The 67,594-nt window shown below is 59.3% G+C and overlaps 5 protein-coding genes across 9 annotated transcripts in view; 1 reads left to right on the top strand and 4 right to left on the bottom strand.

The window, feature by feature from the left end:
• Window positions 1-9,480: 9,480 nt before the first annotated feature.
• LOC128816755 (uncharacterized) lies at window positions 9,481-25,273 on the bottom strand. 5 transcript variants are annotated; one of them, XM_053994652.1, is made up of 4 exons: window positions 24,541-24,589; window positions 24,064-24,193; window positions 23,364-23,487; window positions 9,481-9,932 (listed from the first exon to the last, which is right to left on the bottom strand). In XM_053994652.1, the coding sequence occupies exons 3-4, from the start codon at window positions 23,404-23,406 to the stop codon at window positions 9,562-9,564; spliced, it is 414 nt and encodes a 137-aa protein (XP_053850627.1). In that variant the 5' UTR covers window positions 23,407-23,487; window positions 24,064-24,193; window positions 24,541-24,589; the 3' UTR covers window positions 9,481-9,561. The 5 variants fall into 5 exon arrangements, with proteins under 5 accessions (XP_053850627.1, XP_053850626.1, XP_053850629.1 ...); XM_053994651.1 differs by having other exon boundaries at window positions 24,064-24,198; window positions 24,541-24,585; XM_053994654.1 differs by lacking the exons at window positions 24,064-24,193; window positions 24,541-24,589 and adding an exon at window positions 24,984-25,273.
• Window positions 25,274-33,352: 8,079 nt separating this feature from the next.
• On the bottom strand, window positions 33,353-38,047 carry TVP23C (trans-golgi network vesicle protein 23 homolog C). Its single transcript, XM_053994649.1, has 7 exons — window positions 37,980-38,047; window positions 37,088-37,170; window positions 36,757-36,901; window positions 36,231-36,320; window positions 35,526-35,657; window positions 35,314-35,442; window positions 33,353-34,627 (listed from the first exon to the last, which is right to left on the bottom strand). The coding sequence occupies exons 1-7, from the start codon at window positions 37,980-37,982 to the stop codon at window positions 34,595-34,597; spliced, it is 615 nt and encodes a 204-aa protein (XP_053850624.1). The 5' UTR covers window positions 37,983-38,047; the 3' UTR covers window positions 33,353-34,594.
• Window positions 38,048-40,144: 2,097 nt separating this feature from the next.
• Window positions 40,145-49,406, bottom strand: LOC128816984 (F-box/WD repeat-containing protein 10-like). Its single transcript, XM_053995037.1, is given in 12 exon segments — window positions 40,145-41,299; window positions 42,201-42,409; window positions 43,274-43,432; window positions 44,235-44,377; window positions 45,226-45,374; window positions 45,836-45,957; window positions 46,163-46,363; window positions 46,745-46,857; window positions 47,337-47,465; window positions 48,371-48,498; window positions 48,590-48,793; window positions 49,335-49,406. Coding segments are annotated over 11 exon segments (2,286 nt in total). The 5' UTR covers window positions 48,684-48,793; window positions 49,335-49,406; the 3' UTR covers window positions 40,145-40,460.
• Window positions 49,407-50,505: 1,099 nt separating this feature from the next.
• On the bottom strand, window positions 50,506-55,557 carry LOC128816748 (cytochrome P450 2C5-like). The gene is made up of 10 exons (XM_053994642.1): window positions 55,544-55,557; window positions 55,058-55,247; window positions 54,352-54,514; window positions 53,875-54,024; window positions 53,103-53,263; window positions 52,776-52,952; window positions 52,546-52,687; window positions 51,965-52,152; window positions 51,125-51,266; window positions 50,506-50,979 (listed from the first exon to the last, which is right to left on the bottom strand). Exons 2-10 carry the CDS (start codon window positions 55,235-55,237, stop codon window positions 50,786-50,788), a joined length of 1,497 nt encoding a protein of 498 aa, XP_053850617.1. The 5' UTR covers window positions 55,238-55,247; window positions 55,544-55,557; the 3' UTR covers window positions 50,506-50,785.
• Window positions 55,558-61,777: 6,220 nt separating this feature from the next.
• The window catches only part of ARHGAP44 (Rho GTPase activating protein 44), a 24,368-nt gene continuing 18,551 nt past the window's right edge, over window positions 61,778-67,594 (top strand). The window contains 1 exon segment of the mRNA XM_053994842.1: window positions 61,778-61,906. Coding sequence (XP_053850817.1) covers window positions 61,854-61,906 — 53 coding nt within the window. The 5' untranslated portion in view covers window positions 61,778-61,853.

Genomic DNA, 67,594 nt, shown 5'->3' on the forward strand with positions numbered 1-67,594 from the left:
CTGGCACAGAGCCAGTGACACACACAGTGTCCCCACAGTGGCACACGTGGTGGCACACACAGAGCCAGTGACACACACAGTGTCCCCACAGTGGCACACGTGGTGGCACACACAGAGCCAGTGACACACACAGTGTCCCCGCAGTGGCACACAGTGTCCCCGCAGTGCCACACGCTGGCACAGAGCCAGTGACACACACAGTGTCCCCGCAGTGGCACACAGTGTCCCCGCAGTGCCACACGCTGGCACAGAGCCAGCGGCGCACACATCCCGCTCCCCGCGCTCCGCTCCCCTCGGGAAGGAACGGGAGCATCCCTGCGGCAGAGCCGGAGCTGCGCCGCGAGTGCAGCTCCAGTGCGGGCTGTTTATAGCTCGCGGGCACGCGGAGCCCTGTAACGCGAGAAGGTCGCGGTGAGGCTGCCAGGGCCACAGCAAACGCTGCCTCCGAGAGCAGCCGAGCACGCAAACGCAGCCCCGCCGCCACCAACCACGGTGACACCGGGGACACGGTCCCCAGCAGCCCCGGGGACACAGAGCCAGGGGAAGGACGCCTGTTCCCTCATCTCTGCTCCAGCGAGGGGTCTCCCTCGTTCATGTGCCCGGTCAGCAGGAGCCCCGTGGCCAGTCCTGGTGTCCAGCAGTGGCAGGGAAGGCACGGGAGTGGCTGCTCCCAAGTGCCAGGCAGGACTCGGGGGCTGCTCCTCCATTTTCACACCACAGAGCTCTTGGAAGGAGCTGTTGGCTCTGTGGCTCTTTACCTTGGATTGCAGAGAGCATTTTTGTGCTTGAGTCAATATCAAACTGATTGTTTGGGCAAGGAAAGAATTCAGACCCCAGATTCTGTTCCCCTCAACGCGAGGAAACTTTGGGGGGGAAAAAAGCTTGGAAAAAAACATTTATCCATGTTGGTTGGGATCTGCAAGAAAACTGTGGAGGCTCAAGAGCAAAACCCAAAGAGAGAAAGGAACTGGATGGATTCTCTGAGCTGTCTGGGAGCAGCTGGAATGGGACTGGTGAGGGGCTGCAGTGGGGGCTCCGGGATGTGTGTGCAGCCCACCCCGGCCCTCCCTCCCTTTCCAAAGTGCTCATTCCCAAATCCTGCCCAAACTGCGGCAAGCGCTCCAGGAAGCCTCGAAGGGAAACAGGAAAAGCAGCGAGGGCTGAGTGGAGCCGGACTCGGCAGCACCTCCCACCACCCACCGGCCCTCCGGGATGTGTCCGGAGCCCCAGGGAATCCTGAACCACCCAGGGGCTTCAGTGGCTCCGAGAGGCTGTGCCAGAGCAGAGCCTCATTCATCACACGCTGCTGACGAGTTCTCCACGGAGCAAACCCAGGGGTGCTCCCAGGGACAGCTCCCGAGACACAGCCTGGGGTGGATCCATGGCCAAAATTGAGTCCTGTGCTTCAGATCAGGTTTAATAAAGAAAAACCACAAAAAGCCCCACTGAGAGACAATATCCAAGTGGAACATTCAACCCCTGCCCCAGCCCCTCCCAAAGATGAGGCATTTGTCCCTGTCTCGGAGCAAAGGCATCTGCTCTCCCTCTCTCCAGAGCCACCCAGGACATGGGGACAGCCAAGCAGAAGGAGGAGAAGCCACCCCAGCAGTGACAGAACAACCCCAGGCCCTCCTTCAAAAGAGGGTTAGGCACCAAGGGGCCTTTTCTTCAGCTTTAGACACCCTTTTTGCTTTCAGGTCAATCCAAAGGGGCAGTGCAGGGTGTTTGGTGCAGAAATCTCTTCAGCAAAGCCGGACTCAGCCGGGGCAAGGACAGAGGAGAACTCGGTGAGTCTGTGCCATTCGTCCCTTTTCCTCCTGTGCTCAGAACCCGCCCCCAGATCAAACCCTGCACTGGGCAGGGCGCAGCAGGAAAGCCAACCCCAACTTCAGAGAGGAAACCTCGGGAACGTGGCCCCGGCACCCTCCGGGGATGAACGGGGAGAGCTGGGCACTCACAGAGCCCAGCCAGGCCGGGCAGAGGGATGGAGGCACCACAGCCCGTGTGCCATGGACAGGGAGGGATGGAGGATGGATGGATGATGGATGGATGGATGGATGGATGATGGATGGATGATGGATGGATGATGGATGGATGATGGATGGATGGATGGAGGATGGATGGATGGATGATGGATGGATGGATGGATGGATGGATGGATGGATGGATGGATGATGGATGATGGATGGATGGATGGATGGATGGAGGATGGATGGATGGATGATGGATGGATGGATGGATGGATGATGGATGGATGGATGATGGATGGATGGATGATGGATGGATGGATGGATGATGGATGGATGGATGGAGGTGGCTCGCCTGGAATTCAGGCAATGTGGCCCTCAGAACTGGGGAACTGTGCTGCTCCAGGGAGGGGGGAGGAAGAGTTTTCCAGGGCTAAAGTGCTTATTCATCACCAGAACTCTTCTGGACATTGTCCAAAACGTGGCTGTTGGAAGTGAAACCTCTCCTCAGCGCGTCCCTCCTGTGACATGACCTCCCTGCAGGAGGTGGGACAGGGCAGAGGCTCCCCCTGGGAATGTCCCCCCCTCCCAGGCAGGGCTCACTCTTGGCTCTGCTCCTTCATCAGAAAACCTGTACCAGTCTGTGCAGCTGCAGGAAAGGAAGCTGAGTTGTTGGCAAAAATCTCTTCCTACAGTGCTGTCCTGGGGTGCAGAGGCCAGAGCACAGCACAGCACGTGGGACAGCTCAGAGCTGTCACCGAGCTGCTCCCAGGGTGGCCCCAGCACCTGCAGCACCCCAGGAGCACCAGCACAAACGTGGGCAAGGCTGGGGTGGGCTGGAGGGATCTGCATGAAAACAAGCCGTGGGAAGCCTTCTATCCCAGAGGGAGTCTGTGCGGGGAGCTCATCAGATGGAATGTTTTCCAGCAAAATGAGAGGCTGGGACACAGCCAGGGCAGCCAGGAAAGTAATTTCCACTTTCTGTTTCACAATAATTGATCTGCCTCATTTGCAGTGCTGGAAGCACAGGGCCTGGCCAAAATTTGCAGGGAAGTTCACTTCTGTGTGAAGTCTCACTCTGCCTCCTTTGAAATCTCACCTCTCAGTCGGTCTGGAGGAACAGCAGGAACCTCTGCTCAGTTCCGGGGCAGAGCAGGAGCTGGATCTGCCTGTGGTGGGTCCTCAAAGCTTGGAAAATGGAGCAGGTTAAGGTTAAATTCAGCACAAAGCCAAGGGAGACCTGGAGCTGCTCTGCGTGGCCAAGCTGAGCGTGACCACACCGGGAATGTCACCAGAACAGTCCTGGCCGTGTGGGGAAGAGTGTCCCATTGAACTTCGGCTTCAACTCAACTGATTTATTTCTCCCCCATAAAACAGACATTTAAGTAAAAAGCGGCGCCTTGCTGGGTGTTCTGCCCTGGTTCCACTGGAAATGAGGAATGGAAAAGCACACCCAGGCTGGGACTGGGCCTCGGGGTGCCCCGAGGCTCCCCCAGGCTGAGCAGCTTCCCGGGGGGCAGCAGCCCTGTGTGTGTCTGCTCAGAGCCTGGCACAGACTGGCACTGGGCCAGGAGCCAGGGCTGTGCCAGCCCGGCTGTGCCCACGCCCCACCAGGGCACCGACAGGGCAGGGCAGGAACAGCCAGGTTCCTAACCCAGCTGCTTTTACAAACCAATACATCTTTCTCAGGTGGAAAGCATTGTTAGGAGTCAGTAAGGGCCTCACCTGCCCTATTGCATGGCTGCAGGGACAGCGGGGCTCGCACAGCTCGAAGCACCAAACTCTGGAATCCCCCGATGCCCGTGACCAGAAGCTCTCAGGGATCCCCTCAGGCCAGCTGGTCAAGCAGGATGTGTTTTCCCAAGCAAAGCCTACCCAAAACCATCCCACAGTGGATTCTCCAAGCCTTTTCCAGCAAGAACCTCCCTCTGCCTTTCCCTTGCCGGGGTTGTGCAGAGGGCAGAGCGCCACAACAGCTCTCACCTGGCTCCAAGGTCACAACCAGGTCACCTCGGCTCCTCCAGCTCCTGCCCCACCCAGTTTTACAGCCTCAGCCCGTCCTTTCCCCACCCTCCGGCTCTGGGATCCTGCGGGGACGAGAGCGCCGCTGAAGTGCTGACTCGTGGCTGCGGAGCCCCGCGCCCGGCCGGGCACAGCAGCGCCGTTCCTGCCCGCCCCGGGCACGGAGCACGGGCAGAGCATCCCTGCTCATCCAGCGGGGCTGAATCAGCAGCTCTGGAGCCGCCGGGCCGGGATCAGCTCCCACGGCAGAGGAGCTGTGCTCTTGGTGCTGGACTCGGCCATTATTGCAGCCCACGGGGCCGGGCCAGCTGCCAGAGCCGCCCTGGCAGCCACGGAGAGGTTCTGCTCCCCCAGCAGGTTCTCATCTCCCCCCGAGAGCCCCCACAGCCTCGGCTCTCAGCTCAGCCACTTCCAGCTCCCAGCGATCGATGCTGATTTAATTGCTGGAGCATCTTCCAGGAAATGTGCTGCTGCACCCACGTGTGGGCAGAGAGAAAGCAGAGGAGGGACCTGGAGAGCATCAGAGCAGGGCTGGCCTCGGCTGTGAAAGCCCCAAATCCAGGCACAAACTCCTGGAGGAGAAAGCAGCGGATTCTCCTGGAGTGGCCAGCGGATTTAGGAGGGGATTGTGCCCCTGTGCCCCTGTGCTCAGGTGAGAGAACACCTGCAGAGCTGCCCCAGCTCAGGCAGGAGCTGGAGCTGCTGCAGAGCCCAGAGGAGGCTCCAGGATGAGCAGAGGATGGAGCAGCTCTGCTGGCAGGAAAGGCTGGCACAGCTGGCATTGCTCACCTGGGCAGGAGAAGCTTTGGGCTGAGCTCAGGGTGGCCTTGCAGGGCCTGAAGGAGCTGCAGGAAACGTGGAGAGAGAATTGACAAGGGATGGAGGGACAGGACACAGGGAATGGCTTCACACAGGGCAGGGCTGGGATGGATGGGATATTGGGAATTAGGGATTGTTCCCTGTGAGGCTGGGCAGGCCCTGGCACAGGTGCCCAGAGCAGCTGTGGCTGCCCCTGGATCCCTCAAGTGTCCAAGGCCAGGCTGGACACTGGGGCTGGGAGGTGTCCCTGCCATGGCAGGGGCTGGAATTGATGTTCCCGAAGTCCCTTCCAGCCCAACCCCTTCTGTGCTCCTCTGACTCTTTGATCTGCATTCTCCAGAGGAAGAGTTACTGGTTTCCAGTGCTGTTGTTCCTAAACTCGACCTTTGTGGCTGTTGCCAGTGCAGGGGAGGATCCAAATGCCAGTGCTGAGGCAGCAGAGCTGCTGGAGCCGGGCAGGGATGGGGAGCAGGGAGGGCTCAGAGCCTCAGCCAGCGTGGGGAGCCTGAGGAGCTGGCACAAAGCTGGGCTCTGTGGGACAAACCGGAGCAGTGGGGGCATTGTCCTGCTCCAGCAGCCTGGAGAACAGGCCAGAGGTCAGCCCAGGCCTTGAGGAAAAGCACTTTGAGGTGAGATGGAGATTTCTGGCCATGTTTTGGAGGCTCCCCCTCGGAGCCGCAGGGCACAGCAAGCCAGGCCTTAACCCACTGCTCATCAGGATTATTCTTCCTGCCTTCAAGGTGCAAGAGTTAAATCCCCCTGGATCCCAGAGGAGTGACCCTGCAAGGCCCTGAACCCACCTGCAGAGCCTCGCAGGCATCACCAGCCCCACCTTTCTGCCCACAAGGTTTTTCCCATCACAGCCATCTGGGAGTTTAGCCCCACACGAGTCAGGGTCACCCCTCCGTTCGCTGCTCTCCAAAGTGTCCCAGAACCCCTAAATCCGAGTTTTCCAAGGCAGCCCCTCGGAGGAGCAGCAGCACAGGGGCACCAGCCCAGGGGCAGAGCACTGCCAGAGCCACCCAGCACCTCTGCCAGGGGCAGCAGCACAGCCTCATGGAAAGAACAGAGCCCTCAGTCTCCCACGGGCTTTGGACAGCCAGTCCTGACCTTTGGAACCTCCTCACCTGCCGCCCACAGCCAGGCTCCCCTTCCTGCTGCGGCAGGGAGAGCAGGACCTGGAGAGCTTTAACTGGTGACAGCAGCCCCAGAGCTCCTTGCAAGCAGGATCAGACCCTGAGAGGTGGTTCGGGTGAAACAATGCCCCGAGAAAGTCTCCAAGCACTTCAAAGCTGCGTGGTGAAGCCCTTTATCCAAATTCCACAGATGGGGAATCAGAGGTGCAGTGAAATGCAGTGATTTGGGCCTCCACACCCAGCAAGGCGTGACCTGAGGACACCTCCCTCATCACCGTCCCCATCATGCTCCCGAGTCAAGCAGGAAATGCAGGCTCAGAGCCCAGGGTGCTGCACCTGCCCTGGGGCTGGGCCAGGGCAGTTCCTAGCAGGGGATGCAGCCCCAGAGCAGCCCGAGGTCCCTGGGGGTGTCCCTGCCTGCCCTGGAGCGCTGCAGCCGGCCCAGGGACACAGAGGCTCCCCCTGCCAGGGGCTCAGAGCTGCCTGCACACATCCTCAGGGTCCAGGGGGATGTGCTGTGTTGCAATTGGAAGCAGACTCACAAAGAGAGCCTGTGTTCAGGCACCGAGCTATAAATATTCATTTTTTAAACGGCATAACTGGAAAAATGTCTAAATGTCTATTTTTGCCTCCTCTGCTTCACCCACTCAAAACATTGACATCATACCAAGCTCCTACTGGGGCAGAGTCCCTGCGAGAGCTGGAGCAGCACAACTGCTCGCAGCACAGCGCCGGGGCAGGAGAAAAGCACCTTTGTGTCCTGGAGGATGGAGCAGTGCTGGGGAGGGCAATTCCTGCTCGGAAATGGCAGCTTTTCCCCTGCTCCACGGCTGCCATACCAGTGACTCAGCACAGCCCAGCTCAGGCTGCCACAGCTTTGCCCTGGCTCAGCTGAGGGCCAGGACTCCTCCAAGAGGCTTCCAGCAGCCCAGGCTCAGCGCCAGCAGCCAAACGTGCAGGGGTTTTCTCCGAGGGAATCGTGGAAGAGTCGGGGTTGAAGGGACCCTTCAAGCTCCAGCCCCCTGTGATGAGCAGGGACAATCCCCCTCCGTCCCACCCACCCCACAAAACCCGCCCGAGCTGCCCCTGAGGACAGGACCCCCTCTCTTGGGAGCCAGGCAGTGGGAGCAGCTGGGAGCCCGGCACAGCTCTGGGGAGGGCTGGCAGAGCAGCAGCAGCTCCGTCTCAGCCTCTCCTCCTGTGAGGGTGGGAGCTGGGGCTGAGCTCTGGGCTCGGCACAGCCCGTCCTGGCAGGGCTGCCAGCAGGGCAGGGATGCTCCAGCCTGGAGCTGCTGCTGCCAGAGCTGGGGGCAATTCCAGCCCAGCCCCAGGAGGTGCCCCCAGCCCCTCCTGCCCTCAGAGCCCGGGGATTCTGTGCCCCAGGCAGAGGGCAGGGATTCCTGCCCCTCCCTACAAAGCTGGGCTGCCCAGCTGTGCCCCAAGGACACCTCTGGGGGTTACTTCAGGGGGCTCAGCCTCGGCTGGAACACAGCTCAGCCATGTGAGGAGCCCTCCTGGTGCCCCAGAGCCCCAGAGCCCCTCCGTGGCAGCCCTGGGACCTCAGGGCTCTGAAATAGCAGCGAATGTTCCAGCTGGGGCTGAGCAGAGCCCCAGTGCTGCACTGGTGTACAAAGGGCACGAGTGAAACACAATCACCATGCTGCCATCTGCACCTCTGGGGAGGTCCCTTTTATCCTCAGAGACAACAGAAAAGTCAACATTTCCCATAAAGTGAAGTTACTGAAAAACTCATTTTAGGAATTACCAAAGCCAGCAAGTCTGGGGTTTGTTGGGGGTTTGGGTTTTGGTTTTTTCTCTCTTTTGCTTTCATTGTGAGCTTTCCCCCTTTGTTCCCACAAGTGCTTTCCAGAACACTTGGTTTCGCCTGTTTCCATTTTACTCTAATTTGTCCTGGAGAAGCAACACTTCAGCCTTCACTAAGGACATAATGCATTTTCAACTACTTTTTAATGATGAAATCATTCCCTGCCTCAGATCCTTCAGAGCCCTGGCCTGCTGCTGCAGCTGCACTGCCAGAACATTTCCAAGGCAGCTTCAAGACTCCTGAGCTCCAGGCAGGATCCAACTGCACAGAACTGACCCTGCTGCAGGGAAAACGAGACCAAAATCAGCTGAGAGGAAAAGGAGAGCAAGGAGCAGCCCGTGACACCTCCATGGGCCCTGGAGCTGGCCGGGACAGGGCTCCTCACCTGCAGGGACACTGCCACAGGTGTCCTGGGACACCTTCCCACAGAGTGCCAGCCCACGTGCAAACCCTTCCACACGCAGAAGGAAAACGGGAATGTTTTCTCAGCCACCTCGGCTACCGGTCCTGGCTCCACAGGGATGATTCCAACCTTTTCCTACACCATTTCCTGCCACAGAAGTGCCTGTAAATAGCTCTGGCCATCCACCTGAGGGATGAGGAGCCGCTCCTGGAGGAGGAGGAGCAGTGTGAAAATGGTTTAACGCAGAAGCAGACCCTGGAAAAGGCTCTGTGCAGCCAGCACAGGAGAGGGGCTCTTTGCCTTCTCCCCATCCCTCAGCAAGCACAAACAGCTCCCAGCTGCTCCAGCGGCCTCTGCACGGGCAGGGCGGGCTGGCAGCAGCCCTGGGGGGAAATGGGGACACCGGTGCCTTCCCGCTCCCCTGGGAACGTGGGGTGGAACAGCAAACCCCGGAGCCCGGGCCACGGGCTCCATCCCATCAGCCACGCACAGCCCTGAGATCCAAAGGGTGCCCTCAGCCCCCACGCCGGGGCTCTGCAGGGCACAGTGACCCCGTCACAGGCAGGAGGACACAGCCCCCGGCCCCCAGCTGGCTCTGCCCCCAGCCCTCAGCAGGGAGGCAGCACTTGGCCGAGTCCCTTTCCAGCATCCCCCAAACAAAGCCCCAGGGAAGAGCTGGAAAGGGAGCTCTATTTATTTATTTACTTATTTATTTACTTTTGATTTGTTCCCAGCTCTGTGGCTCGTGACCAGCCCTGAGGGTTGGCAGGGCCACTCCTGAGCACGGGGCTCGTGACGTGCTGCAGGCACGGCGAGAGGAACCAGGCTCAAAATAGGACAGGGAACAAATTTATTTATCCAGCCCAGAACGTGGTAGTTTCTCTTTTTTTTTATTTGCCACATTTTCTCATTCTTCACATTCTTTCCCTGCAGAAGCCAAACACCCTTTCCCAAAGCACTCAGCTGCCAAGTGGCACCAGTCCCACAGCAGCCAAAATCCCAGGGGCTGCACAGCAGGAACCACACACTGGATGCAGCAGAAAATACTCAGGATTATCTGATAAGTTGTTTATAACTCCAGCAGAGTTTTCCAGGACAAGCGGCTTCCTTAAGTAAATTTAATTTTGAGAGCAAAAAAAGGGTCAATTTTTTTTTTTTTTTTTCCCACCATCACAAGTTAAATATTTTATTTCAAAAGCAGAGTTGTGGCTTGCTGCAGACCTGCGAGCAGAGACCAGGATGCGTTTCCACCCCCTTCTGCTTTCATTCCAATCAGCCCTTTAGGAAAAGACTCCAAGAGCTCAATGCTGCTTGCAGGGGAAGTTTAATGGAGTCTGGAAAACACTCAGGAGCATCTTCTTCCTCTCCGTGGCTTCAGCGGCAGCCGGGTCATTCCCCCTGGCTGGAGCGCGCCCTGTTGCTCCGGGGCAGCGCGGCCGAGGGAGGTTTTCTCGCAAAAATAACCATGTGGCACACGCCCGGCGGTGCCGAGGGGCGCTGGGCCTCGGCAGCTCCCGGGGGATTCTCCTGGCCCGGTGCGGGGCTGGGCTGCGAGCGGGGCCGGCCCGGGGTCGGGGTCGGGGTCGGGGTCGGGGTCGGGGTCGGGGTCGGGGCCGAGGCCAGCCCAGCCCTGCCCGGCCACTCCTGCTGCCGCAGCCGCCGCACCAGCGGTCCCGTGTGGGTCACGTAGGCGTCTCCGGGCGGCTGCTGGGGGTTCTGGGCGCTGGGCAGCCCCACGCTGGGTGAGGGCAGCGCATCCTCTGCAAGCCAAAAACACGGCGTGAGAGCACAGCCCTCCCCGGGAAGGGTCGCAAAGGAGTCCTTTGGTGGCACCGGGGACCCCACGGGGACCAGCCGTGGCTCTGCTGTGGCCACGGGGGCATCGCCGAGGGGCAGCAGCGCCTGTGGCTGCTCTGCATCGAGACCCAAAGAATCCATGGAAGAAACGGCCGCTAGCCACGACTGGCAGGCTCTGAGCCTCTATTTCCGCAGCTGAGCGCGGGGTGCGAGGCTCTGCCCGAGGGACAGGGCCCTGCTGGCCTCAGCTCCCAGACAGAGCCCAGCACGGGCAGGACCCCGCTGAAAGGGGCTGGAGAGCTGCTCATCCCCACCAGGCAAAGGCCCCCGCGCCCTGCAGAGCAGAGATCCAGCTCCGTCCCTCGCCCCAGCAGCCAGAGAGAGGCACGGAGTGACCCACCGAGGGGCAGGGAGGACAGGGGTCCGGGGTGTGGGGCCAGCCCGCGCCTCCCACCGCTCCCCTTGCAGCCCTCACCCTCCCTGCACCCCGGCAGGTGCTCCAGGGCTGCAGAGGCTGCCTGGGCAGCACAGCAGGACAAGGGCATGCGGCAGGAATGGCTGCTGTGCCATTTAGTCCTGGGTAAATGCTGCCACTCACGGGATATTCCCGGGCTTTCTAGAGGGCCTCGGGCTCAGCTGCAGTGCCCAATTGCCACAGCATCCTCTCACGGGGCAATAAAGGGCTTGTTCACTTTCCTAAATGTAAAAAAGCAATGTGACGGAGAACATCCCCAGTTTGGATTTTTGATTGGTGTGGGAACTTTTGGTGTCAGGAGAAAGTTTGGATGCCACCAGCTGAATTTTCCTGGGTGGTTGTGGGTGCTTGGGTGCAAATATCCCCAGACAAGGACACAAGATCTGCCAAATTTCCCATGCTGGAGAGCAGAGACAGAGGCTGATGCAAATCCCAGATACTTCTCCTCTGACCTTCTCTCTAACCCTTCCCAAAGCAGAAACGCTAAAGAAGCCACAGGGAGAGGACACACAAACATTCCCTGCCTGCAGAGCCGGGGTCCAGCAGCTTTCCCTGCATTACATCCCTGGGGAGGCCCCCACAGAGGTGATTCCTCCACACCAAGAGCGTGACAGGAGTGCCCTGGGAGCTGAGGATGGGAATGCAAAGCACTGGAGAGAGGATGCCAAGGGAAAGCCCAGAGCTGACAACATCCCGGAGCAGAAGGAGCTGGGATCATCAGCCACACTTTGTTATTTACAGCCTGTGCTTGGCTACTGGCCTGGAAGCGATTCCAGAGGCCAGGGAGAAAGGGCTCCACGAGATCCTGGGAATGCTGCGAGCACGAGCTGCTCTCCCCGCAGCACCTGCCAGCGAGAGCTGTCCCAGCCCTGCCCTGGGACCTGGAAGGGCTGTCCAGGCAGAGCTGGCCCAGCTCCCTCCTGCTGCAGGCACGGGACGGCTGCTGCCCCTGCCCTGCCCTGCCCAGGGCTCTCCTGGAGCTGCCCACGCCGAGGGATCAGGACCTGCTGCAGTGGGAAACGCTCCCACACGCTCCTGTCCCAGCCCCACCTCGGGGTCTGGCAGGGGCACGGGGGGCACTGGTGGCACTGGTGGCACTGGGCTGTTCCCTCCAGGCCCTGACACCTGAGATGAGCCAGGCCCCAGAGCTCACAGACATTCCAGAAATTCCGTTTGCTAGTTTTTCATCCTCACCACGAGCTGCTCCAGAGGCTCTGGAGGGCACCGTGCAGCGGATTCCCTCTGCGCGACTCGGGGGAGATAAAAAAGAGCTGCAGCCACGGTCCCACAGGGCTGTGGGGGCTGCCAGCCTGAGCTGCAGCAGGACAGGGGAGGGGATGTGGCCCAGAGCCTGCCCCAGCAGCACAGAGCAGCACTGGAGGCCCCCAGCCCTGCAGCACCGCGGTGCCCTTCCCTCCGAGGCCAGGCTGGACAGGGCTGGGAGCAGCCTGCTCTATGAGGGACAAGGTGAGCTTTAGGGTCCCTTCCAACCCAAACCAGTCTGAGATTCTCTGCTCCGGCCCAAAAACCCAAGCAAAAAGGCTCCTTTGTGCAGCACAAGCTGCCCCTGCATGCAGCTGTGCTGGGAGAGCCAGGGCTCCCCGAGGCTGCTCGCCCCGGGCTGGCAGCAGCAGCAGCCCCGGCTCAGCCCAGCCAGGCTGTAAATCAGGCCCAGGGTGCTGGGACCCCGCAGGAGCCCCCCTTGCAGAGCAGAGTGTAAAAGCCCCCTCGCTCAAACAACGACCCTTTTGTGATGCTGGAAGTGGGCAAACCCAGAATCTTATAGTTCATGATAGAATTATGGTTTCTTGGAGACTGGGGACACACATGGCCCACTTTAAATCCAAATTAATGCTGCTGAGCTTCAAGACATTGACAGGCAGAGGTGCACATTACTTTAACACCATCCAAAAAAGCACCACCAAAGACAGGAACAGACAGATACACAGAAGTATCATCACACAGGGAACACAGCTTCTCCTTATCAGCCAGAGATTAAAGCACATGCTGAGATCTGCTCAGGCTTTCCCCAATTTCCAGACATAATTATCAATTCACTTCATCAGCAGGCTGTGCTCTATCGCTGCCATTGTGTGAGGCTGCATTTGGCTCATTTGCTTTACCTTTTCACAATGAAAATAAAACAAAACCTGAGACCAAGCCCGGGGCTAAAGCCTCGCTCAGTAAAGCTGCGCCTCGTGGTGCTGAGCCCAGGGCAGGGCTGAGCAGGGAGCAAACAGCCCCTGCCTGCTCTGCTCCCACTGCCCAGCTGCAGGACAGCAGAGAGGCTCTGGCAACGCAAGGGAAATCTCCTGGAGGAAGGAGGGAGGGAGGAAGGAGGGAGGGAGGAAGGAGGGAGGGAGGGAGGGAGGCTTTTCTGAGAGCCACTGGAGCCATGAAGCACCCAGTGCTTTGCCCCACGCCGCAGCTCATGGGTTTCATTCTCAGAGCTGCTGGCAGCAGGACAGGTTTCACACTCTTATATTTAGAGAGCCTCGCCTGACAAACAGCCAAAGCTGTCGCCTGTAAATCAGGGGGCTCTGACAGGGCCCAGAGCAAGCAGTAAAAGCAAATGGGGGAAATGAAATTACAGGCTGCAGAGGGACCTCTGCAAAAGAGTAAGCTTTTATTTTCTGTTCCTAAAGTTCACAGTCATTACAAATATTTCTCCCTCTGTTCTTTCATTTGTTTTTAAGGCAGTCCCTGCTGTGAGGCCCTGAGCCCCCTCAGCTTCCCGCATTCCTGGCTGGGGTGGCCTGGCCTGCAGGAGCTGACAGATCCAGGGCTGGGCCAGGAGATTCCGCTGGTGGCTCCCGGTGCCAGGGGAGGCAGGAGCAGCCTGGGCACTCCCAGGTCCCTGCAGCCCACCAGGCTTAGGGACAGGGTCCTGCTGGGGTGGCACCACAGCACTCAGAACAGGCCTGGCTGAAGGTGGCACTGTGAGATCCGTGGCCAGAGTCAGCCTGAAAGGCCTTTTCCAGCATTAATGGCTCTGCACTCTCCCACCGACACGGGGTTTTCACTCACACCAAAACATCTCCTTTTCCCACAACCAAGCAGAAGCACAGGAAACTCCTGGACCACCCTGGGAAGCAGCAGCAGCTGATGCCCCTCCTGTCCCAAAGCCTGGGGGCCAAGAAGGCTGACAGGCATCACTGGGAACATCCTAATGCTGCATTTCACGTGCTTGGCTGGGGGAGCCTCAGCACAGAGACTTCCTGCCTCCAAGGCTCCCATCCAAGGGTTTTCCAACCTCTCAGCACCAGCAAAATAAGGAGAAGCAAGTGCTCCTCTGATAGAAGCAGGATTCAGCCCTTCCTTGTCCCGTACAACTCCACAGCACTTTGCTCCCATCTCCAGCAGGATTTTAATTTGACCCTAAGCACACAGATGGACCAGCAATTGCAAAATCAACTGCCAAATCAAATCAAGCTGATGAAAGGATAAGAGTAACAAAAATCCCCTTTATTCATTCATCTGATTCTACTGTTTGAAGTTCTCCATGAGCAGCTCCCAAGCCAAGCTCCTCCCTGTGTGTGTGAGCTGGGGGCTGTGTGATGAAGATGGAAAGAGAGGATCACCGGCTCTGAAAGGGGAGGAGCAGGAACAGAGCAACAGAAGAGGCAGCACGGCAGATTTGGGAAGTCAGGATCCCGTGACAGATTCCAGGGAAGGTGAAAAACCTTGTCTAGGTGCTAGGGCTACAGTGAAAAGCCAACAGAAGGAACAAATAGCTCAGCAAGTATTCTGTTCCTGTTTATTCCACAACAGGCTTGAACCAGCATCAGGTGGGGGGGACAAGTGCCCATCACTGCCTTCAGGGGGCTTGGGATCCAGGGCATTGAGCCAGGGGCTAACTGGGGTGGCTGATTAGCCACGCTCCCACCCCAGGCCGGGGGCACCACACTCCCAAATACTCCCCAACAAGTGCTGAGGTGGGAATGAATCCCTGTGGATCACATCCCCCTCACCTCTCCCCAGAGCAAGCGCTGCCCTCAGCAAGCCCAGGAGCCACGTTCAGATGCTGGGACCAGCCCCCCAAACCAGCCCCAAGGCAGGAAAGCGCCGGGGGAAGAGGAGGAAGGGGCATGAGGGATCCCCCAGCAGCAGAAGATGCAGGCAGTGCAGCCCCAGGGACACTGCTGGACACTGCTGGGACACTGCTGGGACACTGCTGGGACATTGCTGGGACACTGCTGGGACACTCCTGGCACACTGCCGGGACACTGCTGGACACTGCTGGGACACTGCTGGGACACTGCTGGACACTGCTGGGACATTGCTGGGACACTGCTGGGACACTGCTGGCCACTGCTGGGTCACTCCTGGGACACTGCTGGGACACTGCTGGGACATTGCTGGGACACTGCTGGACACTGCTGGGACATTGCTGGGACACTGCTGGGACACTGCGGGGACACTGCTGGGACAATGCTGGGACACGGCTGGGACATTGCTGGGACACTGCTGGGACACTGCTGGGACAATGCTGGGACATTGCTGGGACACTGCTGGGACACTGCTGGGACACTGCGGGGACACTGCTGGGTCACTCCTGGGACATTGCTGGGACACTGCTGGGACATTGCTGGGACATTGCTGGGACACTGCGGGGACACTGCTGGGACACTGCTGGGACCCTGCTGGGACCCTGCTGGGACACTGCGGGGATACTGCTGGGACACTGCTGGGACATTGCTGGGACATTGCTGGGACACTGCTGGCACAATGCTGGGACACTGCTGGGACATTGCTGGGACACTGCTGGGACACTGCTGGGACACTGCTGGGTCACTCCTGGGACACTGCTGGGACACTCCTGGGACATTGCTGGGACACTGCTGGGTCACTCCTGGCACACTGCTGGGACACTGCTGGGACACTGCTGGGACACTGCTGGGACATTGCTGGCACACTGCTGGGACACTCCTGGCACACTGCTGGGACACTGCTGGGACATTGCTGGGACACTGCTGGGACACTGCTGGGACAATGCTGGGACATTGCTGGGACACTGCTGGGACACTGCTGGCACACTGCTGGGACACTCCTGGGACACTGCCACGCTCCTGGCGACGGGCAGCAGCCAGGGCACAGGTGGGAGCCCTGAGCAATGACCACAGCAGTGCTGCCACCTCTCACTGTCAGCCCAGTCTGCTCCCTGCAGACACATCACCAGCCCTTCCTGCACTTCTGCTTTGTGCTTTTTGTAAAGAGGAGGAGAACACACACACACACACACGAAGGGAAGGTGGGCTCAGGACAGAGATCACTGGTGAACACCCCAGACGCTCCAGTGGCCGCACAAACACCCCCAGAACAGCAGGGGCAGCTCCTCAGCTGCTGCTCCTTGGACAGGCACCCAAGGCAGGGAACGTCTGACCCCACAGCAGGACAGGGATGGCCCAGCTAGAGCAGAAGCAGCTCCTGGGCCAGGCTGGTGTGAGCAGGGGGATTCACCAGGCTGCTGCTGCTTCAGCCAGCTCAGATCTGTAAGCAAGAGCTCGTCCCTGCTGTCAGACAAGCAGCAGTCTTGAATTAAACCCTGCTCAAGCTGCTCGCTTCTCCCCAAGCCCAGCTTTATTCCTGTACTCCCCCTGCACGGGCACCCTGGCTGGGAGATGGGCAGCAGGGACGTGTCCATCCCACGGGAGCCACCAAACAGGGAGCACGGAGCTGGGGGAGCCACCAGAGCCCAGAAACTCAGGAGAAAGTGCTTGTTTATGTGAAAGCACAAGGAGGCAAATAGTTGACATTAAGCTTTTGGGGAGGCTGTGGGACTGGGCTGTTCCTTTCAGCCCTCACACAAAGGGCCCCTTTTTGTCTCGCTGTAAAACAGAAACCATATTGAAGGGTCTGTGGAATTTCTGGGCATTTTTTCCCCTGGGAGACACAGTGCCCTGCACTCCAATGCAGATGAAGCAGGATGCAAAGGGCAAGATGTTCAGAAGCGGCTCCAGGGCCACCTCCTGCCCTGCTGCTGCCACAGCCCCCCCAAAATCCTGTCCCCCAAAACCCTCAGCGCTTCCAGCATGCTCAGGGGCAGAGCCTGGAGGTGCCCCAGGGCTCCCAGCAGCTCCCACAGCTGGAGATGCTGCAGGGAGCCCGTGCTGAGCACAGCCCCTTTGGAAAGGGATGGAACTGAGCTCCAGCGTGCTGGGACTGCTCATCCCGAGAGTGCCCGGCTGCCCCCAGGAGTGACCCCGAGCCCACCCTCAGCACCTCCCTGCCCCAGCAAGGACCGGGATGTGCTGCTGCTCCAGCAGTGCTGGGGACACCTCCCTCTTTCACTTGGCCAAGTTTCACACCGCAGCTCTGCCCCCAAAGGTGTTTTCGGGCTGGTCCGAGCCCTGTGGGGCAGGAAACTGCCAGGGCCTCCCCATGCACAGGGAAGGATTCCTTCCTGACGAAGTTTAAGGATCCGAGTCCCGTGAGCGCTGCAGCCGCTGCTGTGCGCAGCTTCCCCTCCTCAGCACTCAGCACCAAGGGCACAAACAGCGGCTCCCCTTCCCTCTGGAGCCCGGCGCCGCTCCCCGGGGCAGGGAGGGCGTTTCAGGACAGCTCCGGTGCAAAGGCTGCGGCCACAGGAGACAGAACCCCCCCCTTGTCCCGCCCTGGGACCCCGGTGGTGGCAGGAGCGCGTCCGAGTCCTGCCAGGCACCGCAGGGACCGGCCCGGCTCGGGCGGGGGAGCACCGGCACCGCCGGGGCAGCGAGGGCGGCCGGCACGGGAGCGCTCTCCGCTAACCGTGAGACCCCGAGCGAGGACAGCAAAGCCCGGAGCACATCCACAGCTCCATCTGACGGGAGCCTCTTGGAGAGCAGCCGCTCCGGTTCCCCGGGAACAGCCTCGCCCGCCCGCAGCCGGTGTCCTGCTGGAAACCACAGCCAGGGACCGGCCCGAGCTGGGCGGGACCCCCAGGACCACCCAGCCCAGCCCCTGGCCCTGCCCAGACCCCCAACAACCCCACCCTGCGCATCCCTGGAGCGCTGTCCAAACGCTCCTGGAGCTCTGGCAGCCTCGGGGCCGGGACCATTCCCTGGGCAGCCTGGGCAGTGCCCAGCAGGCTTTTAATAACAAAATGGAGACTCTTCTGCTTGATGGTTTTCCCTGCTTTCACTAAAATCCTGCTCTCTAATATGGGAAAAGGATTTCTGTGTGAAGGCACTCAGATGAGGAGACATCCAACCCCAACAGCTAAAATGAGTTGAGCTGGCTGAAAAGGAGTTGGGAAGACAAAGCTCCAAGCCTGAAAGTATTTTGCTGGAATAGGTCTGCTTTTGAGAGCTGTTGACTTTTTGACAAGATGAAAAACTGGAAAACATCCACTTTGCATCAAAAACGTGTTCAGGCAAGAGAACAGAAAATCTCACTTTTCAGTGAAAACAATCCCTCCAAATGGAAAACTTGCACTGTTTGTTTTCATTCTGCCATGAAATTCCCCTTAGCACAGGGAAACATTCTCAGCCAGCCCCATCAGCACGTGGGCTGAGAGGAGAAGTGACAGGACAAGTGACACCGTGCCCCAGGCAGGACACTGCAGGCACAGGGCTCGGCTGTTCCCGCTCATCCCACAGTCTCACATGTTCCCAGAGTGGCCCCTGCTGGGCCGAGCCCCCCTCCAGCTGCAGCCCACGGGAGATGTCACTGCCCAAACATCTCCCGAGCTGCGAGCCAGCAGCATCGCTCTGGCACAGCATTCCCTGCTCCAGGCAGCTCCAGGCTTTTGGCTTTGCTGCACTCAGCGTTGCAAACCCCAGCCCTGCCTGAGCAGCCTGGCCCTTTGAAATCAAGGAATTAAGTTGAAAAAGCCCTCCAAGATCAGTGAGACCAGCCATTCCCTCAGCACAGCCAAGGCCACCCCTACACCCTGTCCCCAAGTGTCACACGCACAGCTTTTCAATCCCCAGGGATGGGGACGCCACCCCGGCCTGGGCAGGCTGTTCATGGAGCAGGAGAGGATGGACAAGGTCACGTCACCCCCGGGTCCCCTCGGCGTGCATGCCATGGCACCCAGCACACAGCCCTGACCCGCCCCACATTCCGGGAGGGGCCCCTGGACACAGACTGTCCTGGACACCACGAGCAGGGCTGGGACAGCAGCTGTTTTTAGCAGGAAGATGCTGCAGGGCTGTGACACCTCCCAGCCACGCCAGAAATGTGAGACAGGAACATTCAGTGTCCAACCAGACCCGTCTCTGTTTGTGCCATTCCCCTTCCTTGGCGAGGGAGCCTCCCCTGCCCGTCCCCAGGAAACCCAGGATGGGCTCCCCAGTCCCTCATTCCTGCACAACAACCACCGGGGCAGAAAAGGGAACCTTGCCCAGACCCACCACCAAATATAACCCGGGCAGGGCCGGAGCACACGAGCCTGGCCTGCACATGGATTATCCTGGGCTTGTCACGTTTATTGTTTCGTTCAATGACCTTCTGGAGTGCCTCAGCTGCAGCAGTCCCTCCTTTCTGTTGTGTCTTCCCCCAGCACAGATCCCCCCCCAGCCCCGGGGTCTCCAGAGCTTCTGCCAGAGCAGCAGCTGCACATGAGGATAAAAATAAAATTTACACATCCAGGGAAGAAATTCCCTCCAGGAGTTGTGGTTGCTGGGTTCTGGTGGGGGCTGTGTGGTTTTGGGAGCCTCCTGGAGTGACCCGAGTGATTTGAGGTCACTTGAAGCAACGTCTGGGTGACTTCACTTTCCTACTCATTGTCCCTGGTGGGTGTCACACGCCCCAGACCCATTTATCCCCGAGAGGAAAGGACAGGCCTGGATTCCGTGGGGAATGTCCCAGAGCCAGCAGGAGCACTCTCCCGAGGCAGCTGGGCTTTGTGCCTGAGCAGCCCTTCCCTGGATCCCGGGCTGGGAAGGCACTTCTGACAAGGGAGGCTGTGAACAGCTCTGTCATCACGGGAGCACTCGGAGCTCTCGTGTCACCACTCGTGTCACCCCCTCTGTATCTGCCATCAGTGGCAGCCTTCTGTCAGCCTCCAGCCTCACTCAGCACAGGAACGTCTCCCCATTTCACACCACAGCTCACCAGGAGGGAAAGCAGCATTCCCAGGGTCCTGCAGCACATCCAGAACGACCTAAGGAGCTTTGTGGCGATTTCTGGAGGAGCTGTTCACCCTCTTGTCCAGAGGAGATGCTGTGCACTGGCTGCTCCATCAGCAGGGCTCGGCCCTGGACACACCAGAGGCCACCAGGAGCTGCTCGGGGCACAGAGGGGCCAGCAGGACACGGTGGCACATGGAAACCCTCAGATCAGCCACCCACCCAGCTCTGCTTCTCTACAAGTGAACCCAGAGCTTTGTTTGCTCTTTCCTGCATCCCTCACACATTCCTGCCGGAACTCTGGATGGGATTTCCAGGAGACACCAACACCAAAGGCCAATCACTCACAGCACTGTGCACTGCCCTTCCTGAGCTGTGCTCAAGGAAAGCTCGCAGTGAATTCCTGCCTGGAGAAGGGCTCAGCCTTCTCTCCATGGCATGGGACAGGGAAGTGGAAATCAGAACGATCTTCCCGGCGGGGCAAGGAAGGCAAAGGCCAAGAACAATCAAACTGAGTGCCCCCCTCCCCACCCTGCCCCTTCCCTGAGCTGGTGGGAAAGGGATGTCTCGGATTAACACTCCATAAAGTGCTTGAATCCTAAAAACAGAGGCACCCTCAAATGAAAGCACAGACCGCTACGTCCAAGAGCATCCAGAGATTTTTCTTGCCAACAGTGACACACCCTTGGCCAGCGTTTCCTCAGCAAAAGGTTAATCCCCTCCAAAGTGCTCTCTCTGGTTTTCTTTTCCAGAGGAAAGTCCTGTCCAAGCCACCAGGCACATCCAGGCCCTCACCTGTGGGACTCAGCCCTACACAAGAGCCATTGAACACCTCAAATCACCCACTGGGTCTCGGATACTCCATAGCCAGAGGAGCCAGATCAGGGCATTTGGATCCAATTAGTTTCCCTAATCTGCCCTGAAAGGCAGCCAGGGCTGGGGCTGCTCCAGCTGCACACATGGCCTGGAGCAGGAAAGGCATAAGGCCCTCAGAACATCCTCTCCAGCGTGGATTTCCCAATAGTGCTGCTGCTCACTCCAAGAGCAAAATCACTCCACTGAAGTCTTCCTGCTCAGCAAAACTGATCCCTCCTCCCTGCAGCAACCTTTGTCTGCTCTCTCCAGCCCTGAACCATCAAATCCCTTTGGAAATTCACAAGCAAAGTCTATGGGCGAGACAGAATAAAATTCCTGCATGTTCTTTTTTTTTTTTTTGCTGTTGAGAGCACAGAAACCCCAAGCTGCACAAAAGCTTCCAGCTCCTCCAGACACCTCCTGTGCTGCAGGAACTGCTCCTCTGCCACATCTGAGCTGCAGGAGCCATGGCTGGCAGGAACAGGAATGTCTGTAGAACCTGGAATTAGGATCCTTTGTCATGGTGCAGATATATCCCCTACTGCCCAGCCCCCAGAGCTGGTGAGCAAGCACGAGGTGACACAGTAAAGGACAAAGGAGAAGTGAGAGAACTCCCATTCCTTGGCTGGTGGAAGTCAGGGAGGTTTGTGGAGCCCAGCTGGGATCTCACCCATCGGGGTCTTTCTTTGGGAAGTTCAAATGGATGTGGGGGTCTGGCCCAGACCCGTGGGGAAGGGCCCAGATCCCCAGTGCTACCCCCAAAGAACAAGCAGGGCTGGCCAGACGCTGAGGGGGACCCACACCCAGCTGCCCACAGCGGCCACCCCACTGCAGGGTAACCCAGAGCAGCTCCAGGCTGCCTCGGGAGCAGGGAAAAGCAGCGCCAGCACCTCAGCTCCTGGCCGTGCCTCAGCTCCTGTGTGACGGGACCTGTGGCTGCTCCTGCATCTGTGAATGCCACAATGCAGGCATTCCCTGCAGGCATTCCCTGCAGACATTCCCTGCAGGCATTCCCTGCACCGGGCTGTGAGCAGACATTCCCTGCAGGCATTCCCTGCAGGCATTCCCTGCAGACATTCCCTGCAGGCATTCCCTGCAGACATTCCCTGCAGGCATTCCCTGCACCGGGCTGTGAGCAGACATTCCCTGCAGGCATTCCCTGCAGGCATTCCCTGCAGACATTCCCTGCAGGCATTCCCTGCACCGGGCTGTGAGCAGGCATTCCCTGCAGACATTCCCTGCACCGGGCTGTGAGCAGGCATTCCCTGCAGACATTCCCTGCAGACATTCCCTGCAGACATTCCCTGCACCGGGCTGTGAGCAGGCATTCCCTGCAGACATTCCCTGCAGACATTCCCTGCAGGCATTCCCTGCACCGGGCTGTGAGCAGGCATTCCCTGCAGGCATTCCCTGCAGGCATTCCCTGCAGACATTCCCTGCAGGCATTCCCTGCACCGGGCTGTGAGCAGGCATTCCCTGCAGGCATTCCCTGCAGACATTCCCTGCAGGCATTCCCTGCACCGGGCTGTGAGCAGACATTCCCTGCAGGCATTCCCTGCAGGCATTCCCTGCAGACATTCCCTGCACCGGGCTGTGAGCAGGCATTCCCTGCAGGCATTCCCTGCAGGTATTCCCTGCAGACATTCCCTGCAGACATTCCCTGCACCAGACTCGGCTGAGTCCCGCACAGCTCCCGGCTCCAGCCCTGACCACAGAGGCGCGGGAGGAAGCGAGGGCCCGGGGCTTCTCCAGCAGGTCCCAGTCCAACATCTGCTTTCCATGTTCCCCTGGCAGTGCTCCAGGTGCACGCAGCACACTGGGGTCTGTCTGTCTGTCTGTCTGCACACAGCAGGGCCCTCTGTCTGCTCCAGCACCGCTGCCCACAGATCCAGCAAACCTGGGAGGCGGCACGGAGCAGCTCCCTGAGGAACACAGCCCTCGTCCCCCGGGACAGGTGAGGGGACAGAAGAGCTGCCGTGAGCAGGAGGGATCCCCACAGCTCAACCCCCACAGGTACAACCCAGCGGGACACGACCCTTCCAGCCGGGCAGGGCCGGCCGGGCAAGCCGGGGCTCCGCGGGGGCCGGGCAAGCCGGGGCTCCGCGGGGGCCAGGGGCACACTTGGGGCTGTCGGGGCCAGGGCTGCACCCCGCGGGTTGCTGGGTTGTTGCTCCTCCACCTGACCCTGGCGTGGCCAGAGCTGGGCCGGGCACATCCCCGTCCCAGGCAGGGTGCACCAGCAAACAGAAACTGCCAGAAGGTGCAAACATGCAGGGACATTCAAACCACCCAGAATTAAGTTACAGACTCCGTCATCACTTTCTGGCACAGACTGCACCCCTTGCTCCCCGCAGGAGTGGAGGCAGCGCGCAGCCACAGGCCGGCTCCGATGTCTCCGCACAGGATGTTCCACACGCCAAATTCAATGTTCGCTCTGCGCGAACCGCGCCCAAACACCCAGGAAATCATTTCGGTGTCACCTGGTGCAAACACCAACTCCCTGCCCGAGCAGCCGAGACAAACGGGGCGCTAATGGGTGCAATTAGCCACTCACTGGCATCAATTACCGGCAAGCAAGGAGGGGGAAGTTACACCTGGGGCAGCGAACTGCCACAGGAACTTATAAGTGAGGATCGCTTTTCTGCTGCGCTGCTTGAAACGAAATCCGAGTGTTTCCCGATATTTCAGGGAATGCGTCCCACATTTACCAAAGAGTAAATCCTGACTCCCCTGGGAGCTGCAGAAATCCCAGCGGTCCGAGCGCTTCCCGCGGTGCTGGAGGACACGCAGGGCAGCAGAACCAAGGAGAAACAGAACACTGACCCTTCACCCTGGCACAGCACAGCCCATCTCCGCCTGCAGCCAGGAGCTGAGCACCAGCCAAGCGGAGATTTAGGATTATCAGTAAAAACGTCCCAAAATTTAGCAGGAAAGCAGCGTGAGGGAAATGCCCACGCCGCGGGGATGCTCTGCTGTAACCCTGCCGCTGTAACCCTGCCCATCGCCGCCCTCACCTGAGCTCAGGCCCTCGGAGATGTTGATACAAGGCTTTTCCATCCACGGCAAGTGGTCAAATGCATCCTCCTCTGATGGCTCCAGGGTTGTCTTTTAAAAAACTCACAATGTGTCTCACCGAATCTACAGTGGGGGTACAAAGCAGACAAGGTCGTGTTTGGCTCTGTGGCCACAAGGTTTTTTTCACTTTGTTCTCCTTCAGGAACAGGTCAGGAGTGTGCAAAAAATCACTTTATGAAAGGCCAATGTCCCTAGAGGAGACAGAGGAGTCCGCAGCTGTACTGGAATGAATGGAGAGTCCATTGGGCCCCACCCCGGGAGGTCTCTCCCGAGGTTTTGGGGGTGCAGCCTCCTTGTATCCCCAACTCCCGGCCGTGTTTTGCCCTCTTCCTTTCTCCCTGGGCTGAGGCACGGGGAAGGTGCAGCCCTCCCGAACCGCCTACCCCATATCGCCCCTTGGACACGTGGGGACAGTTCCCCCCAAAGCTGGGGAGTCCAGGCTGCCTGGGCTCTGCAGTGGACTTTGCACTGACCCCTTTGTCCATTCCCCTAAGGTCCAGGAGGTCAAACTCGCTGGGTCTGTGACCAACCCCGGTGGAGACACCAGGACCCATCTCGGGGACACCAGGGACCCGTCTCAGGGACACCAGGGACCCATTTCTCCTAAAGACCCCTCCTCGAGCAGTCAAGGATCAGCACCCGTGCTCCGGCACTCGCCTGCCTGGCTCGGGAGCACGGGTGAGCCCGACTGAAAGCCTTGGAAGCTGCCTTGGAGCTGCTGCACACAGAGCTCACGGCTTTGGAAAGCACAGCCAGGGGCCAAAGTCACCTACTCTAAAGAAAAGGCAGGGTTGGAGCTGGTGAGGGGTGTTCCAGCCCCAGCCTCCCTCGCTGTGTGCTCCTTAAAGCAGGTTACGAGGGAAAGCTCCCTGCCTGTCCAGCCAGGAGCCGCGCTGGGAGCCACACTCCCGCCCAGGCGGCCTGCAGCGGGCTGCGGGATGCTGCTGGACACCGGGCCAGCTGGCCGAGCTGGCAGCGGGGCAGAGGACACAGGCCGGGGTGCAGACGCTCCCTGGGGCTCCCTCCCATGCCCTCTGTCGCTGCCGGCTGCCCAGGCTCAGCTCCCCGCTCCGTTCCAGGTGCCAGCCTCCCCCAGCCCCGCTTCCCCCGCGGCACCTGGATGCCGAGCAGCGCACGGGGCAGGGCAGCGGCTGCTGGAACCAAGGGCTCGGGACACACCCAGGAACGCCGGCAGCGCCGGGCGCCCGTGACGGCACAAAGCACCCCCAGCCCCGTTAAAGGGGGAGGGGACACCCAGCGCAGCTGCTTTGGTCCCCCAGAGCCACCTCCTCCATCAGTGCCAGCAGCCGAGCCCGACCCCAGCCACCCCCGCACACCCCAAAAGGGGTTTTTGAGCTCTCGGGGTGGGGGGATTCCTCCTTTGCTGGGCTCCAGCTGGGTCGGCCAGGTGCTCTGGGGGCTCCCAGGGCACTCGGTGCTCGTTTCCTTAGGAAAGCAGCCTAAAACCAGCCTGGCTGTCTCCAGCTGTTCCTGCTGTCCTGCGCATGGCCCTTGTACGGCCTCATCTGCGTCTCCAAGTGTTTCTGTGCCCTGCTTACCTCTCCAGCAGGATGTGCCTTTTCCTGGGCCGCTGACACAAATCCTACAGGACTCCCCAAGGTGGCGTGTGGGCACCGTGTCCTGGCTCCTACAAAAGCTGGTTCCTGGTCTTAACCATGAAACAACAGTTCAGGGGCTGCTGTTAGCCTGACTGAGCCCAGGGCCGGGGCAGGGCTGGTGTCCCTGCAGAGGTGCAGAGCAGCACTGGCACAGTCACGGGGATCAGTGCTGCTTGTGTGTCACCTCACAGACCCTTCTGAAGATTCTGCTTTTATCTCCACGTATTTGAAAAATCCCCAGCCCAGCCCCGGGAGCTGCTGGAGCAGGGAGTTGGATTCAGGACAGATTCTGCCCTCCACAGAAGACCCACAGGGGGAAGGGTTTTGCAAGAGCACGAATGGGGTGACCTCATGGAGGCTTTCTGCACAAAGCCTCGGGGAACTTGCGATCCCTCCCAGAGCTTCCAGTTTGCTTTTTGTAATCCCTCCCAGAGCTTCCAGTTTGCTTTTTGCGATCCCTCCCAGAGCTTCCAGTTTGCCCCTCACGACAAACGGCAGGAGAAGCGGGCTCTGTGGGGGGAGCCCGGTCCCCAGGGAATTCCGGGGATTTCATCCTGTCCCCGATCGTCCTTCCGCAGGGCTGAGTGTGCCCTGCCGGGGCTGCCGTGCTTGCCCTCCTGGTGCGTGTGTGGGGGACAGGAGGGGAGCAGCTCTCCCTGCAGCCCCCGTCTGCGCCGTCCCCTGCAGGCACAGCACGGAGGTTTTCGCACTGAAACGCGGAGCCCTCGTGGCAGGAGCCGATTTTCACCTGCAGCGGGTGGCGAGGGCTCCCCGCGGGGCCCGGGCTGGAATTCCTGCCCGGCTGCGCACGGATGGGATCTGGACGCTCGCGGTGTCTGCACTGAGTAACGCCTCTGGCAGCCGGCAGCGAGTTTGGGAAGTGTGTAATGGAGCCTCTGCGCCACGGGAGCCCCGGGGGACGCCTGGGGCAGGGGGGGACAGCTGGACCACCCAGGCACGGCCCGCCCCGCTCCGAGCCCGCGGGCCAGGGCTGGCAGTGCCCAGGCGGGCTCGCCCGGCGGCGGGGACAGGCGGTGACCCCGCCGTGTCCCCGGAGGAGGGCAGGCGGAGCCGCTCCCGGAGGAGGGACAGCGCATCTTTATCGTGTTTTGGGGCGGATTTTCATAATCGCAATCCTGAGCAGTGCAGTCAGGGAGCAGGAGGGGACGGCAGGGGCAGAGGGTGGGAGCTGGAATGGACCGAGGTGGGACAACATGGGAGGATGCTCCCAAAAAGGCAGCGGAGAAACCAACAAATGCAAGCGAGCCGAGGAACTCCACCCAAACCAACCCCGGGAGCAGCGCTGATCTGCGCCCAGGGCAGCCCCTGGCACGGGTGGGCACAGCTGGGAGGTCACAGGAGCTTCACCATCTCCATCCCCATCCCTGGCAGCTCCCGGGCATGGCCTGGCACCTCCATCCCCTTTTCGGGGGAGCCGGGGGCTCCTGCAGCTGAGCCCCTGTGCTTGCACAGAGCGCCGCAACCAAAGCCGGGTTCGGCCACTCCCAGGGCCGAGTCCTGCCGGGCCAGCAGCTCCAGCGCTGAGCTCACTCCTGTCCCGGCCCCAGCGCGTCCCCGCCCTGTGCTGGAGCTGCAGGGAGCCCGGGCTGGAGGGTGCACCCAGCTCCTCCAGGGGGAGAGGGGAGGAGAGGGGATCAGAGCTGAGCATGAGGTTATTCCACCTGAAAAACTGCAGGTTTCCTGCTCGGGGTGCTGCTGGCCCGTCCCAGAGGGATGGGAGCAGTGGGGGCTGAAGGGAACAGCTCCCAAGGCCCCAAAGAGCCCCCGAGGCCGCGCTGACGAGAGCAGGGGATGCAGGTTCAGAGCAAGCAAAACGGGAGGTTTTGGGTTTGTGGTCGCTCTGAGACAGGCTGGGGCTCTCATCCTGTGCTTGTCCCACTGTAAGGGCTGGAGGAGCTCGGGAAGAGGCTCCCATGGTTACCTGCACTCATGGAAACAGCCCTGGCTCCACGGTTCCAGCCCCAATGACACAGCAGCCCAGTGCTGAGGAGGATTCCAGGAGCTCCCTCTGGTTCCAACATTCCTGGAAATGAATAATCCCTTCCTGTGGGAGCCCCCTGCCCTGGGAAGAGCAGCATGAGGAGAACCTGAGGCAGCACAGCTCCAGGCTGGGCTCTGGCAGGACCGGGAGTCAAGGCCACTCCTGGTGTGACACGAGTCCGGCCGGGCTGGGCCAAACTCTGCGTCACTTCCACCAAATCCCTGTCCCTGCAGAGCGGGACACTCGGCATGGCCTGCACCGTCCTCCTCCCCGGGGCTGGGCTCCTTTCCAGATGCCTTTGGGATGTGCAGGGAGAGTGGAACAATTTCCAGGATTTATTGTTTACAGCCAGAGGTGCTCGTTCCGTGAGGGATACACAGGGAAATGCCTGTGGAGCCGCCTCCGAGTCATTCCTTCCCCGGGATCACATCCAAGAGGTCTCACCAGAGTCCCAAAAAATCCCTTTCCATCCAGCATGACACACATTCCTCCTCCTCTGCCTGGTTGAGAGACCCTCAGGGCTGGGCTGAGCTCGGGAGGGGTTTCCCAGGATTCCTGGGCGGGATTTCTCAGCCATGCCCAGCTCTGCGTGGCCTTTCCTTGCAGGAGAACCGAGCTGGGGGCACAGACCTGCCCTGACCCCCAGCCCTCCCCGGGCTGTCCCAGCTCCCGGGCGTGTGGGATCCACAGGAAAGCCCAGCACGCTGGGGAAGGGCAGAGGGCAGGACGAGATAAGAACATCTCCGGGAAATCTGAGTCACCCTGGCGTTCCGAGGGGTGGGAGGGAGCGGTGGGAGCTGCCCCAGCGAGTGCTCGGACAGCTCCAGCCTCTGCTGGTACAGCACAAGGGCTCAGCCCCGCCAGGGCAGGCGAGGCAGGGAGCGCTTTTCCTGTCCGAGAAACAGCCAGGGCCACTGCCTCCCCTCCTCCCCGGGCTGCTGTCCCTCCTTCATCCCTGCAGGAGTTCATTCCCGCATTCCTGTGCCAGCCCCTGTCCCCGTTCACAGCTGGGACCTGTTCTGGGGAGCCAAGGACCACTCTGGGACCCCACAGCCCATCCCAGCAGTGCCACCTCCAGAGGATGGCTCATGAGAAGGTTTGGGGGGCTCAGACAAGGCCCTGGCACCCTCTGGCAGGGGCAGGGAGCTTTGTCACCCATGGTCACATCGGCCTCGTGTCCCACCCTGCCCGAGGACAGAGCCTGGCCTTCCACGCCACCCCTGGGAAGTATCAGCATGAAAAGCTCCTGCTCCGGGGCTCTGGCCTTGGTCCCACCCAGCGAAGCCACAGTGACCCTGCCCTGGTGGAACTGCACAGCCAGCCAGGGCTTCCCCCAGAGATCCCAGCCCAGGAGCAGGGACAGACCCTCTCCTGGGGTCTGTTCATTTATGGGTTATCTGCACAGCCCTGGCACACGTTTGTGTTGCTGGGAAGGAGAGGGGCAGTGAGAAGACACCAAGCTCCAACACCGGTAATTAAATATGAAAAGTAATTTCTATTCTGTTCTGAGAGAAACAGGCTCTTTGGGGGTGGTGTGTCACAGCTGGAGCTGGACACACCAAACCCACCTGCTGACAGCTCCTGGGACACTGATTCCTTGGATGTGGGGGTGTCCTGAGGGCTGCTCCGTGGACTTAAAATGGGGTGGATTTGACTTCACCTGTATGGGGTTGGTTTGAACAAATTACTAAAAGTGGAATCAGTTAATTGGAAGCTTCTCTGGCTGTCAGTGACTGACACTGTTCAGCTATCAGGAAATACAGGTCAGGAATGGCAATAAATTGCAATAAATTGCAATAAATTCCACATCTCGCCGTGTCCAGGCAGTGCTCCCGCTGCTTGGATCCATGGCCATGCTTCAAATTCCCTCCAGACAGCGAGATCGTCACCATTTCCCCTCGCAGCTGCTGAGTCCTGCAGACTTCCAAGGTTTCAGCCCTTGAGCTGTGCTCGTTTTTTATTCCCTTTCCTTGAAGGCCCCGACACATCCCCGGGATCCGGCGGCTCCCGGCTGGACGCGCTTGGGCGTTGCTCAATCACATTTAAGGAAAACAGCTCAGAGTGTCCCACACACGGACCCAGCGCCTGCCAGGGCTGCGAGCAGCAGCCAGATTCTGGCTTTTTATTCGGAATGACACAGGAAAGACGGAATGTCTCCCCTCCGACCCCGGGAAGGGTCACACAGATGGCTTCCAGGCCCGGCAGAGCTTTAGGACACGGGATAATTCCCGTGCACATGAGCTGTGCTGCTTCCTCTTGTGTAACTACAAGATCTTTGCAGCTGGAAGTCAGAGGTCCTGCAGCTCAAACCACGAGAGCAGAGCCGAGAGCTTTGCCAAGAGGGGCCAGGGCTGGAATTTCCTCCTGGTACATATTTGGAGCAGGAGAGACCTGAGCTGTGGGTTCACATCTGGGGCTGTGGATGCTCCCAGCCAGAGGAGGATGCTCAGGGGGCAGAGCTGGGAGCCATTCCCTGCGGGAATTGCAGGGCTCCTGCTGCTTCCCCACCTTGGGTGGTGTTGAGCCTAAGTTGAGCAGGCACTGAAGTTCAAAAATCCATGTAATCCACCCAAAATCAGTCCACGGATCAGCCCATGGATCAGCCCATTCCCACCCACTCCCATTTGTCATTCCCTGCCTGGACTTTCTCCTTTTTGGCAGAAATCCTTGCAGGATGACAGCTCATCCTACAAATGCCTATATTTGCTTGCAGACTTGGATGCAGATGGAAAATCTTCCTTTGGCCATTTGGACTCTGATTTTTAATGAACTTTTCCACCTGAGGCCCTGGGCCGAATCCTTTCCTAGGGAGCATTTATTAGATCACAGCTCATTCCCCCAAATCGGGGCGGGCCCGAGGGCTGCTTGAGCCGCCAGCCCAGGCAGCCCGTCCCCCACACACCGAGCTGGCCGCAAATCCACGTTTTGCTGCCTTTTTCCAGCTGCAGGGCTGCTCACACCCCTGTAACCAGAGCGGTGAATCATGTTCCCGTTATATCCCTCGCATCCCGCTCTGTCCCCGCCCGGCCCCGGCGCTGGCGTTGGTGGCCGTCCCCCTCTTTGTCACCCCCTGCGAGGCACGGGGTGGCACCGGGGAGGTGCCACCGTGCCCACCGCAGTGCCACGGCCGCAGGTGGCTCTGGCGCAGGATTGATCCCGGGACTCGTCTCCAACGAGCCCGCCCTGGAAGCTTTCTCCGCTGCGTTTCGAAGTGATTATTTATTTAATTGTTCTTTAAAGAACAGCGTAAGGGCTCCCTCTGCTGCCCTGCGGCTCTGGATGTGGCGCTCGGTGCCAGGGTTTAGTCGAGACTCAGCAGAGTCACAGTTTGAGTTAGTTGATGGTAAGTAAGAAGTGAGTATGTAGAATAGGATAGCATCTCTTTAAATAGTATATTAATGTAATAGAGTATCGTTTTAATAAAGCTGTCCTTCAGCCTCCTGATCTGGAGCAGACATCAGCGTTTCTTCCCGTAGGGGGTCGCCTGATTTCCGATAGGAGAGCTCCAACAAGAACAAAACATAATCCAGGAACTGGTGAAAACAAACTGAGCTGAGTTTAAACCCCGGAGGAGAGGGGACAGGTGACACGCACAGAAGGTCCCACTGGGGCAGAAGTGGCACAAGCCATAAAACAGGGCAGGGGTGCCCTCGGGAGGGAGCGGTGAGCAGGAGCTGAGCCCTCCCCTGCTCGGGAACCACAGAGCAGCAGGAGCGTGGCAGAACAGCTCCATGACTCAGGGCGCCGGGGTTACTATGGAGCTGTTTACACTGTGCTTTGGCCTTGAGAAGAAAAGGAGGGAAAAAACGCTACAGAGCTCACCCAAAATGAACGAAATGGAAGGAGCTTGGTGAGACAGAGAGGGATAACTCAGAGGAACGACTCCACAGGCCCTGGAGGTTTCCAGGAGGAGTCCGGAGGGCTCGGGAATGAACTCGGGGAGCAATTAATCCTCAGACTGATGCTTCTCCCGTGCCGGATGGGTGGGATGAGGCAAGTGTGATCCCGGTGGTTTTAAAGGATTCTTGGAGGAATGTGAGGAACAACAGAGCAGAAAGTACAACTCCCATGAGGAGCAAACTGTTGGGACTTCTACAGAGCAGGGTTCACGGAGAGAACAGTCAGATGAAGAACCTCAGCGTGGCTTTGGCATACATTCTGGGAAATATTAAAGCTCTTGGAAATGTGCAGCAAAGGGGGATGGGCTGACCTGGCATGAACAGCCGCTAATCGGGTAATTTACAAATTAATAGTTGAGGGGAGGAAATCCATCAAAAGGATGGGAATAAAACAAAAGCATGGCAGCTTCTGTGCCCAGGGAAGGTGACCAGAGGGGCTCCCCAGGAACACACGGTTTCCATATGGAATTCATTGCCACCCGGGGGGTTTCCATGGCAGTAATTCCTGAGCCACTCCGGACCTGTCAGAGCTGGAGGTGCAGACACAGCCTGGGGCTCCTGTCCCAGCCGCAGGTGCCAGAGGGGCACCGCAGTTTTCCATCAGCAACTCCTCAGCAGCAGCAGCAGCACTCAGCAGGCTCAGAAAAGGAACTTTGATTTAGGGGACCTTTGGCATGGCCATTTCCATAGGAGCAGACTCAGCTGTTGGAAGCGGATTTCGTTTGTCTGGGCAATAATTAATTCAGCACCTGACACGACCTCGGGGGGCTGCAGCCTGGGCTCGCTTCCTGGGCTTTAAATCCTGTCTCCTCCTTCTCCTCTTGAAGAATCCCTCAGGAAAGCAGGATGCTTCCTTCCCAGGCTGCATGAGAGGCAAGGCCACCCATCCTCACCCCCTCTGGGTTTGCTGTGCCCACTGAACACCCCCAGGGTGCAGAGGGCAGCCAGAAGGGAGCTCCTGCAGGCTCCAAGTGCCCAGATCCGGCTGCCCGGCACCCTCACATCCTGGACAGCACCAGGGAGGGGAAGGGAATGGGGGAAACTGCCCAGGAAGGTCTTTGGGGTTACAAAGTCCCCATGCATCCCAGGAATGTGTTAAAGCACAGGGCATGGAAAGCACTGCCTCTAAATCCAGCACCTGCACAGGGGGAGGGAGGGGACAGGTCCCCAGTGCCACCAAACAGCGACAGCAGGGATTGGTGTGAGCACCCCGGGCAGCCAGAGCGCCCCAGGGCCTGTGCTAGCCCAGCTCCTCCCTTGGTGGCCCAACGAGGACCCCAAACAGGGCTCTGCCTGTGAAATGAGGATAATCCCAAGCCCAGCTTCCAGCTGTGCTTGCACCATCCCAGCCATCTTTCGCTACTTCAGAGCAAAATTATTATTATTATTATTATTATTATTATTATTATTATTATTACTACTACTCCTGGAGTATTTCTGCTCTCTAAACCCTCCCAGATCAGCCCCACCCAGGTCTGAGGTGGGGCCAGCATTACCCAGCTGATGCTCAAGAAGCTGGCTCAGTGTGGAGTGCTGGGCCTTGCAGAAAAAAGCACATTCAGAGAATTTCTCTGCTCTGAGGCAACGCCCACTTCCTGCTCCCCAGGAAATCCCAGCACACGGCGAGTGAAAATCAAACCAGACTCACACCCAACTGCAGCAGAGATAAGAAATTTGGTTCTGATCCATGACAGGAATGCAATAAACTGCCAGTTTCTCAGAAGCCAAAACCCTGACTGTTTGCCAAAAACTAAAAATAACCCAAAGAAGGCTCTATTTAAAGGCACCTAAAAAGAAATGCCTCTGTCCTTGGTTAAATAAACTGCAACTTCCAGAAAAGCCCTGTTTTCCAGGAGTCAGGGGGGAGCTCTGGCAGCAGGTGAATAAACATTGAGTCCAAACCTTTTAACACATTTTAGAAGCAGCAGCTCGTGGCTGGAGCTGTGCCAGCCCCTCGCCCAGCAGAGAACAGGGGCTGGCTGGGCTGGAGCAGGAAGGATTCCCACTCCTCCCTGCAGGACCTGCATGCCCCATGTGGCTGCTGAAGGGTCTTTACTTGGGGGTTTGACTGAACTTGGCCTCTTCACGTTGATTCCCTAGAAGTGACTGATCCCGTGGATGAAAATGGGCACTGAAGTTCCTCTGGTGTGGGACTGAGCAGGGTCTGGGCAGGGGGCACCTCTGAGTGCCCCCAAAAGGAGATGAGCCCTGGGGAGACAGCGACTTCAGCTGTGTGTGGTGACAGCTCCACAGCTGGGGCAGTGCTTGGAGCCCTGGCTGACAGAACTGTGCCAGAGCTGGAGGAGCAGCACTGTTCAAATGGACCATAAGCTCCTGCTAGAGGTGCCTGACAAGGACACAGGGCAGAAATTGAGCTGAGCCATGAACCACAGAAGGGATGTCTGGGCTGGTTAAACAAAGCAGCATTTTAATTTCAAGATTTTATAAACATGTATTTACAAAAGGAAGGTATCAATCCAGAGTTAAACAAATGTGCAGCTGCCAGTGCTGCAGAGCAGAGGGAGAGGAACCAGGGTAATGCAGCCCCACAATTCCCAGCACCCAGGAGACAAAAACAAACCACCATGTAAATTCTTCATTTACAATTCCTCACCCAGAACGTTCAGCACCTGCTGCTGTGGAAGCACAACTCCAGGGACAGAAGCCCAGAGAAGGAGCTGGCCCCTCTGCAGGGATGAGCCCAGAGCACACCACTGCCACCCCACACAGGGCTCACCCCAGCTCACACTCCTCGGGGAGCTCAGGGACAGGACAGAGCGTGGCACCCTGCCAGCCCCACCCCTGTGCCAGGGAACTCACATCCCCACACCCTCTGGCCTGAGGAACAGCCCCATGGCCCCACTGTCCCCTCCAGGACACCCCATGGCCTCAGTGTGGCAGGCCAGGCAGACGAGGGCTGCTCTCACAGCCCCTGCCTGGAACAGGGTTCCAGTTCCCTGGAAACTGCTTCTGCTCTTGCCACTCTCCCCAGACAGGCCCAGGCCTGCAGGGATTCCCAGAGATCCAGGGCTTTAGGATGTTCTCCAGGTCTGTGAACGCTTCAGAAAACCAGAGCCTGCTCACAGCTCACCCTCTGCAGCTGCTGTGAGACTTCAGGGATCTTCCCAGCAGCTCCATTTCCTTCAGACGCCCCTCACTGCAGCCTCTCAGAGCCATTCCAGTCACAGTGAGGGATGCAGGGACAAAACATCTCTCCCTGACCTGTAGCAGAAGCAGCAACAACCTCCAAGAGCAAAACGTGCCCACAACTGAAAGCACCCAGGCACCAGGTGCTGAAGGAGCAGGAGAGTCCCCAAGGCTCGGCTCGTACATGGCTTTTCTGAAGAATCTCCAGCAATTTTTTTTTTAACTCATCCAGTAGTTCTAAACCTCTATGAAACCCACTCAGGCTATCTTTTAATTTAAAGTTTAAGCAAATTAATTCTTGTTAATCAAACTAAAGAGAAGACTTAAACACAAACTGCTAGTGGAAAATGGAATATAAGTTGCCAGGAGTGTTAACCTCAAGTCTTGCACAATTTATTTACTTCTTTTGATTCACACCTTGTGTGCAGCTCCCAAATTGGTCAGAGCAACTTCTCTGTTGGTCACTGCTGGGAATGCAGCCCGGCTGGAGGCTCCCACCACACTCAGGATGCTGCTTGGTCCTCTGTAGCCATGGTCTGCAGGAGGCAAGGTCAAAGAGGGCAGGAGAACTCTGTGAGCCACTGCTGGGATTTGGGGGCAAAAGATTCATTTCTGCCAGAGCCTGAGACTGGCCTGGGCATCTGGGCAACCCCTGCCAGGGTACAAGAATTGAGGAGCAAACCAAGAAGGGGATGGGCCCAGCACAGAGTGCCAAGAAAGGTCATCAGTGCTTGAGCTTCTGATCACACTAATGGCAGTAATTCCAGCAAATATCTGGGCACCTGTGGCAGCCAAAACACCTCTGCCAGAGCCACCAATACAGCCACAAAAAGCAGCAGAGAAGTGGAACTGGGGGGGTCGCTCCTGCTGCAACATTTGCTCCCTTTCCTGGAAGGAGGAATCCCAGAGCTGGGGGAGAACAGGAGCTGCTGAAAGAGCTGGGTGGAGGTGGAACACAAAGGGCAGTGGCAGCCCTGTCAGCCAGGGGTGTTACTCCCAGCACACCAGTCACATTCCAGTCATTCCCACGGCTTTTACCCATGGCACCAGCCAATACCACTGCACGTGGGGCTGGGTGGCAGCAATTAGCACTGCTCTGAGCCTTAATTAACGGGGCTCAGGCTCCCAAGCAGCAGCGTGGGAAGGGTCCCACTGCACGGCTCAGAACACCAACAAGCCCCTCCTGTTTTTCCCAGGGACCCCGAAGCCCTGGAGGCCTCACCTGCCGCAGGAACTGCTTCCCCAGGTAGTTGGTTGCCATGCTGGTCAGGTTCTTCCTGCTGCCAACTTTACACCTGATGTAGCCATAGAGGTTGGCTCCCTGCAGCACCACGCCCATCACCACCACTGCCTGTGATGGGGAAGAAGCATCAGCAGCTGTCAGCTCCGGGCTCAGACAGGGCAGAGCCAGAGAGGAGCTCAGGGGGCACTCACCAACCACTTCACTTTGAAAGAGAAGAGAGCGCTGAAGGCAAAGATCACCCAGATCATAGGGCAGGTGATCAGGCCTAGCCAGAAAATCCGGGACTCTGCTTCAGAGGAGGTTTTACCCCCTTGTGCTGACACCTAGAAACAGAAAGGAAATGGCAGTGAGAGCAGGCTGCTCCATCCTACAGATCCCATGTCCTTAAAACCAGGGCAGAATCCCCACACTTCCTGGGATTTCCCTCCACACAACAGCACTGGCTGCTTCCAAGACTCATTTCCACATCACACAAAGACATCTCCGCAACAAAAAGTGTTTCCACTTCAGGGAATCTTTTCCATTTCCTCTCAGAATCACTGGAGGCAGCAGCATCATAACTCTTGGAATGCTTGGGGCTAGAAGGCTAAGTGTGGGAAAAATGACATTTCCTGCATGGTTCAGTTACAAAGCTTAAAAACAGCCAAAGGAGTCATTTCCTACCTCCAATAATCACAGACTTACATTACCTATATTAAGCCAGATCAATACATCATGAGGATTTTTTAATAACTCAACAATCAAAAAGCTCATCCAGCAGCCTGCACAAAACGAGGTCACAGATCTGAGGCTGCCAGTAAATGTTCCCTGTGCAATCTCCCCTCAGCAGCAGCAGCAGCAGTTATCAGGGGTTCATAGAGCAGACACGAGCACAAGGTTAGACCAAAATCTCTGACCTTCCTGGCTTCGAACACCCAGTGACTTCTGCCATCATCATCCACCTGGTTCCACCAGCGAAGGCCGACCATCAGCCGCCCTGTGACGTTCTGAAAGAGAGCAGAACCCGTGAGCCCTGGGTCTTCTGCCAAAGAAACCTTCTGCCACAGCTCAGGCCCGGGCTGCTGCTTTCCATCTGCCTCACATCTGGGAGAACAAGATCCACAGCAAGCCAGCAAGTCATTTTCCAGCACAAGGGGCAGGCTTGTGGTGGCTCTGAGCTTGTGGTGGCTCTGAGCTGGTAGCAAAGCCTCAAAAGGGAGTCTAATAAATGTTCTCCACTCGACTTTCAAAAGGAACCAAGTGCACAGAGGTGTCAGAGTTTATTTCATAACGCTCTGCAACCCACCACAGCACCTGAGGCTGTTTTGAGGTATCATTCTGTGGGAGAGGCACAAATAAATGACTTTTCTGGGACGTGAGTATCACTGGCAGTTATTTTTACGCAGCGAGGCAAAGATAACAAAAAGCACAAGGGGAACTCACCTTTACAGCCCAGAAGTCACAGGAGAGGAGGAGGATGATGGTCACCATGCAGGCAATGAAGCTGCTGGTTAAGAGCTCACAGAGCAGGTACACAACGATGGCACTGACCCGGAAGAATAAGTGGAAAAATGATGCCACTGGGTGCCTGGAATGAAGGACAACACGTCACAGCTCCTGCAGACAAGTGACATTGCCAAGGGGTCTCCCAGCAATGCACAGGGTCAGGGTCAGCACTGTAACATGAACCCAGTGTCCAGGAAATATGGGAAATAAGTGCTGGAAGCTGACACAAGGAAGAGACATTCCAGAAACTCCCTCTGTCACCACCAACCTTATTTTTGACTTTTTGGATCTCCTGGATACATCATCATCTGCATCGAAGAGAGACACATCTTCAATGTCATCACTGCTGTCCTGAGGTGGGGAGCAGAGACAGAGGGTTACAGGAGAAAAATGAAACCCTTTTCAACTTCAGCCTGGGACAGTGTTCCTCACCCAGAAAAATCACAGAGGCACCTCAGGAGCAGAATTAATTTGGGAAGCACGTGAAGATTTAACCACACACAAGCCTGCACTGTGATCTGAGAAGTGATCTTAGGGCTCGGTTTGGTGAGCTGCACCTGGGCCGAGCCCCCGAGCTGATCGCAAACGCCACTGCCCGCAGGTGTGCCAGGAGCACCTGGCCTGACACACAGCCTCCGACACGTCTTCCCTCTCCCCGCCCGAGGAACGCTCCAGGTGGGGCAGTATTTCTGTTCCTGCGCCGTCCAGGACAGCCACTGCCCGGGACTGCGGCCAGGAGGGAGAACTGCTCCGGGAGAAGCCGCTCTCCCGCAGCCCCTGCGTAAGCAGAGGCGCGGAGCGACCCCCAGAGCTGCCGGCGTCAAACAGCGCCGGGCACCGGCTCTGGGGCCCGGGGGCTGTTGCTACGGACGGGCCTGTGGCGGCCGAGAGCGCCTCCGAGCCCCGCAGCTCGCCCGGGGCCTGTGGGAAGGGGGTCCCGCTCCGGGTCCCGGCCCCGGTCCTACAATCCGTGCCCAGGCCCCTGCTCCGGCCCCGCTCCCGAGATCCCGGTCCTGTGACCCATGGCCAAGCCCCTGATCGCAGTCCGAGTCCGGATGCCGCTCCCGGTCCAACGTCCCGTGCCCAAGCCCCCGCTCCCGGTCCCGGTCCAGTGTCCCGTGTCCAAGCCCCCGCTCCCGGTCCCGCTCCCGGTCCCGTACCATGGTCGGAGCCGCCACTTCCGCCCCGCCGCGCGCGTCACGCCCGCGGACCAATCGCGGCGCGTCCCGCGGCCCCTCCCGGCCGCTCCGCCCGCCCGCGCGTGCGCGCTGGCCGGAGCCGGGCGCGAGACGTGGCCGGGGCGCGAGCCGCTCCCGCCAACGGCCCTGAGGGGAGCGGGGGGGCCGGGGGGGGCCGGGGAACCGGCAAAGCCTGAGGGGAACGGGGGATCCTGAGGGGATCCCGGGGAACCGGCACCGCCTGAGGGGAACGGGGGATCCTGAGGGGATCCCGGGGAACCGGCACCGCCTGAGGGGAACGGGGGATCCTGAGGGGATCCCGGGGAACCGGCAAAGCCTGAGGGGAACGGGGGATCCTGAGGGGATCCCGGGGAACCGGCACCGCCTGAGGGGAACGGGGGATCCTGAGGGGATCCCGGGGAACCGGCACCGCCTGAGGGGAACGGGGGATCCTGAGGGGATCCCGGGGAACCGGCACCGCCTGAGGGGAACGGGGGATCCTGAGGGGATCCCGGGGAACCGGCACCGCCTGAGGGGAACGGGGGATCCTGAGGGGATCCCGGGGAACCGGCACCGCCTGAGGGGAACGGGGGATCCTGAGGGGATCCCGGGGAACCGGCAAAGCCTGAGGGGAACGGGGGATCCTGAGGGGATCCCGGGGAACCGGCAAAGCCTGAGGGGATCCCGGGGAACCGGCACCGCCTGAGGGGAACGGGGGATCCTGGGGGGCTGTCACCTGAGCACCCACAGCGGCAGGGCGGTGCTGATTTATGGACTCCAAGCTGAACACAAGCCTGTGATCCTCCTCCCTTCGTCATGGCCAGAAAGGAATCAGCCTTTCCGTGATGTTTTTCCACCAGGCTTTCTTGAGAGGCGTTTTCCCCGCGGGTCGCGGCGCAGTTCCTTGGCCGCAGCAGGGTGCGCTCCCTCATTCCTTGGGAGAAGCTGCCATCCTGCGGCGGGCTGTGGCATCCCTCCATGCCTCCATGCCTCCATCCCTCCATGCCTCCATCCCTCCGTGCCTCCATCCCTCCATCCCTCCATCCCTCCATGCCTCCATGCCTCCATCCCTCCATCCCTCCATCCCTCCATCCCTCCATCCCTCCATGCCTCCATCCCTCCATCCCTCCATCCCTCCATGCCTCCATCCCTCCATGCCTCCATCCCTCCATCCCTCCATGCCTCCATCCCTCCATCCCTCCATCCCTCCATGCCTCCATGCCTCCATCCCTCCATCCCTCCATCCCTCCGTGCCTCCATCCCTCCATCCCTCCATGCCTCCATCCCTCCATGCCTCCATCGTGCCCGGCACAGCCCCTGTGCCTCGGCACAGCCACCAGCTGCCAGCCTCCCTGTGGTTTTTTTTTCACTGGCTTCATCCCAGGGTTTGCCAGTCGAAGATGGCATTGAATTAAACAAACCAACGCTAATCACAACCCCGCTGTGGGGAGAGTTTCAGAGACTTTCATTTCAAACCAGAACAGCTGCTGAAAGCCCCTTTCAGCATGAAAGACATGACCGTGGGCAGAACTGGCCTCTCTCAAACCTCTGATACAATAGATTTTTTGGTACGCCAGCCCAGACACTCAAAGCTAGATAAATAGCTTTTTTTCAAATATGAGCAAATCATCAATTTTTTGTCATCCTGTTAAGTTCTCAGCATTACTGGAAACCACAAAATCACAGAGTGGTTGGGGTTGGAAAAAACCTTAAAGACCATCCAGTTCCATCCCCCTGCCATGGACAGGAAACCTTCCACAATCAAGTACACGTAGATATTTATCCACAGAAATGGGGAAGGTGAACCCCTTACCCTATTTTGCATTTCACAGAAATGAAGTCTGAGCTGCCTTCCGCAGGTGCTGGGGCTGTTCCTCGCCAGGGCAGTTCCTTCCCTCAGCTCTGTGTCCAGCCTGGCCAGGCCCCTCTGGATGGCAGCACCTCACCCTGCCCATGGGCTGGGGCATTACTTAATGGTGAGGTTAAACAAAATCAGACCCAGGACCAACCCCCACTTACTGGCCTCCAAACAGACTTTTTGCCACTGTCCCATCAGCTTTCAGTCCACACATCTTCAGCTTCTACCCCCTAATCAACCCACAAAAGCTCTGATAAGACGTTTTTATTATTATTCTCACAGGGTTGAGCCCGTCCTGAGCTGTGCTGGTGACAGACAGTGCTGTGTTGATAATGACAGCAGGTTTAGGGAGTTAAATCCAGGAGAGAGCTCAGTCCACCCACTGCCTTGACAAATAGCTGAATATCCCAACAGTACTTCTTAGGAAAACGTACCGTGGGGAAGTGTTTTACACTTAAAACCACAGGGAGTATACTTAAATAAACTAAATATACTTAAATATATAGAAATGAATATATCTGTATTTTATACTTAAAGCCACGTGGCAGAGTCAGCTGGACACCAGAATCCCGGGTCGTGGCTGTTGGCTGGACTTGGGGATCACCTCAGATAAATGTCTTATGCCCAAGTTCTCGAGCAGGTGTTTTCCTCTCCCCAGTAAAAGAATGCACAGGTAGGCCTTTAATTTTCCTCAGCCAGGCTTTCCTTCTGGCTCTTTCTTAATCTTCTGTGGGCTTTGCCTGCTGTGCCTGGTGCTGAACTGCCACAGCTGCCTCACACACCTCCTGCTCTGCTGTCATGAGCCTGAACCCACTGTCCCTGCGGGGAGCGTAGGGACAGAATGGCTTTATTCTCCTGGGAGCTTCATTCCTCAGCTCTGCAGCCGTGCCAGGTGTTGGTTGGATCAGCTCTGAAGAAGCTGTGCAGAGATCGATGAGCTGATCCCCATCTTTGGGACCAGGAGTGTCTTTCCCATGGCCACTGGGCGTTTTCCTTTCTCCCAGTGAGCCACCACACTTGGGACGTACAACACAGGGAGCAGGGATGGAGGATTTCACAGTGGGGCTGTGCAAAGAGTTCTTCAGCCTGAGCCGCAGCATTTTGGTTTCAAAGGGTGTTGAGATTTTTGTCATGGTCAGAGAATGGCTGTGCAGCCTGGCGCGCTGGAGCTGGGCTGCCTGCTCCTCCTTGTGCTGCAGGGGCATTTTGGACACTGGCACCTCCCCAGGGTGCTGCTGCCGAGCTGCCCTGGCTTTTGCAGAGAGCAAACTGGGGCTGGGGCTCACTGCGCCTGGCTTGCAGAAGCTCTGCAGGGTACTGATTGTTAGGAGGAACTTGTCAGGGGACATTGGACAGCTTGGGTCTCTCTGGGGCAGCTCACACTCCAAAGTGGCCTCTGTCTCCTCAGGTGCACGGGAAGCAGGGTCCTGTTCAGCTTCGTCACCTGTAGCCAAAAATAAAAGCAACACATTTGGGGTTGAGAGGCTTTCCTACACACTGCAGAGTACAGAGTCAGAGAGTCACTGAATAAGCTGAGTTAGGAGGAAGCCACAAGGATCACCCAGCCCAGCCCCTGGCCCTGCCCAGACCCCCAACAATCCCCCCCGGGCATCCCTGGCTGTCCAAACTCTCCTGGAGCTCTGGCAGCCTCGGGGCCGGGACCATTCCCTGGGGAGCCTGGGCAGTGCCAGCAGCCTCTGGGGAAGAGCCTTTCCCTGATCTCCAGCCTGAGCCTCCCTGACACAGCTCCAGCTGTTCCCTGGGTCCTGTCTTTTACCAAGCAGAGCATCAGGTGGCATCTGCTGGCCTGGAAGCAGGAACCTTTGCCCAGCCCATCAGTTTATCTGCAATACTCAGTTTGTGGAGCTGGAGGATTTGTCATCACGCTGTATTGAATAGCTCTGACTAAAAACAAAATCACTGTGTTACAATTGAAAAGGTGCCTGTTTCTGTGCAGTTGGCTTTCCCAGAGATGGCAGATCCTGAATGTAGGTGTTCTCTCACTTTCTCGGGTGTTTGTAATGAATAATTCAAGCCCTGAATCAGCAGCGTGTTTCCAAGCCCACCAGCTGTGTGAATATGAATACTACTACTGATTTCTGTCTTACTCAGTTGGAAAATGACAGTGCCTGTCTTGAAAAATGTGTTGAAGTTACACCAAACCCTTGTAAAAAGGCAGAAAGGTTTCAGAGAAGCCTAGAAAATGACAGAACCATTGAAATGGAACAGCACATCTGCTCTTGACAACAGCAGAGAGGCTGAATATTGGCTGGGCTGGAGGCAGCGGCTGCTTGGTTTGTAAGTCAGTTTGGAAAAGCCAGAAAAGAAGAGGCTCAGTGTGATACTTTTGGGTCTTCCACAGCTCTTTTGTCCCTGGTGAGATCTCAGGGACTTGTCCCGAGCTCACTGCTGCTCTGCACTGGCGCCCTGGCGCTTCCCCTTCCGGGACCTCTTGTCCTTCTTCAGCTCCTCTCTGTCGGCAGGTAGGGAATAGTCCCACACCACATCCTCGAACTGGAGCAGCAGCAGTCTGCTGGGGGAGTTGGTCACCACCCTGGAGGAGGGAGGGAAGAGCCAGAAAAGCACAGGAATCACAGACATGGCAGGTCCTGCCTGAGGGGCTCCTGTGCAACACCAACCCCAGGGCCTCCAACAGATCCGAGATCCTCATCTCTCCTTGAAGGAGCAGCAGCAACTGACCCCATCAGTCACACACTGCACATTGTAACTTGTGCTCTGTGGGAGTCTCTGGTGCTCTTTTCATTCAGCTCCACAGCAGAATTAATGTAAAAATAATCAGGATGAAAATCAGCAGTGGACAGAGCTAGATCAGAGTAGTGGTAAACGATGGAAGTACCTAACTACAAAAACCATATTGTCAGGGACATCTAAGTGTGGACTGAGGGGCTGTGCTGGTCTGGTTGGGATGGCGTTCATTTCTTCATAGCTGCCACTTTATTGCTGTGTTTTAGAGTGTGGCCAGCCCAGCCCTGAAACCACTGCAGTGTTTTACCCATTGCTTCCACAGAAGCTGGGAGCTGCCTTTAGTTAGAGGTGCAAAAGTGAATTAACCTGGAGGGATTGCTCGTTATTGGCCTTTACAAAAAGGCTGTAGGTCAGGGAACAGGCAGAGACTGTCAGGTATTGGCTTGGTTCTCCAACCTCCTAAGAATTTCTGAATTCAGCTTTACATTTGGGTCTGTATCTTCAGCTGTAGAGAAACAGGAAATTGTACATTGCTGAAGAGACTAAGGAAATATTTTCAGCCATTGTGAACTAAACCAGATTATTGAAGCAGTTAATAAGTAGTGGAGCCCTTTAAAAGTTATTTGCGAGAAGGAAAAAGACAAAGTTCCTTAAATGTCAGTGTAATCTACTGAATTTGGGTCAGAGCGTCCTGGCAGCTGCTGTCACCCACCTGTTTCCTGCAGCATAGAGAGCAGACACGGGGTCCCTGCTGCTGGTGGGCTCCAACACTTTGAGGCAGGTGCCAGTCAGGAAGTTGAATATCCGAATGCATCCATCGGCACAGCCGCTGATGACTCTGAGGTACAGGAACTCCAGGGACAGGACTTCCCTGAAAACACACCAGGTGAGGCTGGCACTTCCGTGGTGCTTGCACAAGGGGAAATGGTCAGCGAGCTCTTTTGGCCTGCAGGAGAAGCAGAGCTCTGGCTGCAGCAGCAGCCTGCACTGAGGAGCTGATCAGGACATTGCAAAGGTCTGACAGAGATCTCTCAGATCACTCCACGTCCAAACCAACAGCCCAGTGGCTGAAGTCCACTGGAAGGTGTCTCTTCCTGTGGCAGGGGGTTGGAATGAGGTGATCTTTAGGGTCCCTTCCAACCCAAACCATTCTGTGATTCTGTGATTCCATGCTCCCCATAGCAACCATATGGTCGTGGCCATCTGCTGCATTTGAAATTTCAGTTTTACGTCCAGGAAAATGAATGAAAACCATAGGATTCTCCAGTTTTCACAGTTCTAGATACAATTTAAGTCTGAGAGGATGGCATAACACACAGTTGGTCAGCATGAAACTGGGCCACCTCTATTCCTGCCCAGGTGATGTGACACCCTGTGGCACACAGCAGGGGATCCTTGGAATATTGGACTGTGCTCTGTCTGTCTTTAGTCATCCCTGGTTGTGATAAAATGTTGTGGGTTTGCATTTCAGGTTGTTCCAGGTCTTAACTGAAAATGCTGCTTGTGACCATGTGGTGCCTGACAGAGCCTTTGAGATAGAGATTAGTGAAAGTGGGGATAATTTCAAATCCTCACACTGCTAATTAAGGCATTTTCTGGTCCTGTAAGGGACACTTTTTCTTTACAGATTCAGTCCATTATTGAATACAACTTGAAACACATCTGATTCCTACTTGGGATGGAAGAAAGCTATCAGGCATCTCCTAAATTTTCCCAACATGCTCCATCCCAGGGCATATCCATCACTGCTCCCTGTGACGAGGTGCCACTGGTCAAAGGACAAGCAGAGAACTGGGCCTTGGTGCCTCTCTAATGTCTGCAAAGTAAAAGAAGAAGGTGCAACACAATCAGTAATCTGAGTGTAAATCTGTCTGAGGTGTCCATGGCTTTCGGGACACCAGCCTGATATGGTTTTATAGAGTGTTATTGTACCAGTGCACCCCATGATAGCTGTGTCTGTTTTATAGTCACTGAAATGTTCTGGGCTTGGTGCTGCTGCTGAGTGCTGCTGGTGCCTGGCATGGAATAACATCCCTTTTCCATCTTTATTACCTGTGATAAAGAGATGTTACTCCACTGAGACCTTGGTGGTCTCTGGAATGTTGTCCCAGGAGGGAAGAGGGGGCTGCCCTGGCTGTGGGGGAAGGGCCTCAGCTGGAGCTGGGATATCTGGGCTATCTCTCCATTTCTCCTTAGATAAAGAGCTCCCCTCCTCTCCCAGGCAGGGGCTGACGCTGATCCTGGACCCCTACCAGGGAATTCACAGACTCAGTGCTCCCACAGCTGCCCAGCTGCTTCAGCTCCAGAAGCTGCTGCTGAGAGCAAGGTTCCTGTTTTGGGCTGACCCCGGAGCCCCCAGCCCCAGGCTGGCGAAGCTCTCCCATCATCTCCCAGGTTCAGAAGGTTTCTATGAGAGCAGAGATGAACAAGTCTGCAGAGAGGGAGCAGTGACGGGGGTGAAGCAAATCACAGCCTGCCTTAAAATCAGCAGCTGGTTGCAAGTTAGTTTTTAAATTATCTGCAGTTGCCTTGATTGGTTTAGACTGCTTTGGGGGTTGTATTTTCCTTTTTAGAAAGTCTTTGGCAAATGCAAAAAAACCCGTGATGAACTAGCAAGAATTTTGACCATTTAGCACAGAATTATCCACCCAAGATGAAACTCACCTTGATCAGAGCCCCTGTCTCAGCACTCCAGACCTTCACCAGCCCTCGGTGACCCCCACTGACCACGTGGGTCCCGTCCATCCTCACTGCCCACACAGGGCTGCTGTGCATCAGAGTCCTGAGACATTTCCCACTCTTCAGGCTCCACACTGCTGGGGCAACGAGGAGGAGATTTAAAAATGCATCTGCCCCAATGATGAGTTTTGGGAGTACAACATCCATTAAAAAATATGATTGGATTACAGTCACACCTTGTACCTGCAGCTCTGTGAGGAGCTGAGTGATGGTTTAAAAAGCATAATTGCACAGCAAACAATTTAAATGTGAACTCCAGAAAAAGCACATCTTTTTCACCTTTATTCTATAAGGAAACATCTGGCAAAGCTGAAAGTTGATACCACTTGCCCAAGAGTTGGGATGGCATTACAGCCACAAAGCCATTAATTCTGAATAAAAGCAGAAATAATGAGAATTTAGTCCCTGACACAATCAGAGACTGTGTGTGCACGTGTCCCCAGCTCTGACTCACAGCCTCCCTTCCACCCGCAGCCCCTGCCCGTTCTGCAGTGATTCCCTCTGGCTGGGAGCTCCCAGTGCTGCCCTCTCCCACCTTTCACCATGCCATCCCCAGCTCCCGACACAAAGTGCTCCTGGTGGGAATGCAGGCAGGTGATGCTCGCATAGTGACCCGTGAAGGTTCTCACACAGGCACCGCTGTGAATATTCCAGCACCTACAGGGAGGAGAACTTTAAGATTCCTTCCATGTGGCTCCATTATTATTCCCTATTTAATGTGCCCAGCTCCGCTCCCACACACCAGGAGCTGTTCCACTAAGGCGTCAGAGAAATTGCAGCGGTCAAGTCAGGCTCAGCATTAAGGTTTGACCCCGTCCTTCCCTTTCCCCTCATTCTGCCGGGGCTGGGTGTCCCAGCTCACCTGATGCTGAGCTCCAGGCTGCTGCAGCTGAGCAGGAGCCCTTTGTCCTCGCGGAGGCACAGAGCCCTGACGGGCCCGGCGTGGCCGTGCAGCAGCAGCGGCTCCTGCTTCCCTCCTGGCACACGGAGCAGCCTCAGCCTCCTGCTGGCAGCGGCCACCCAGTCCCCACCGCCGAAATGGGCTCTCCTGCTCCTGTCACACCTGGCAGAAGCAGTGCCTGGGCTGAGTTTAGCCAGGCCTGGCTCAGCATTTCCCTGCCTTTAACTGGGCACGGCGGGCAGCACTCCAGTGCTGAGTCCTTTGCAGGGCACCACCACAGTCCCTAAATCTGCACATCCCCCTTTGTATCAGCGTGGGCAGAGGGGCCAGGGCTCCTCCCAGCCCCATATCCCTTGGGATACATCATGGATCACCAACCCTTATTCCTTTAAAAACAGCTTATCTTGGTGTCTTTACTTGAAAAATGGAGATTTCTTAACACTGACACTGAGGGACCCTTCTCCAGCCATCCAGGAGGATCACAGGGAATGGAACAGCTTTCCTACAGCTGCTCTTGGCCCCACAGCCGAGCACTCTACTCACTGCTCCATGAGGACACAGGTCTTGTAGGGGCCACAGAAGACATTCCTCTCTTCCAGCTTGATCTTTTGAGTTTTCAGTTCCCGATAGGCTTCGTGCAGACTGAAATCCTCCGTCTGATGGCAAGAGAAATAAGGAAAAGTAACTCAGAGAGGCAGGAATGCAGCATTATTCCATGGTATTGAACCTATCAGCTCTAGGGATGAGCCTAGAGTAAGGAAAACCAGAGAGCAGCAAGACCCTGCTTAGTCCAGGGTTGTTCCCAGGCCGTGTTCTGTGGCATAAATGGAAGCCCTGAGAGCTGCACCCTTTCTTCTGAGGGAAGAAGGCCCCTGGCCCCAGGGCTGTGCCATGACTGGGGACACACAGGGACGAGGCAGAAGTTTGGGAATGCCTCCCAAACTCCCTCCCGTGTGGGAAGGTGCTGAGCAAGCCCTGGTCCCTGTGAACTGCTCATGATGGGGCAATCCAAAAGCAGGAGTGGGAAAGAACGAAGCAATTCCAAATTCACTGTGCTGTCTCCCACGAGCTGTCCTCTCTCCTCCCCAAACACTGACATGCAGCATCCACGGAAGGCAAACAGCCTCCAACAAACCTTCGATTTACGCCTCTTCTTCTGCTCCTTGTCCTTCACTTCAATGACCTCACCCTCATCATTTAACTGGGGAATTTGCACATCGACTCTTTTAGCATAGTTTGGCATGGTTTTTCTAGGACACAACTCCTGGAATAAACCAACAGAGGCAACAGTTACCGCAGAGCCCACGCTGGCAGGGCGTGCTGCTCATCCCTGCAAAGCTGAGCTGCACGCTCTGGCTTCTTGTTAAGACCTGGCTTACATTTAGCACTCTATCTACCTCAGGTTTAACTTATGGTGAAAAATATTTGCTTTTTACTATTTTTCCAAACTCTAGTCTTAACCTTTTAATGAGCAGCAAAATTTTGAGCTCATCTCATCTTTGGCAGGCACTCAGTTGATTCAGAATTCAAACTCACTGAGATGCAAGGTTCTCAAAACACCTCGGTCAACACTCAGGATTCATTTTTAGCCTGTGAAACCTTCCCTGAAGCCTCTTCTGGAGGCCAGCACAGAGCTGAGTTTCTGTGCTCCCTTCACAACCCAAAGCAGCAGAGGCTCCAGACTGTCTCTTGGAGGAGGCTCCTTCACACCCCGCTCTGTCTGTGGCAGGTCCTGCTGGCCAGGCCAGGCCTCTCCCAGGAGTTCTGCATTCCCGTGTTCCAACCACGGCCCCCAGCTCCTCACAAAGACACCTTGCATTTCCCTTGCCCTGTGTGGAGCGAGTGAAGCTCATTCCTGAGCTGCCTTGGGAGCTGCTGTAGCTCTGCCCAACCTCCACTGCCTCTGGAAATTTTCATTGTGACCAAAGTCTGCTTTCCTGAAGAATGTTTGGATCCATTTTTAGAGTCTCAGGCTCTCTAAAGGAGACTAAAGGCATCCTTGTGACAGTGTGAAATGTCAGCTGGCTTTGCTCTGCAGCTGGAGGTGGAAGGGCCATGGCAGAGCTGGGGGCAGCCTCTGGTACAGGAATTTCCATTTAACAGCCTGGGCAGCAGCAAACCCCCCTCTTTTTGAAGTGCATAATAATGGCAGGAGCCCAGGTGTCCCACCTGCAGCTGCAGGAGGTTCTTCTGTACTGCACTCCGACACTCCTTGTCCTCCCGGAGCCGCCGGACCAGGAATTCCCAGTGACCGCTGACAGCAGAACAGGCATCCAGGGATTTCTGATCCAAAAGCCCTGGGAAGTTAAAGGGGCGGGTTGGCTGATCCCCACTGGAAACCATTCCTTACCCTTAGGGGAAACCACTGGAAAATCAGAGCAGCTTTACCCAGGATGGCCATGGACAGCTGGAATGGCAGGACACGAGTAAAATCCTTGGGTTGGCTGATGTTGGAGCGTGACTGGAGAGACGCAGGAACCATGGTGGCATCTGCATCAGCTGAGGACAAAGGTGAGCTGTCCCCTGCCTCGGGACCCTCCTGGCCGGGCACTCAGTGGTTTGGGCCAAAAGCGCGTTCCAGTGCTTGGCCACCTGGAAAACAGGGAACTTCCAGTGCTGGAAGCGCTGGCCTTTGGTACCATGGACAGCACCGCTGCCAGCGCTGCCCTGGAAGAGCGAGCGGTCTTTGACTCCTCGCTCCGGCACTGCGCGGGTCGCAGGAGAGTGCTGGGAGCGCTCCTGGCCTGCAGGACAGCTCGCACCGGCGGGGGCTGCGGGACAGGGTGACACCTCTTCCCCCTCACCCCTGCCCTGAGGAGTGGCCAGGGCTCCTCCCTTACGGAAACAGCCGGGGATCAGAGGGCCGGGGGCCGCGCTGGGTGGGCTTGCTGGGGACGCAGTGCCGCAGTTTGCTCTGTGCTTTGCACCCTCCAGCTCCAGCTCCAGCAGTCACCAGCGGGGCCGGTGACAGCCCCAGGCTCCAAGGGGGCACAGCCGGGCCACTCGTGCCAAGGACATCGCAGGGATTTGCTGAGAGCAGGGGAAAGCCTCTGCCTTCAGCCGCTCGATTTCCAGCAGCACGAGTACGACTGGAGCTGTGACACTGCAGAAGGACAGGAGGGGAGCCGCTCACCTGCCCGGGGCTCCCCGCCACCGCCACCGCCACCGGCCCCGGCCCCGGCCCCGGCCCCGGCCCCGGCCCCGGCCCCGGCCCCGGCCCCGGCCCCGCCGCGACAGTTACCGTAACCAACCGCCGTAATGCTGCCAGGAGCCGCGCAGCCCGCGGGCACAGCCCCTCAGCAGGCGGCGCCGGGGACGTGCGGGGATGGGGGATGGCGAGGGATGGTGGGGTGCCAGGGGATGCCAGGGTGATGGGGGATGTCGGGGTGCCAGGGGATGCCAGGGTGATGGGGGATGTCGGGGTGCCAGGGGATGCCAGGGTGATGGGGGATGTCCGGGTGCCAGGGGATGCCAGGGTGATGGCAGGTGCCAGGGGATATTGGGGTGCCAGGGGGTGTCGGGGGATATTGCGGGATGTTGGGGGATGCCAGCGGCCCCCCCTGGGATGGGGACCCGCGGTCAGGGCAGGGCACCATGCCAGCCCCGAGCACAGCTGGGCTGGGCAGTGACACGAATGGGCATGGAAGGCCCCGGGAAGCAGAGCACGGGTGGCCTTTGGACACCGGTGTTTGGTTTTAGACACAGTTGTCACCCAGTTCACAGGCACTGTGCTGACCCAGGGCTTCAGAGACTGAGCAAGGCTTTGGTCACACACTTTTTTGGCAGGTGGCTCTGCCTGCCTGAGCTTCCCCAGATTAAAAAAAGAGCTGATTTAGTCATCTAAAAGTCACAAATGCCCTTAGAGTAAAGGCCGGTTTGTGCATCATTTGAGACAAGGCACCCCAGGATTAACCAGGTCCGGATCTCACCTCCCTCCAGCAGGGCTCAGCCACCTCCCCCAGGACAGAGTCCCTGCTGTCCCCCTCTCCGTGTTTGCAGGAACACTCCAGCAAGGTAACCCCACCAAAACCAGCTCTGAGAGCCCTGGAGAACCCCAATTTTCCCCGTACCCTGAAGTCCCAGGCTTCACAAGTGCCCAAGCCCCAGTGCTGACACAACACCCTCTGCAGCACCCTCACCCCCGGGCAGGGGGAACGGGAGCCTGGGAGCACATCCCACCCTGGCAGCTCCCCTCAGGACCCCCAGGATGGCTCCAGCAGCTGCACACGGAGCTGAGCTGGCTCCCGAGGGCAATTTCTGGAGTTGAATATTGAAGTGAAGGACTCAGAGAAGCACAGTCCAGCAATGAGATAGCAAGTGTGTGTTTTGGAAGGTGAGAGAATTGGAATCAGGCTGGGGATGGAGAAGCAGTGGCACCTTCCTCGTGTTCCTGGGATGGGGAGGGCTGGGAGCAGGCTGCTCATGGAGTTGGTGGCACACGTGCCCGACAGTTCTCAGAGGAGAAGCTCCCAGCCCGAAGTGTCCCTCCTGTGGTGGCTGTGGCTGTGCCCTCGTGGCCACAGGGCTTGCTCTGGGGCAGGGGTGGAGCACCTGGAGAGCCTTTCCTTGTCCCACTCTCCCAGCTTAGGAGGACACCGGGCGTGGGAGAGCGAAGAACTTGCCCGGGATCGCCCTCCTCTCAATCTCGAGCCACAGGGAGAACAAATCCAGCTCCCTGTGCTCCGTGGCCAGCTGGAAGGTGAAGCTCTGCAGCAGCGTGGTGATGAACAGGAAGAGCTCGATGCGGGCCAGCGCCTCCCCCGGGCACATCCGCTTCCCTGGGCACGAGAGAGGGGTGACCCCGGTGGGGAACGAGGGGACAGAGGGTGGCAGGCAGCCCATGGAGGGGGTGGCACTGTGGTGCCACTGGGTGTCTGTGCTGGCACTCCTGGGCACGGAGCTGGCAGGGCGGGGAGCACTGACCTGCCGAGAATGCCATGAAGGCCTCGCGCTTCCTGAACTCGCCCTTCTCATCCAGGAAGTGTGCGGGGTCCACGCTTTCGGGGTTCTCCCACTGGGTTGGATCCGAATGCACAGAGGAAAGTACTGGAATAACAGGAGTGCCCTGTGGGAGAGGAATGGGGCAGGGATGTGAGGAGGGACATCAGTGCCACGCCACGGGCTCTGCTGCGGTGGATTGGTTGGGGGGAGCATCCAGGGGACACGGGGGAGGCTGGGTGTGCACCCCAATACCCAAGCAGGTTCCCATGGGGAGGCAGCCTGGATTGGTAGCTCTGTGCCACTGGGACAAATGACATGGGGCTCTGGTGTCCCCATGGTCCTGCCAGTCTCTGTGCAGCTCATGGGACACAAATTCCCGAGTTATTCCCACGGATTCCTGTCAAAGCCCCTCTCACTGCCCCAAATCCAAAGGCAGGAGATGTTCCCTCGGGGTGGGTTTGGCACACAGTGCTCGTGGTCAAAGCAGGAGGGGTGGCTGTCCCCGGATCTGCTGAGGGGTGGGGGGGTCTGGCCTGGCCCCACCCCAGGCCGGGCTCCTGCCCCAGCCCCGCAGCCCTGCACGGCTCCATGGGGGAAGAGCTGTTTTCCAGGATAGGCGAGGAAGGAACACGGGCTGTGGGGCAGGACGGGCAGACACTCACGTGCCTCTACTCCCCTCTGAAGGGTCATTGCTACCGAGGATTGGGAAAGACCCGAGAGCTTCAGATGTGTGCAAACAGTTCAGGGACACAGGCAAATGGCCCTGAAGCCCCGCTGGCAGCTCTCCCTTGGTGGCAGAGGCTCCGGGGCCACCCTGAGTACCTTGGGGATGGTGTAGCCCCTGAACAGGACGTCCTGCGTCGTCATGCGCGGGAAGTTCTCGATGCGGGACTTGTGGAAGCGCTGCAGCTCGTGGATCACGGCGTTGGTGTAGGGCATCCGCAGCTTGTCCTCCGTGCTGGGGGCACGGCCGGGGCCCACCACGGCATCGATCTCCTGCTGGACCTTGGCTGGGGACAGCAGGGGGCTGGGTGCCTGCTGTGCAACCTCCCCAGAGTTTCTTACTGGCCTCCACGGGCACTGATCCTAAACCCGGGGGTGGGCTAGAGGGGGAGCAACCTGCCCTAATCCCTTGTAAAGCCCAGAACCAGTCTCTGCCCTCATCCCTCCTGCATCAGGCAAGCTCAGAGCATCTCCCACCGGCCAGTCCACACGGGCAGGGATGGAGCACAGGGAGAGCACCTGGATCCCCCTGGCCTGTGGGAGCCTGTGGCTAACAGCTCCCACCCTCGGGTGACCGCACAGGATGATTTGGGTCTGCCCCCAGACGGGACCTCCAGGGCTGGGACCCTGTGCCCCGAGAGCACCCCAGGCACAGGAGCAGCTGTGTTTTGCTGCCGTACCTTGGATGTGGGGGTGCTTTGCCAGCATCAGCAGGAAGAACACCAGGGTGTTGCTGGTTGTCACCGTCCCGGCGCCGAAGATGTTGAACACTGACATGATCAGGTCTTCGTGGCTGTACATGGTCTCTGGGCTGCCCTTCTCCTGCAAGAGGGTGTGGTGGGGAGGGACTCAGGGTTGTCTGGGCGATACTCCAGGCTGCAGCCAGGCTGGAGGGCAGCCCCCCCTCTACCTTCTCTGCTCTTATCAGAAAGCAGTCAATGTAGTCCCGGGGGCAGCTGGAGTCCAGAGTCAGCTGGTGGAACTGCACCTTCTCCTGGATGTGGGCCTTCAGCTTCTGGCAGTCGGCCAGGACCTTCTTGTGCGGCCCCGGGAGCCGGTCCATGATGCTGGGAAAGGTGTTGTACACCTGCGGGCACAGGGGGCACGGCAGGGCTCAGCGTCCTGGGCAGAGCCTCCCCGCCCCTCCCTCGAAGCCACGCTGTCCCCCCAGAGGCAGGGAGCATCCTGAGCCGCCGAGGGCAGCAGGCAGAGGGTGCTGAGCACGCCAGGCTCCCACCTTGGCCACGGGGGACAGGAAGAAGCTGATGTAGTTCCCGATGGCGTTGAGCAGCTCCAGGAAAGCCGCGTCGCTGTAGCTGTAGCGGCTCCCGAAGACCACGGAGCAGATCACGTTGGACACCGCGTGTCTGAACACGGTCATCGGCTCAAAGGCATTGCCTGCGGCCACAAGAGGTGAGAAAAGCACCAAAAAGTCGCCAGTTATTTATCTGCTTCACGACAGAAAACACCCCTTCCCCCCCACTCCGAGCCCCTGATTTTGGACCCTGGCTGATCTGCAGGGCCTGGCAGCCACAGCAAAGAGCCCTCCTGAGCTGGGGGCTCCTCACCCACCTCCCTGCCCTAAACCCCTCCCACAGCTTGGACTGAGGGAAGCACAGGCGTCTGCAGGAAGCCCCAGAAGATGTCTTGGCAGGAGCTGGGTACTGCTGGAGAGGAGGAAATCACCCTGATAAGCCCGGGTCATCGGGGCAGTGTCCTAGCTGGGCCCACACAGTTCTGTTCCCTATTCCTGTTCTTCCTGCAGGGAATGCTCCTCGGTTGTGGCCATCCCTGCACCAGTTCAGAGCAGGATGTCCCTCCTGGCCCTTCAGCCATGCCTGTAGCACATTCCTGCAGCTCCTGGGTGGGGTGGGGCTGGATCTCAGCCCTTCCCTGCAGGGATCACCCACACCCAGCTCTGCAAACAGCTCCGGGGCCACACATGTCCCATGGGGCTCTCGTGTGTCCTCTGCCTGCCACAAGGCCAGCAAGGACAGGAGCCGTGTCACCTTTGAGCTTTGCCAGCAGCTCCACCAGGTGCTGAGCCTCCTGCTGCACCTTCTGGGACATGGAGTTCTTCCCCATCCCGAAGTCCCTCAAGGTGCTGAGTGTGAACCTCCGCAGCTCCCGCCACTTCTTCTCATTGTTGGAGACAAATCCTGGAGGGACACAGAGGAGATCAGCCCCTGCCCTCCCTGCTGTCCCCAGGAGTGGGAACCCTGCTCTGAGCCAGGCTGAGGAGCAACAGAGCAATAAGCCAGGTGTGCACAGTGTCCACAAAAGGATGAGGAGCTCTACAGCGACTCGGACCAAAGCTGGAGCTGCCTAACTGGAATTAATGCTGTCCTTGCCCTTGTCACAGGACTTGAAGGGTCTTGCAGAGCAGGAAATGGGTGTTGGAGGTCTTGGGTGCTGAGCCCTTCCCTAGACTAGGGATGTGGCCATCTGCTCACCCACATGGATCCAGGAGAGGTCCAGGCACTCACCATAGTCTTTGGAGAGCTGCATCAGGAGGGGGATGTGGGGTCTGCCCCCAAACTCCTCGGAGTGTCCCACCAGGGCATCCTTCACTGCCTTGTACCCACAGAGCACCACCACTGGCTTCAGCCCCAGCCACACGGTGAAGATGGGGCCGTAGGTGCTGCTGAGCTGGGAGGATGGGGAGCTCTGTGAGCAGGGTCCCACACCAGTTCATTCACTTCATTTCAAACTGGGACGTGAGCCCACAGCACTGGTGAATGCCCAGCAGGGAGGGGAAGTGCCTCCCTCAAAGCTGTGACCTCATCCCACTCCCAGCCCTGTCCCCGTCCCTGTCCCCGTCCCTGTCCCTGTCCCTGTCCCTGTCCCTGTCCCTGTCCCTGTGGGTTCTATCCCAGTGCCACTTTGGGGGTTCAAAGCATCGTCTCCAGGAGCAGCTCTGGACAGCAGCAGCACTGCAGCCCTTGAGGGGCATTGTCACCTCGTGGGTGCCCTACAGGAGAAAGGCTTCAGTAACAGGGCTGATTCTGCTCCCAGCAGAAGGGATTCAGGCAATTCTGGTAGAGCAAGAGATGAGGGAGGGAAGAAGAGAAAAGAAAGGTAGGAAGAGTCACCCATAGGATTCCCCTTTTGTTTGGGCACGGGGCTTTCCCGCTGTCTGTCCTGCTGTCCCGTGAATGGGTCTGGCACGGCCACTTGTCCCTTGTCCCTTACCTTCTCGTAGTGCCTGTAGAGGGGCAGGACATCCTTCTGCCACAGGTTGCCCAGGATGGGCCACGGGGCTGGGCCAGGAGGCAGCTGGCTCCTCTTCTTGTCACTCCTCCAGGCCAGGAGCCACAGGATGGAGAGGAGGAGGAGGAAGGTGACGAGCAGCCCGGCCGAGCCAGCGTCCATCCTCCCCGTGCTGCCGAGCAGGAAAGAAACGAAGGAGGAAACTGAGGGAGGAAACTGAGCAGAGAGCAGAGCGGAGCCCAGAGCTGCTGTGTGTGCCCTTCCCTGCTCGGTGCAGGCACAGCCCTTCTCGAGCACGAGGGGCTCCGGGATGCTCAGGGACCCAGAGCTTTGTCCCGGCCGGGCCACGCCTGTCCCCGCTGGGCTGTGACAGAGGTCTCAGAGCCGTCCTGGCACTGGGAGCTCTGTGAGACCCCGCGGGAGCACTGGGGAGGTGGTGACTGTCCCCTGCCCACGCTGCTGAGTCACCTTTGCTCGGTGCTCCCTCGTGGTGGCACACGGCAGAAGATGTCACTGTCACTGTCCTGGCCAAGCTTTTCATGTCCCCTCAGTCACTGCCCTGTTGGTCACTGCCTTGCTCAGCAGGGCAATGACCCAGGAGGGTGTGTTCTGGTAAAGAGAGGCAGCTTGCAATGGGGCACTGTGCCTGGCCACACACCTGTGGGGTGACGATGCTCCACCAGAGTCCTTTCTGATGGAAAATAGATCAGAAAATAGAAAAACCACCTTTTTTTCTGATATCTTTCGGGGTTCCTCTTGGGCTTTGGAGGAACATCAGCCCAAGGTGTTGTGGTTGTTGGAGGTGTGGGTTAACTCCTCCCTGGGCTCCTCCAATGTGCATCTTGCTCTGAGCACCTGCACATCTGGCTGCACACAAGGACATCTGGCACAGGCACAGTCACCCCACCTCTGGGTGGGGGTGAGCAGGCACAGTCACCCCACAGGCAAAGTCACCCCACCTCTGGGTGGGGGTGAGCAGGCACAGTCACCCCACAGGCAAAGTCACCCCACCTCTAGGCTGAGCAAGCTGGGCACAGGCCAGCTCCCAGGAAAGGATGGGATTCCTCCTGCAGGAGAAGGGGGAGGAGGTTCGGGTCCATGCTGGTCCCTGCAGAGGAAGGAGCCCCTCAGCAGAGGGAATTCAGTGGTGCTGGCAGAGAGGAGCCTGACCCGCTCCACTGCCCTGGGGCAGAGAATCTCTCGGAGCAGCCACGGGATGAGGCTCCCCCAGGCTTTGGGGAGCTCCCAGCCTCCCTGCCCTTCTCCTCACACCCTTCCCATCCAAACCATTTTCCAGCTGTTTTCCAGATCCCAGCTTGGGCATGGAGCAAAGCTATGGCCACGGCTTTGCCTGCTCAGCCTTGCTTCAGCTCGGCTCAGCAGTGACACTGACACTGAGGCAAGGGATGTTCTCCTAATGCCGCTTTCCCACCGGGATCCCGAACCCTCCGAGGTGCTCTGCTCCCCCAGGGCTGCATCCCTGTGGAATGGAGGATGTGCAAACACCTCTGCAGCACTTTCCAGGCTGTGCCCTCTCCCTTCTGCCCGCCAGGCCGAGGCAGCCCCGGCAGCCACTCGCCATGAGGCCCAGACTGAGCTAATGACTGAGCCGGGAGTATTTTTGGTTGCTCTCAATAATGCAGCAGCAGCGGCTGAGCGGAGCCTGGCTGTAATTACAGGGCCAGTGTCATTTGTCATCGCTGTCGCCCTGCTGGCTGTGAGGGGCTCTGCGGCAGGTGATGAACGCCCCTGTCACAAGTCCCAGCTCTGGTGACAGCCCTGGGCACTGAGCAGGGCTGCGGGCTTTGGTACCTGCGGGTCCAGCCCTGCCCCCTCTGGGGGCTCGGCACAGCAGCGCCGGGCCCTTCCTTCCTCCATCTCCACGGCCCAGCTAAACCAGGCAGACAGCCTGGCCAGGCTTTCCCAGGCGTGCTCATCCCACGAGCAGCACGAGGCTTTCCCCAGCTCCAGCGCATTTCCCCTGGTTCATGAAACATCTCAGAGGTCTCCGGGAGCCCTGTGAGACACCAGGGGTGGTGTGAGGCAGCCAGGTGGTTCTGTGTCCGCTCTTCCCAGGCAGGAAGATGTAATTCAAGAGGAAGATGAAGCAATCCTCACTTTCCCCCAATAAATATCATCAAACACCTGCTCCTGGTTTTAATTGTAATGGAGCAGCAGCAGCAGGTGGTCTGTACAGGGGTGGCACAGCACAGCAGAGCACAATCCTGGCACTGGGAACAGGCGTGGGAAGGGTAATGGTTAATCAGGACAGCCAGCCTTCATTTGGATCCTTCCGTGGCTGGAAACGCGAGAGCCAGACGCTCTGCCCGCTAATCAGAGTCTGCACAGAAGGCAGAGGAACTGCTCAGTGCCTGCGGGATCCGTCCCGCTCCAGAGCCCTGCGCGTCAAAGGCAGGATTCCCGAGGGCACGGACCGCGGTGCGCGGCCAGCGGGGTCCCAGGGAAGCGTTAACTCTTGGGAATGCGCCGCTGGAGCGGGTCCTGCCCGCGGGCACAGCCCCTCTCCCCCCGTGCGGAAATCCAGCCCAGCGCCGGGAATATCTCCAGCGCCGCGCCCGGGATGACAAATAATGAAGATATAATTAAACTTTCCGATAGCATTTTAATTTCCGATCCCCCCCTCCTTCCCCTGCTGCCCATCCGAGGGGTGACGGGTGTGAGGCGTGAAGGGTGGCTCTGGGAGGTTTGCAGCTGCACCAGGCACTGCCCATAGAGCCTGCAGTAATTAATTGCTTAATTAGCCGGCATTCACTCATTTATCCCTCCGGTAATTCCCTGGAGAGCGAGGTTGGCTGCAGCAGGGGGCTTGTGGTGGGTCTGGATCATGAGTGCAATTCCAGGAAAGGAGCCTGCAGCTCTCCCTGAGCCCTATTCCTAAACCATGTTTGGAGAGGGCAAATCTTGCCCTGTGCTCACGGAAAATGAGCTGAGCCTTGCCACGCTCCCTTTTCCTCGGTGGTGAGATGGATCTCAGCAGGATGTCAGGGAGCTGTTGGGAAAATCACCCGAAGGACGTGGAATACAGAGGATTCCTTAGAACAGCTGCACTGCCCTGAAACCTTCCCGTCCTGGGGTTCACCTTCCTGCAATAATTACAGAGAGGAGAAAAAAATCCCCCCCTTTCTCCTCTGCTGCCTGGCAAACACCCCAGGCCCTTACCCGGGACACGGGGCTCCTTTGCTCCCCGTGTGTGTATTTATCACGTCCATAAACCTTATTAAAATGCGTTCATTCAATGCGAGGGGAAATCAGCACTCCACGCAGCGGAGGGTGATGCTCACGCCCTCCCCAGCAGCTCCGGGAGAGCGGCACCCGCGGCGGGAGCCGGGCTGGTGCCCTGGCACCGGCACCGCGTCCCCGCCGCTGGCACCGGGAGCTCCTCCTGGGGCTCCCCGGCGGGAGGTGCCAACGCCTTCCTCCGCATTTCCGTGCCTGGTACCAGCTCTGGGGGCTGGGCCCGGAGCCCCCGGAGGGCAGGCTGGGGCTCGCTGGGCCCTGTGCGTCCCTACAAACGACCCGCAGGCTCTGGCCGCCTCTGCCCCTCCTCCTCACGGGCCAGGTCCGCTCTCCCGGGGCATTGAACCCTGCGCTCCGTGCGGCAGGCGGGGATCCCTGCGGGCCACAGCCCCGAGCACAGCGCCAGCCCCGTCCCGGCCAGGCGGGGCAGCTCCGGTGCCATATGTTGTCACCCGGTGGCCCGGGCACCGCCGGGCCAGGTGGCAGATGGCAGGTGGAGCAGGGCTGCTCCTCCCGGCGGCACAGCCCCGTGCCAGGCACAGCGGCCAGTCCCAGTCGCGAGAGGGGACAGGGGGAGGCTGCAGGCCCCGGGAGCGAGCCCTGCTGCCGGGGAATTCGCTCCTGCCCGGTGCAGGGTTGCTCACATTGCACAGGGACTGAAACGCCGAGTGCGCAGCCTGCTGCCTCCTGGGCTTGGAATGGCATGGGAAAGGATGGGATCCTGCAGAGGTTGAAGGCTCGTGCTCCCGCACAGCTCAGCCGGGACAGAGCAGGGGTTTGGTGGTGGTCCTTGTCCCCACCAGGCAGGGATAAGGGGTGGGAGCAGCTCCCCGGCTGCGCCCCCTGCTCCCTCCTCCCTTTCCCCGTTTTCCTGCTGCAGGGATTGCACAGGCACCGCTTCCATCCCACCCTTCATTATCTCTGTCTCCTGGAGCAGCAAACAGGGAAATGTGATTAAAGCCCTCTCACAGGGAGCTCATCAGCCTGTGGGAAGGCCGTGAGCTCCCTTGTGCCGGGAGAGCACCCCTGGGGCTGCCGGGCTGTCAGCAGCACGGCCGGGCTGTGGCTCCTGCTGCCTGCACCCACGGTGCCCACCAGAGCCCGCGGAGAGGCCGGGCGGGATGTGACAGCTGCTGCTGGCGTGTCTGGGGAGCAGGCGGGGCAGGAGAGGGGGATGCGGGGCAGGAGAGGGGGATGCGGGGCAGGAGAAGGGTATGCGGGGCAGGAGAAGGGGATGCAGGGCAGGAGAGGGGGATGCGGGGCAGGAGAGAGGGATGCGGGGCAGGAGAGGGGGATGCGGGGCAGGAGGGAGGGATGCGGGGCAGGAGAGAGGGATGCGGGGCAGGAGAAGGGGATGCGGGGCAGGAGAAAGGGATGCGGGGCAGGAGAGGGGGATGCGGGGCAGGAGGGAGGGATGCGGGGCAGGAGAGGGGGATGCGGGGCAGGAGGGAGGGATGCGGGGCAGGAGAGGGGGATGCGGGGCAGGAGAGAGGGATGCGGGGCAGGAGAGGGGGATGCGGGGCAGGAGAGAGGGATGCGGGGCAGGAGAAGGGGATGCGGGGCAGGAGAGGGGGATGCGGGGCAGGAGAGGGGGATGCGGGGCAGGAGGGAGGGATGCGGGGCAGGAGAAGGGGATGCGGGGCAGGAGGGAGGGATGTGGGGCAGGAGAGGGGGATGCGGGGCAGGAGAGGGGGATGCGGGGCAGGAGGGAGGGATGCGGGGCAGGAGAGGGGGATGCGGGGCAGGAGAAGGGGATGCGGGGCAGGAGAGAGGGATGCGGGGCAGGAGGGAGGGATGCGGGGCAGGAGAGAGGGATGCGGGGCAGGAGGGAGGGATGCGGGGCAGGAGGGAGGGATGCGGGGCAGGAGGGAGGGATGCGGGGCAGGAGGAGCCTGCGCTGCCCCCGCGCGGCTCTGTCAGATGGTTTGCGGTGAAATGGGCTGCTCTGACGTTAATTTGGTCTGACCCATCTGGGCCGACGCTATCAGATCTTGGAGGTTCAGCGGCCCCGCGGTGCCGGGGTGGACGGGAGGGGACAGCCCTGTCCCCGTGTGAAGGAGGGAGGGCTAGAGCTCGGACTGACCCTATTGGCAGCTGGTGAAGGCGGAGAGAATCGCCCTGACGGGGTTTTGGAGCTGCCTCTGGGCCAGGGAGAGCTGGGCAGCGTTACTGTGTCCTACAGGGGTTTGCTCGGTGCTGTCCATGAGTGTCACCCCTCCTGTGCCCGTGGGAGGAACATCTTGCTGGCACCGTGGTGGGAACCACGTCTCTGAGCTGTGCTGCTCCCTGTCCCTCTTCAGAGGAGCCAGAATTCCCTGCCTCCACCCCCAGACACCACATAAAATATCTGCCTTTTCCATCCCGCAGTAATGGTGCAATTTAGAATGGAAAATCGGGGAGAGGAAGTGCTGAGCCTGCAGCAGCTGATGCCAGGGGAGATGCCAGGAGCTGCCTGGCTCTAAAACATTCCCAGATCCTGAGAGAGGCGTGTGGTGCAACAGCAGGACCCCAGGGAGGAAAGGGCCCCCTGGGCGCCGTCCCGGGGAAAGACCCCGCACTGGGCATCAGCAGAGGCTTTGGGTTCCTGCAGCAGGAGCCCGGGTCCCTCACCCCCATCCCCCTGCAGAGGGGTCCCCCGGCTGCCGCCGGCTCCTGCCCTCCTGCCCGGCTCACCCGCCTCTGCCCCAGGCTGTTCAAGCCTGCCCCAGGCCCGAGCGTCCCGAGTGTCCCGGGTGTCCCGGGTGTCCCGGGTGTCCCGAGCGTCCCGAGTGTCCCGGGTGTCCCGGGTGTCCCGGGTGTCCCGAGCGTCCCGGGTGTCCCGGGTGTCCCGAGTGTCCCGGGTGTCCCGAGTGTCCCGAGTCCCAGGGGCTGGGGCAGCAGCGATGGGGTGCCGGGGTGGGAGCCGGGGGCTGGAAGGGCTGCGGGAGCGGTGCTGGGGCCGCGGGAAGTCGGGGAGCTGCCGAAGGATGCCAGGAGACCCCGGGCGATGCGGGGGCCACGCCAAGGGGACGCCGGGGTGATGTCGGGCGGATGCCAGGGCTGCTGGAGCGGCGCTGGGGCCGTGTCACGGGACCCGAGGGGATGCCAGGTGACGCTGGGCGTGCCAGGGGGATGCCGGGGGGACGCCAGGTGAGGCCGAGGCCATGTCGAGGGACGCTGAGGGATGCCGGAGGGATGCCGGGGCCACGCCCAGGGATGCCGGGGGGAATTCAGGGGATGCCAAAGGGGATGCCCGGCTCCAGGCTCGCTCCAAGACCCACCCCCGGCCCGGAGAGCCCGCCGGGGCGGGCGGCCCCGGACTACATTTCCCATGGCCGCCGCGGCCGGGGGCGGTGCGGGGCGGCGCGGGGGGCGCGGAGCGCAGGCGGAGGCGCGGAGAGGCGCAGGGGCGGCGGGGCCCGCTCGGCCCGGCTCGGCTCGGCTCGGCCCGGCCCGGCTCGGCGCCGGGCGGGGATGCGGGAGGGGCGGCCCGCGGCCCCCGGCCCCGCTGCCCGCCCGCACCGCCCGCACCGCCGCCACCATGAAGAAGCAATTCAACCGCATGCGCCAGCTCGCCAACCAGACCGTGGGCAGGTAGGGACGGGATGGGATGGGATGGGATGGGATGGGATGGGATGGGATGGGATGGGATGGGATGGGATGGGGACGGACCCTGCCCAGCCCAGCCCTGCCCACAGCCCCCATCCCGCACCCCGCCTGCTCCCGCCCGCCCCGCCGCACCCGCACCTGCCCGTTCCCAGCTCCCTGCACGCTCCCTGCCGGCCCCACCGCCCCGATCCCGTGTGTCCTGCCTGCCCCACTGCCCTGGTTCTGCCCCTACCCGTGTCCTGCCTGCCCCACTGCCCTGGTTCTGCCCCTACCCGTGTCCTGCCCCTGCCTGCACTCTGGCAGCCTCGCTGCCCTCATCGACCCTCTGCCTACTCCCTGCCTACCCCTCCGCCCCTCCTCCCTTCCTGCCCCAGTGCCCTGATGCTGCACCTGTGCCTCTGCCACGCTGCCTGCCCCACTGCTCCTGCTCCGTGCCTGCTTCCTTGCCCGAGCCCTGCTTGCCCCACCGGCCCTAATCCCACTCCCTGCCTGCTCCCTGCCTACCCCAGAGCCTTCCTGCTGTCCGTGTGCCCCTTGCCCTGCTCGCTGTCTGAGCCCTGACACCCTCTGTCCTCACCGTGCCCCACTCCCTACCCCTGTCCCTGTTCCCTGCCCCTCTGTGTGCCCCACTCCCTGTTCTCTGCCTGCCCCATTGCCCCCGTGCCCACCCCTTACGTCCTTCCTGCCCATTCCCTGCCAGTTAACCCCTGCCTGTCCGCCTACACCTGCCCTGCCCCACTCCCTGCCCCCTTTGCCCACTGCTCCCTGCCTGTCCCCCTGTGCTCCCGTCCCCTCGGTCCCAGGGCTGCGGGGACACTCCCCAGCCCCGGTGCTGTGGGGTGCCCCACTGCCCTGCCCCCCAGCACCCCAGGGCGGCGCTGCTGGCCGTGGGGCCGGGGGCACTCCGGGGCTCTGGATCCGGAGCCGTGCCCACGGGAATGCCTGTGGGAATGCCCACGGGAATGCCGTGTGTGCCGGAGCACGGCCAGGCCCGCGTTTGATGGTGCCTGTTGTGTAATTCCTGGAGATTTTGCAGCGGGGGGGGGGGGGGGACGGGAAGGGGATTTATTTATTTTCCCTTCCCATCGCGGCACTGGGGCACTGGCACAGCTGGAGCGGCAGCTCCGCATCCCCTCGGCATCGCCAGGGCTCCTGCTGGCACCGCCCGTGTCCCCCCGTGTCCCCCATGGCACCGGGGGGGCTGCCCCACGGCCTGGAGCGGGCACGGGCCGGGACGGCAGCGGCTCCTGCCGGGGCTGCGGGAGTGTGGGCAGGTGCGGGAGTGCCGGGCAGGTACGGGAGTGTGAGCAGGTACGGGAGTGTGAGCAGGTGCGGGAGTGTGAGCAGGTACGGGAGTGTGAGCAGGTACGGGAGTGTGGGCAGGTACGGGAGTGTGGGCAGGTACGGGAGTGCTGGGCAGGTACGGGAGTGTGGGCAGGTACGGGAGTGTGAGCAGGTACGGGAGTGTGAGCAGGTACGGGAGTGTGAGCAGGTACGGGAGTGTGAGCAGGTACGGGAGTGTGGGCAGGTGCGGGAGTGTGGGCAGGGGGCGTGGGCAGGGGGCGTGGGCAGGGGGCGTGGGCAAGCAGCTCCAGGGTCCGGTGCGGGAATGCGGCCCGGGAGTGGTGTGGGAATGTGCAGTGGGAATGTGGAGTGTGAGCACGGGGTGTGTGTGGTGCCAGCGTGCTGTGGGATCGTGGCACTGGGAATGTGGCACAGGGAATGTGGCACTGGGGTCATGGCACAGGGAAGTTGGCACAGGGAAGGTGGCACTGGGATTGTGGCACTGAGGATGTGGCACAGGGAAGGTGGCACAGGGAAGGTGGCACTGGGATCGTGGCACTGAGGATGTGGCACAGGGAAGGTGGCACGGGAAGGTGGCACTGGGAAGGTGGCACTGGGATCATGGCATTGAGGATATGGCACAGGGAAGGTGGCACGGGAAGGTGGCACTGGGAGCGTGCTGTGGGAACGTGGTGCAGGAGCGCCGGGAGCCTGGCAGTGCCTGCCGTGGGGGGGCTGTTCCGGGCACAGAAGGTGGGGTTTTCCCCTGGCATTCGTGCCAGGCCAGGCCCCCTCTCCAGCCCCTCTGAGGGGGTTGGACACATTCCCACCCTCTGGCAATGGGGGCTGCCCGGGGGTGTCCCCAGGTCCCCTGCGTGGCAGATGAGAGCCGGGCACTGCTCCCTTCCCTGGCCACAAAATGGTGCCTCTGCCAGGGCCGGGGCATCCTCCCTCCCACATCCACCAGAGCATCCCACTGTGCCCTCCCGCAGCCCTGGGAATGGGGCCAGGGCTGGGATAAACCCCCATTAATCCTCTTAGGGGATGTGCTGGGCAGCTGGGAGGCTCTGGAGGTACCCAGGGCCGGCGGGGCATGCGGCCCCTCTTCCCTGGGATGGGGCACCTGGAGCTTCCTCAGGGCTTGGCCGGAGCTTGCAGAGCATCCCTGTGCCCATCCCGGCTCTGCTGGTCCCCACCCCAACGTGCTTATCCCTCTTCCACTGCAGAGTCCTGAGCAGGCCTCTCCAGACAGCCGGGAATCAGGAATGATAGATAGGATTAAGGAATAATAGATGAAAACAGGGAAAAATAAAAGGAAGTGGGAAGTAGTACATGGAAATGTGGAATAATACATAGAAATGAGGGATGACCAATGGAACTGAGGAATCATTAATGGGAATAAGGAATAATAAATGGAAATGAGGAATAAGAGTAGAACCCTGCTGTTTTGTCTTTCTGCCAGAGGCTCACTGGGGGACAAACACCACAACCCTTGGGGCTCTGAGGGGTCACCAGACCCCAGTGGGGTCCCCCTGCAGTGCCAGCGCCCTGAGCCTGGGAATGGGGATCACCAGGATGGATCCTGTCCCAGGCTGAGGCTGTGCTCACCTGGGGGTTGTCTCCTGGGGACATTGCTTCATTCCAGGACAGCAGGGACAGCAGGGACAGCAGGGACAGCAGGGACAGCAGGGACAGCATCTGCCCAGTCGCCCTGCAGGGTGTGCAGAGAGGTGTCCCAGCCCCTGGTGTCTTTTCCTGCTTTAGGTGGTGCAGTTTCCATAAAGAAGGGAAGGAGAGAGGGGGCTGTGGAGAAACTCCTCTCCAAGGGTCAGCAGGAGCCGGAGGGGACAGCTGGGAGCAGCCCTTTGTCCCTGAGAGGAGGCCACAGAGGGACCGAGGGACAGGGCCAAGGTGAGCCGGAGACTCAGGGCTTGGGGCAGGATCGGGGTCAGGGGCAAGGTCAGGGTTAGGGCCAGGGCCGGGGTCTGGATCAAGACTGGGTTGTAGTTAGGGTTAAGGTAAGGCTTAGGGTAAAGGTCAAGGTTAAGTCCAGGATCAGCTCAGGATAAGGATCAGAACCAGGGAATTATGGGGTCAGGGTAGGATCAAGGTCAGGGTCAGGTGAGGAAGTGACTGTGTCCTTTCCAAATCCAGTGTGGAGCTCCGAGTCCTGGGTACCATCACCAACACCTTCCCAGCTCCATCAGATCCTGTTCCCACTGGGGAGATCAGAACCTCTGCTGGGCCCTGAGCAAAACTTTTATTTTATTTTATTTTATTTTATTTTATTTTATTTTAGTATTTTATTTTATTTTAGTATTTTATTTTATTTTATTTTAGTTTCGTTTCATTTCATTTTGTTTCATTTAATTTCGTTTGTTTGTTTTGAATTTATTTATTTTATTTACTTTTGGAGGTTTTTTTTGTCATTTCACATGACAGAAAGAACTGGGGATGCTCAGCCCAGCCCAGCCCCACACTTGGTACCCAACCTTGGCAAGAATTCCCGTGCCGGTCCGTGAGGGGCAGGAATATTTACCTCAGTAGGGTGGAAAAGGGAAGAGAAGCCAATGAGTGGCTGTAGAACATTCTGAGGCGGTTTCCTGTGAAGTGCTTTTATCTTTATTTGCGTTTGTCCGTCCCTCGGGAGGTCCCGCCCTGGCTCCAGGCAGTAGGACAGTGGCACCAGATGTCACCTCGGTCACTCGACCAGCCCTGGGAGTTTCCCAGGATCGGCTCCGGGGGGATTTTTCCCATGGGGATTAGAGCAGCCGCCTGCAGAGTGACACGCTGGGCTCCCCCTGGGCACAGAGGGGACGGAGCTCGCCGGGAATGGCGGCGGAAGCTCGGAGGGGTTGGATTTTTCCTCCTCGGCCTTTCCGAGCATCCCACGCTGTGTCGCCCATCGCGGGGGCAGTGGTGGCCTTTGGGGCTGGATGTCACCTCGGTGGCTCGCAGGGAGATGCTTTTCCAAGCCCCAGGGCGGCCGCAGCTCCAGACAAAGCCTTTAAACACCGAGGGTTCATTCCTGGTGCTGCAGGAATATCCGGCAAGAAAGAAGGACATTTTCTGCTCGCACGGAATAAGGGCAGAGGGAAATAAAAGCACCGCCTGGGATTTTCCCAGTGGGGTTTGCGGGAGGGAACAGCACCCTGTGAATAGCTGGGCTCCCCATCTGCACCTCGGGGTGCCCGTGACTGCTGCCGGCAGAACCCCCTGGGATCCCGGCTCTGGAGCCGGCGGATCCCGGCAGCCCGGGGATATTTTTATCCTCCTCGCAAAGAGACGGCGCCGACAACCTGGAATATTCATGGAGCGGGCTGAGGGGTCTGTCCCTGCTCCCGCTGCCTCAGGGCTCTGCGCTCTGCAAGGGCTTCTCCACGGCTGCTAAATCGGGATGGGAGCGTGCTCGGGACGCGGCCCCGGGCACCGGGGAGCAGAAGCCGGGAAGCGCCGGGAGCAGAGGGCCCCGAGCATCCCGTGCCAAAGGGATGCCAGCGCCGAGCTCGCCGCGGGAAGGCAGCAGGAGATGAGGACAGGAGGCTTTTCTGCCTTGCAGAATCTCTCCCCCATTTTGCTTTGCTTCACTCGCTTTCCCCAGCTGCGGGCGGGATGGAGGGAAGCTGCTCCAGCCCTCCCTGCCCGCTCCTGCTGCTGCTCCAGCCTGGCTCGGCTGCGCGGGCACAGCCCGGCCCCGGCCCCGCTGGGTGGGCAGCGCTGCCCTGAGCGCAGCTGTGGCCCCCGGGCTGTCGCTCCGTGTCACCCGAGGCAGGACACGGCCCCCGGGCTGTCGCTCCGTGTCACCTGGGGCAGGACACGGCCCCCGGGCTGTCGCTCCGTGTCACCCGCGGCAGGACACGGCCCCCGGGCTGTCGCACCGTGTCACCTGGGGCAGGACACGGCCCCCGGGCTGTCCCACCGTGTCACCTGGGGCAGGACACGGGTCCCGGGCTGTCGCTCCGTGTCACCTGGGGCAGGACACGGGTCCCGGGCTGTCGCACCGTGTCACCTGGGGCAGGACACGGCCCCCGGGCTGTCCCACCGTGTCACCCAGGGCAGGACACGGGTCCCGGGCTGTCGCTCCGTGTCACCCAGGGCAGGACACGGGTCCCGGGCTGTCGCTCCGTGTCACCCAGGGCAGGACACGGGTCCCAGGCTGTCCCACCGTGTCACCCGCGGCAGGACACGGGCCCCGGGCTGTCCCATCGTGTCACCTGGGGCAGGACACGGGCCCCGGGCTGTCGCTCCGTGTCACCTGGGGCAGGACACGGGTCCCGGGCTGTCGCTCCGTGTCACCCGGGGCAGGACACGGGTCCCGGGCTGTCGCTCCGTGTCACCCGGGGCAGGACACGGGTCCCGGGCTGTCGCTCCGTGTCACCCGGGGCAGGA

Source organism: Vidua macroura, chromosome 19 (assembly GCF_024509145.1).
Source record: "Vidua macroura isolate BioBank_ID:100142 chromosome 19, ASM2450914v1, whole genome shotgun sequence".
Taxonomy (NCBI): Eukaryota; Metazoa; Chordata; class Aves; order Passeriformes; family Viduidae; genus Vidua; species Vidua macroura.

What these genes read in the sequence shown, in the direction of transcription:
- LOC128816755 (XM_053994654.1), bottom strand. Translation starts at nt 23,406, where the DNA reads ATGGAAAAGCCTTGTATCAACATCTCCGAGGGCCTGAGCTCAG. An exon ending in CTCCGAGGGCCTGAGCTCAG is followed by an intron (nt 9,933 to 23,363) that starts GTGAGGGCGGCG and finishes TTTGGCTTGCAG; the next exon opens with AGGATGCGCTGCCCTCACCC.
- TVP23C (XM_053994649.1), bottom strand. An exon ending in GTGACTTCTGGGCTGTAAAG is followed by an intron (nt 36,321 to 36,756) that starts GTGAGTTCCCCT and finishes GCTCTCTTTCAG; the next exon opens with AACGTCACAGGGCGGCTGAT. An exon ending in GGGTGTTCGAAGCCAGGAAG is followed by an intron (nt 35,658 to 36,230) that starts GTCAGAGATTTT and finishes TTCTGTTTCTAG; the next exon opens with GTGTCAGCACAAGGGGGTAA.
- LOC128816748 (XM_053994642.1), bottom strand. Translation starts at nt 55,237, where the DNA reads ATGGACGCTGGCTCGGCCGGGCTGCTCGTCACCTTCCTCCTCCTCCTC. An exon ending in GCAGCTCTCCAAAGACTATG is followed by an intron (nt 54,025 to 54,351) that starts GTGAGTGCCTGG and finishes GTGTCCCTCCAG; the next exon opens with GATTTGTCTCCAACAATGAG. An exon ending in GCTGCTGGCAAAGCTCAAAG is followed by an intron (nt 53,264 to 53,874) that starts GTGACACGGCTC and finishes TTGTGGCCGCAG; the next exon opens with GCAATGCCTTTGAGCCGATG.